Source organism: Chenopodium quinoa, unplaced genomic scaffold (assembly GCF_001683475.1).
Source record: "Chenopodium quinoa cultivar QQ74 unplaced genomic scaffold, ASM168347v1, whole genome shotgun sequence".
Taxonomy (NCBI): domain Eukaryota; kingdom Viridiplantae; phylum Streptophyta; class Magnoliopsida; order Caryophyllales; family Amaranthaceae; genus Chenopodium; species Chenopodium quinoa.
This window is the reverse complement of record NW_018744466.1, coordinates 461,509-533,597: the sequence shown is the minus strand read 5'-3', so window position 1 is coordinate 533,597 and position 72,089 is coordinate 461,509.

Sequence of the window (72,089 nt, the reverse complement as noted above, 5' to 3'; positions counted from 1 at the left end):
CACTAGATAGCTTGCTCAAGCTTTCTAGCATGAGGTTAATTTGTTGTTGTGTCACAGGATCATCGGTCTTAAGTGTGAGGAGCTTCAGTGCCTCAGTCACGGTAACCAGTTGGTTCCTAAGCTCATTGACTTCTTGACTTGCCATTATCTTTTTAGCCTTCCTCTTTTGACGAATTGGTTTATCAAAAAGTGAAACTTGAATAAAGAGGTTGTCCTTGATTAATCGCCCTTCTCTCCTCGACCAAGTACTGTGGAAAAGGAATTTGGGGATATTCATTGGTAATTAATTTGACTCAAACATTATTCAACATGCAATGGATGGAGGGAGTGAAGAAAGATTGGAATAGAATGTGAAGAAAAATGATGTAGATGGAGGGATATGAATAATTAGGAATAGAATGTACCCCCCAACTCAAATGACGGAAAAAACCGACTCATGCATGAACCTAAGACATGGTCATGGTGACATATACTTGAAGTGTGTGCTAAAACTAGTGAGTGTAGGTGAAATGTTAAGACTCGTGTCATGACCATGTGGCTAGACTATGTGACTAGACTCAATTAATGACTTAACTAAGTGTTATTGACAACGAAAATTAATCGACTTAATTAGCAAACTGGTTAATTAGACACTAGGTGATGACTCGATCAATAATCCGAACTGTCGGCAAAACGACAGGACTGGCGTCGCACTGTGTAGTGTAGCGCCAGATGACAGAGCTGTCGTCAGGCGCCACACTCCACAGAGTGGCGCTACAGTCTAGACTTTGGCGCTATTACTGGAGCTTCGATCTGAGACTGTTTTCGGTGTTATTAATCAACAGGGGCATGCCTAAAGTCGTACTAGGTCAATTCTGATTAAAATATTAGACTTTATTTACTCAAATTAATTAATTAATTAGGAAAAGTTCTTTAAGTCATTAATTTATTTAATCTCAACACAAGTCAAACAAACGGTTAAGAAATCATAGTATATGCACAACAATTAATGCACAATTAGTCAAGTAGGCACAATATGATGCAATGAGTTTGCAACCTAACCATGGCTCTAGTTCTCTAAAGTTCGGGATTTGGTTTAGTCAATAGAGGGTCCATGGTTAATTGTCCGGATGCACCGCGCGGAAGCCTTACCGTGAAGAGTTGGCGCGAGTGGATGGGACACCGCGAGTTTTAGAAAGACTCGCTTCCATGGTTTGGTGAATTCAACATTCTCAGATGTACCCTTTGTAGCTCAGAGCGTTCAATCAAGTAGATGGAGCATGAATTCCTAGAGGGTTATGTCCATATGTAGAACACATATGGGTTTCAGAAAAGTGAGAAAAACTCAATCAGGAAGTAGGATCGAGCAAACAATACAAAAACTAGCGAAATTAGAATGCATAATTCTGGCTCGGTATTGGAAGAATTTGGCGCCAGCAAACAGAGACTGGCGCCAGGTTTTAGCTGTAGCGCCTGGCGACAAGCCTGTCGTCTGGCGCTACAGTTAAATGTCTGGTGCCAATGCTCTGGTCGCTGACGCTAATTCCTACATGCCTCAGCAGCTTTCTGTGCTTGATAAAATTTTCCAGTTTCGCGCAGTGTTATTTTGGTCCTAGTTGTGAAAGATATTCCTTAAATTTCCTACGTGTAAAAATCCTATGTTTTAACTCATTACGGATGGTCTTTCCAATGAGATCTTTTTTATGAATATAACAATAATGTTAATCAAAATTACGCACACGAAATACTTATAACGTTTCGAGTCTCATCCACTCATTCTAAATCATTGCCGAAATAAATTTCAGGAATTAAAATAGAAATCCTCCCTAGCAGAGTCACCAAAAACTATAGGGAATATTTCAAGCGTTAACCCCTAGCTTGAACCCCACTGTGATCATACACTAAAGTACGGTGGCGTCCAAAGGGAAAGAAGATAGAGCAAAAGAGTAGCCAACAAGTTTTTTAGGAACTTGTAAACCGTTCATAGGGTGAAGGTTACACCCCTTAACGATCCAAGAGGTCGTCAACTCCATAAGGTCTTGAACCAAATAGGGTTGGGGATGAAGGAACAAATCCAACCTAAAAGAGATTGAACCTGCCCTAATAATAGGCCTCTACTTTATTCTGATCGTATTCATGTGCGTTTTCTGATTAACGTGCAATCAATAGGATTAACCCTAAACCTGTTTATCTATGTTGGCCGAGTTTAATGCAGAAATAAAACAGTTATTGGCGATCACTTGAATTATAATAAAATTAACCCTAAACAAGATTATTAATTATCTTATTAAGCGTGATTACAAGTACAAAATTTCCATTAAACATGCAATTAAAAGGTGTGGTCAAGCAATAACAATATATAATCAAGCAACATAATAATAATCACAATAATCAAAATCATAATAATAATTATAACAATAATCATCATTATAATAGTTATAGAATAATCATAACAATTATAATCATGAATCATGTTAAAGCATAATAATAGCAAGATCCTAGGCATGATACTAACAAGATTAATAACAAAACCTGGCATGTCACTAAGCAATAAAAATCAAGGCTTTAACCCTAACATGATACTAAAAATCATAAATATTAGGAAGAGAAAATAGGAAGCATCGCAGGAATCATAATTATCATATTTAATATTAGAAAGTATAATTGTTACCCTAAACATGATACTAGGAAGATCAAAACGTCCTAACATGACACTTGGAATCTTAATAACAACCTAGACATGATTTCTATATCATAATATGAATAAATCAATTAAAAGAACTTACTTGGATGCCTCGTACCTCTTTCTAATAACAAAATACACACGTTAGTAACTTCAAGGAAAATAATAATCAAAACAATTAAATTATATAATTGAAAGAGAGATTTGGGACCAAACCCTCGGAAATTAAACCTTTCACGTCTAGGGCGAAGGCAACTTCGAATATGGCTAGGTGTATCTAGATCTAATGAATGTGGAATTTTTATATTTGAGAGAAGACTAGTTTAGAAAAGAGAGAGAGAGAGAGAGAGAGAGAGAGAGAGAGAGAGAGAGAGGGGGAGAGTCATCAAGAGAATCTTGATGAGAGTTGGTGAATGAAAATGGAGTTTTTACGACGTTATTTATAAATAAAATCAGCCAAAAAGAAAAAAATATCAAAACAGAGTTTTGGCACACGTAAAACCTTATCAGCGCCAAAGCTGGCTATTGGCGCCAGGTGCCAACATTAGCGCCAGGAGCCAAGCGTAGCGCCAGGCGCTACAGCTGGCGTTTGGCGCTGATTAAGAAAATCACGCGTTTTCTTAAAATCAGATAAAAATTGTCGTACAGGAGGATAAAATCGTATTTCCCTCAAAAATGCTCTTTGATTCTAATTAAAACTCTGAAAAGTCAACAAAAGTCAATTTATCAATGCTAATTGAATTAGGAATGAAAAGAACCTTATTAAAGAATCTAGAAGACTAAAACCATTTCTAATTGCATTAGGAATGATAAATCATATTAGGCCCTCCCCTAGATCATTGGGCCGCACATAAGACTCAAACCGGGCCCAGTTTAGTAAATTAGCCATAAATTCCTCAATATTCATCGGAATTGGGCTTATAATATATCGTTGGAAATCTCTTTTCAAGCCCCATCCAACTACACCACTATTGGACCCATATCATGGACCAAACAAACTGGATTGGCCGTTTTCTTAAAATAGGTTTTCAAAAACAGAGAGAAGAGAAAATAAATTAAAACTATCTGCAACACTAAACTTTCCACACTTTCACTTCATTCGATTATGATTCAACGTGAAAGGTACTCATCACTGGTTTTGGTTTTGGGGAGTCACAAATGGGTGTCTACAGGGAGAAAGTCAGTACCCTCCACAAAAAAAAATGACGGAAATTTTTTGCTTTTTTTGCATTTTTTCAAGTCGCACGATCACAGTATAATGCACACACGAGTCATGAACGTTAATTCATGTCATGTCATATCATCTTGATTTGAGTCTAACACATGTGTCAAGCACTTTGAGTTGAGTCATGACAAGTCATATGTATTAAAGACACCATAAGTATTAATTGAGCCTTAGGACAATCCTAAGATAATTAAAAAGATGAGCAAAGTCCTATAGTCCAAAATATATATGCAGGCACATCCCAACAAGCAAGAACATTCCCGGATTTTTTCGAAAAACCGCGAATATGACACATGAGATTCTTCCAAGAAGAGAGAAGTTTGAGCAAAATTACATGGATTAGTGAATAAGAGATGAAGAGCTTTAATTTACAAAAGATTTGAGCAGATATGGTTGAAAAGAAACGACCAAATTCAAAGTTCGGTGCGAAACCGATCAATGAAAATCAGCAACAATGGAAAAATAAGGAAGACCCGACTCCAGCGCCAGACGACAAGGCTGTCGCCTAACGAAAGAAGCAAAGTGTGGCGACAGATAGTTCCAGCGAGTGCTGGTGCGACGACACAATGCGTGACCCCCATATTAGATTATGCGGACCTAGTGCAACACTTTCTGGGTTCCTTGGTACGCCAGTTAGCCCCTATAAGCAATTTAACATGATTAAGTAGTCGGTTTGATTATAATCGCAATAAGTGATCCACCTGACAAAAGACCGTCTCACTTAGCTTAAAGCACCAAAGAATTGGCTCATCATAAGCACCAAAGTATTGGTTCACAAAGAATTCCTAGGATGGGAGATTTCCACAAATCAATTTGAAGCCTTTAAGAATCTTAGATATGGTTCTTGAGAAGGATTTCCAAAGATGGAAGGGTTAATTAGAAGATTCAAGATGAAGAAGTCTTTAATAGGGGGACTTTAATATTAAAGGGTCTTTCACTTAGATTTGAGAAGATAACACGAGATGGGCGGTCTTTGACAACATTCGCTAAGATTGTGGAGGTTGTCACCAAGATTTGAGAAGATAGCACGAGATGGGCGGTCTTCGACAACATTCGCTAAGATTGTGGAGGTTGACACCAAGATTTGAGAAGATAGCACGAGATGGGTGGTCTTCGACAGCATTCGCTAAGATTATGGAGGTTGTCACCATGATTTGACAAGATAGCACGAGATGGCGGTCTTTGACGGCATTCGCTAAGATTGTGGAGATTGTCACCAGGATTTGAGAAGAGAGGTTTGTGATGAGGCGGTCTTCGACGACTTTTGCTAAGATTGGGAAGGTTGTCAATATGATTCAAGAAAAAAGCTCGAGATGTAGCAGCAATGATAGACGACGTTCCCTAGGCTGTAGAGAGTTGTCACAAAACTGAAGATGACTACAAGAAGAGTTATCTTCGATCGTGTTCCCTAGCTTTTAGAGATATGGTCACAAACGGCAGAGGATGACTACAAGCAGATTTATCTTCGATGGTGTTTCCTAGATTGCGGAACACTATCACAGCTAAAATTCAAAGCAGCTACAAGCAGAGCGGTCTTTGGGCGATATCCCCTAGCTTGAGGAGGTCGTCACAGCAAATGCAACAAAAATCGGTTACCCTCAGAGACGCATGGGCATCCTATCAAAGCTCTTTTTTAAGAGACGCATGTACATATCCTGAAAGATCCATTGTTCAGAGACGCATGAACAATCCTAAAAAAAGCTCCATTGTTCAGAGACGAGTGAACATCAATAAAAGCAAGACGACGTTCCCTAGCTTTTGGAAGGTTGTCACAGCAACAAGTGCAACAAAATCGGTTTTTACAGAGACGTGTGCTCGACGATGCAAGATACGTGTTTCTTAACTCTTTTATCTATTTTATCTAACGCTAGTTTGCAGGTATCAGCGTTACAAGAATGATTTAGAATCGCAGAACGTTCTGAATCATTCTCCGTCCCTATCGCTACTTTGACTTCTGTTTTCGAAACATAAGTTTCTCCAAACTCAGTTAAAGTGGGGGCTTCTGTAGACACCCAATTTTTGGAGTTTGCTGAGTCCTACTCACCGCGGAAAAAACCCGAACAAAGAAACACGTTCACAATAATTAATATCACTAATGCATAAAAGGGCAAAATAGGAAATATACCTTTGTCGCGTGCTTCGCCTGACCGATTGGGCTCTTACTTGAAAGCAAGCCCCAAAAACACGAAGGCCTCCGACAGAGATTTACCCGCAAGACGACTACCGACTTTAAGGTTCGTTGCCCCGGAGTTAGCGAGGCTCGACCAAAGCCCGAGTATTATATGAGTTCAAGGGTTTTTACAATGGAAATGCCCTATTAAACTCCTACTCAAGAAAATAATTCTCAAGCCATGCTTTGGCTATTTATAAGGAAGGATATCTTGTGAATTCCACTCATCTTTCAATGTGGGACTTTTTCACAAAAAGATTCCACATGGAAAGATTGATGAATTCAATCCTTAGTTAAATAAACCAAGGAACAAGTAACAAGTGTCACATGGTTAGGTGAGGACCACTTTCTCACTTGGTCCCCAAGGCAACTCACATGCATTGTGAGCTAACCATGTGTCACCCAACCTTGAGCCCCAAGTTGGGTTCATTTGGGCCCCTTTCTTTTGGCCCCTGCCCATGACTCAGTCACCCGGGTCCACGTCTACTTGCCACACGTGCCGCCACGTGGCACGCTGCCACGTGGTGCCTGCCAACGTGGCTGCTGCCACTTGGCGGCTACCACATGGTGCTGCCACGTGGGCGACCACATGGCGCGTTGCCATGTGTGCTGCCACGTGGCACGCTCCTTTTTGGCGTACTCTTCTAGCCTTTTGTGTGACTAGGATTTTACTTGTTACTTGATTCATTTTCCCGTCTTGCCAAATCCTAACTTTTGCTTGACATTGGGGATTCTCCGACGCTCGATTTCGACGCTCCAAGCTCGAATTTCCGATGTCAAAATATTAATTACTCGGGCGACTCATTAATTTCTTCCGAATTAATTCGTTGTGTCGGTTCGTTCATTGCTTGGGCGTTACCCGAAGGGTCCAGTTAAGATTAAGCTGTAATATTAATTATGCATTAATATTACTGATCGGAAGCGACCTCCACCCAGGCATTCCGATCACTTGACCTTACTGAATATATTAGCTTTCTAATAATTCAGAACCCACTATCAGAATAATACACTTGTTCGAAGGACACTATTCCTTTCAATCTCCCACTTGTCTTTTCGGACAAGTGAGCTTTCAGTGTATAGCCCCTTTCCTATGTCTTCTCATGAACTATAAGGTAAGATTATTTGTCATCCCTATTACGTCCAGAAGTGTTTTACAAAATCCGAGTTTGACCGTCAATAAGAAGATGATTTCTAAAATCTATCTGAGCACGACCATGCATTTTCACAGTCTCGCTCTTCGAGATGCCTTGTTAAAAACAAGACATGTTCCCTATTGTTAGTAGGGGGACATTTCCAGTCTTGTAATGTAGCTTCTCTTACTAAGAGGACCTAGCCGCCTGATAGCCGTCGTTATAATCCCCAATTACGGAAGACATTTGACCGACATAAAAAATAGACTAGTACTCAAATAAGAGACCTCACAATACTCATGGTGAGGAAAAGAGTTCCGATATAATGAGAAATATACTTATGACGATTTTGAATCTCTTAAAGTATTCTCATAGGTCAAACCAGTATGGTTCTAAACCAATACCTGTGCAAATGATTGATGTCCTCATAGCACAAGAAACTGTGCTATAAATCATACTACACACTAATCTCTAATGGTCATCAATCGCCCACAAAATAAATGACCTTGATTAGGGATAATTTTTTATTAAAATATTCAATGTTCACTTAATAGGTGTTTCTTTATCCAAGACATTGTCTTGATACCCTATTTTGAATATTCTTTAAAATTGAATGGACTCATTATTTAATTCTAAAACACAATAAAATAGAAACGGAGTGATTCAAAGTTGCATGAATATTAATTACACCAAAACTGAATGGTTCATCATAGTGTTTTACATTAACATTGTCCAAAGTTTAATCAAAACACTAAAATAAGGAGATCAAAGCCAGTTTCCAATGTGCTTGATTCCTATTGCCTCAACGTGTTTGTTGTGCTTCACTTGAGACAAAAGTTTAGTGAGAGGATCGGCTAGATTGTCATCCATTCCAACATTGCAAATTATGATTTCACCTTCTAATTTCCATTCTCTAATCATGTGAAATCGCCTCTTGACATGTTTGACCTTCTGATGTTCTCATGGCTCTCTAGTCTGAGCAATAGCCTTGTTGTTGTCACAATAGAGGTCTATTGGACCCTTGATGGAGGGTACAACATTAATTTCCCCCAATGAACTTGCGAATCCAAACTACCTCCTTAGCTGCCTCAGATGCTGCCAAGTATTCGGCTTCAGTTGTAGAATCAGCAGTTGTGCGTTGCTTAGCACTCTTCCACCTAAATGCTCCTCTATTGAGACAGAATATGTATCCAGATTGTGACTTAAAGTCGTCTCTATCTGTCTAGAAGCTTGCGTCGGTGTAACCCTCAACAACCAATTCATCTCTACCACCATAGACCAGGAATTTATCCATGTTTTTTCAGGTACTTTAGGATATTCTTGGCCGCAGTCCAATGCACCTCTCCTTGGTCCAATTGGTATCGGCTCGTAACGCTCATGGAATACGATGCATCCGGCCTAGTATATATCATGGCATACATGATCGATCCAATAAGCGAAGCATATAGAATTTCATTCATCCTTTCCCGCTCATCAGGTGCCTTTGGACACTGTTTCTTGCTTAGGGTTATGTCATGTGACATGGGCAGGTGGCCTCTCTTGGCTCCTTCCATGTTCAATCGAGCTAGTACCTTATCAATATAAGTACTTTAACTCCATCCTATCATCCTCTTCTATCTATCCCTAGAGATCTTGATGCCTAGCATGTACTGAGCCTCTCCCATGTCTTTCATTGAATAACATTTCCTGAGCCAAGCCTTTATAGACTCTAACATTGGAACGCCATTTCCAATGAGAAAGATGTCATCGATATATAAGACTAGGAAGGAGATGTCACTCCCACTGACTTTTTTGTAAACACAAGACTCATCTGTATTTTTGATAAAACCAAACTTACTAATGGCTTCATCGAATCGCAGATTCCAACTTCTTCTTGCTTGCTTTAATCCATAAATGGACTTCTTAAGCTTGCATACCTTTCTAGCATTGTTTTGGTCGACAAAACCTTCAGGCTGTGACATGTACACAGTTTCTTCCAACATTCCATTGAGGAAGGGGGTTTTGATGTCCATTTGCCATATTTCGTAATTGTAATATGCAACAATCGCTATAAGAATCCGAACGGACTTATGCATTGCAACTAGAGAAAAGGTTTCATCATAATCAATTCCATGAATTTGCCTATAACCTTTTGCTACCAGTCTAGCTTTGTAAATGAATACATTTCCATCTTTTTCGGTTTTCAACTTGAAGATTCATTTACATCTGATAGGTGTGTAACCTTCGGGTATATCAACTAAGTCCCATACTTGATTTTCAAACATGGATTCTATTTTGGATTTCATGGCCTCTTGCCATTTTGCAGAGTCAGGGCTCGTCATAGCTTGCTTGTAGGTTGTCGGCTCATCTTCATCCATTATTGGGATGTCCTGATCTTCTGTTAATACAACACCGAGATATTTGTCAGGTTGAGATATTGGCCGAGTTGACCTATGTAAGGTAATGGACTGAGCATTTGCATTGTCGGTTTGACTTTGCAGATTTTGACCTTGATCATTGTCAACAGATGCTTTGTGAGAACTTTGACTGTCAGTTTGTCCTTGTTGCTCGTCCTGTCGAACTTCATCGATTTCGATTTTCCTCCCACTTGTCATTTTGGAAAGATGCTCCTTCTCCAAAAAGACACCATCACGAGCAACAAACACTTTGTTCTCGGATATGTTGTAAAAGTAATACCCCTTGGTTCAATTTGGATAGCCCACAAAGAAACACTAGTTAGATTTTGGATGAAGTTTTTCAGACATTAGTCTCTTGACACATGCTTCGCATCCCCAAATCTTAAGAAAAGTCAACCTTGGAGGTTTCTTTGTCCATAATTCATATGGAGTCTTTTCTACAACTTTTGACGGAGCACATTTCAGTCTAAGTGTCGCAGTTAAAAGTGCATGTCCCCAGAAAGAGATTAGAAGATCACTAAGACCCATAGTCGATCGTACATTTCTAACAAGGTTTGATTCCTTATTCTGGATACTCCGTTCCATTGAGGATTTCCGGGAGGTGTTAGGTTTGAAAGTATGCCATGATCCTTCAGATTGTCATCGAATTCTTGGCTTAAATTTTCGCCACCTCGATCCAATCGAAGCGCTTTGATTTTCTTGCCAAGTTGATTTTCAACTTCACTATGAAATTCTTTAAATTTATCAAACGATTCAGATTTGTTCAACATAAGATATACATATCCATATCTGCTATAGTCTTCTGTGAAGGTTATGAAATACCGATAACCATTCCTTGCGCGTATACTCATTGGCCTCACACATCGGTGTGTATTAGGCATAATAAGTCAGCGACCCTTTCTTCTAACAAGGAGAATGGTTTCTTTATAATCTTGTCTAGTAAACATCCTTCGAAATTCTCAAATGATTCTAAATCAAATGAGCCTGGAATGCCTTCTTGTAGAAGTTTCTTGATGCGTTTGGTGTTAATGTGGCCAAGACGACAATGCCACAAGTAGGTCTGATTAGACTGTGTAGTCTTAGCTTACTTAGTGGGATTATTAACGTTATAATCTTCTTTGTCTAAAGATAACACATAAAGACCATTTTCAGAATGTGACGTACCATATAAAACATTATCGAGATAGAATGAACAAGAGTTGTCTTTAAGTCGAAATTCAAAACATTTGGCGTCCAACGCCGAAATTGAAATAATTTTTTAGTAATGTTGGGAACAGAATAAACATTGTCAAGTTCCAAAACTAGCCCTATGGACAAAGAAAAACTAAGAGATCTTACGGATACAACACCAATCCTGGCTCCATTGCCGACCCGGAGCTCGACCTCTCCCTTTGCTAGCTTCCTAGTGTTCCTTAGTCCCTAAGAGTTGGAACAAAGGTGTGAGCCACAACCGGTATCTAATACCCATGAAGCTGAGCTAGTGAAGTTAAAGTCTATAACGCAAATACCTAATACAGAAGCAACAATTTCATTCTTCTTATCTTCCTTGAGCTTGAGGTAGTCTCTGTTCCAATTTCCCTTCTTCTTCCAATAGAACCATTCAGAATCAGACTTAGAAGACGCTACCTTCTTTTCCTTGTTGTTTTTGGTAGCTTTCGTCTTAGGCGGAAAGTTCTTCTTTCCATTCCCCTTGAAGCCCTTCTTCTTTTTGCCTCCCCGTTTGAATGACTTGCCGTTTTTGATCATTAGCATGTTGTGTTTTCCCTCATCTTTGAGCATCTACTCAACTTGCTTCAACATCCCATGAAGCTCGGTGAGGGTTTTCTCCATGATATGCATATTGTAGTTCATTTTGAACTGGTCATAGCCTTTGTGAAGGGAATGGAGAATGATGTCAATAGCCATCTCAGTTGAGTACCCCGCATCAAGCCTTCCCATGTTCTCAAATAATCCGATTATTTTGAGTACATGTGGGCTGAATGACTCTCCTTTCTTGAGCTTAGTCTAAAGGATTTGCTTGTGGGTTTCAAACCTTTCAGTTCGAGCCTGCTCTTGAAACATATTTTGTAACTCAGATATGATCACATGGGCTCATTACTTCTCGAAGAAGGTTTTCTGAAGTTCAGGAGACATAGTGGCTAGCATTACGCACTTGACATCCCGATCGGCCACTTGCCATCGGTTTAGGGCAGCCTGAGTCACCTTCTCATTGGGAGCCTCGAGTATTTCCTCATCAAGGACATACTCTTTCTGTTCTTGCATAAGAAAGATGCGCAAATTTCTTTGCCAATCAAGAAAATTGGTCCCACTCATCATTTCTTTATCCAGAATTAAGCGTAATGAAAACTGGTTGTTTAAGTTGTTCGAAGACATGATTCTACGATTCAAAGAATTTGAAATGAAAAACCATTCAAAAAATACATAAATAAGATTGAATATAATTCATGCATATTTCAATACTTATATAACGTCTTATTTACACGTAAAATTTTCCCCATTTTGTGAATATAAGGTGATTCCAAGATCCAAGGGATCAAGAAGTAATTAGGCATGCATTGGCTTGTCCTAACACTCGTTATCCCAAGGTAAGCATTGCCTTGCTAATGGCTCCAAGCCATTGTAGGTTAGATAATCGTTGCATCCAATGCATCTTGACAATATTTCTCTTTTGCCACGGTATGTGAGGACTCCTCACTCATACCGATGAGTTCAACAAAAAACCAACTTGCACACCCGGTGTACCTTATGTTCCTTGGAGTAGTGATGGTACCTTGCTTTGGCGTAGCCCACCATCACCCTCTTTCGGTTGGTAAGTGTTGTTTTGAAAAGGCAAGTTTTACTCTATATTATTAGGGACCTAGGGTTTTTATGTTGGTTGATTTAAGTGAACTTAACTAATCATCATAACATTTTAAAAACCTAAACTTGCATCTAACATATCATTCATATATAAGTACAAGCATAAATATATAAGGCATAAGTACAAGATGCATATTGGCAACTAGCATGACCCCTTGAATTCTTCAAGTCTTTAAAAGGTATTTTCTTGCATCTTCATGGCTTTGTCTTCCAAGAACCTTCGTCTTCAAGACTTAACCAAATTATGCAACTACTAGTATCTACGATTAGGATTAATCTAAATATTAAGGTACAAAAATACTCAACGGTACGTGTAGACACCCATTTGTGTCTCCCCAAAACCAAATCCAGTGATGAGTACCTTTCATGTCAAATCATAATCGAATGAAGTAAAAGTGTGGAAAGTCTAGTGTTGCGGTTAGTTTTATTTCTTTTCTTTCTCTCCGTTTTTGAAAACCTATTTAAACCAAAACATCCAATCTAGTTTGGTTTGGTTTGGTCCATGGCAAGGGACCAATAATAGTGTAGTTGGGTCGGGTTATAAAAGAGCTTTCCAACGATTTATTATAAGCCCAATTCCGATGAATAATGAGGAAGTTATGGCCAAATTACTAAATTGGCTCGGTTTGATCTTTATATGCGGCCCAATGATATAGAGGAGGGCCTATTATTGATTTATCATTCCTAATGCGATTAGGATTGATTATAGTCTTCTAGAAGGTTCTTCGAATCCTAATTTGATTAGCATTGATAAATGGTTTTTAATCGACTTTTAAAAGTTTTAATTAGAATAAAAGAAGTGTTTTTAAGGAAATTACAGTTTTACCCTCTCGTACGCTTAAATTTTATCAAAATAAGAAAACGCGTTGAAAACTATTTGCAGCGCCATACGACATGGCTGTCGCCTGGCAACACGTGTTAGGCGCTTGTAGGCGTCGTTTGAAGTGCACCTACGTCAAAGCATGTGTGAATATGCTTGGCACTCATAGGAAGTGGGAATTGACATTACGATTAGGGACAATGATTAGGGACAAAGCAAAGTAGGGGCCGCCAACAAGTTTTTAAGGAACTTGTAAACCGTTCACGGATCATAAAAAGGCAACCACGATAAGGGACAACGATAAGCAACAACGATTGACCCGTGTAGGATACACCCCATCCATAATCCATGAGATTACTGACTCCATATGGTTTGGAACCACGAAAGGAGGATCAAGGATTATGGTACGAAGTGAGTCATGGAGTCACATTCGCCCGTATTGGCCTATACTCGATTCTTATAGTGAAAAGTGATTCTTGCGATCTCAAAGGCATGCAAACAAAGATTCAATTTGCTCCAAACTATTATTATGCTAAATTGGTTTATTATTAATGCAACAAATAATTCTAAATTATTAGTGATCACTTTGATTAAACAACAAGATTAAAAAGGAACCTAAATCAATCGTCCAAATTATCTTATTAGGCGTGATTTTCAATTACATATTTTCTTTAACATGCAATATGGTGATCAATAAATATAGTGATAGAATAAACATCAATATTGGGAGCAATTTAACAATAATAGAGTTAGTCAAATCAAATATAAAATTAACCTTATCATGATACTAGCAATAATAAATAAAATAAGAGTAATTAAATTAATTCATTACTCACATTCTGCGCGTTCCTTTAAATTGCTACATCATGAATAAACTGTTAGTAACTTCAATAAAAAATATAAAGCAAATAGAAATTAAATTAAATAAAATAAAAAATTAGAGTTAAATTGGTCCAAACCCTCAGTTATTTGTACCTTTCTTACCTTGGTTTAAGGACGGAAACTCGGGTGTTGTATGGACTCCTTGGAGTGCTTAGGGGAAGAATGATGTAATTAGGAATATAGGTTTAAAGCTTAGAATATGAGAGAAAGAGAAGAAAATAATTTTTGGTGTAAAACAGAGAAAGAGAGCAGGATTTTATGCCCAAACTGCAAAAAGGGGGGTCCTATTTATAAGGAAAATGAGCAGAGAGAACACGCGGAACCCTAAAAAGATAAAAACCCAAAAAAATAACACCGTGACACGGAAAAACGCATCGTGACACGGTTCCTGGCACTGTCAGGTGGGGGCTGGCACCGTCAGACGGGGGAAAATACCGTGAAGTGGGGAAGATTGGAGTGATGCGGGACATATTGGACTTACGGGAAGTGAAAACGCGTGAAGGGTTTATGCGAAAAAGACACGAGAAAATTCCGTGACACGGCACACGTACCGTGACACGGCAGTGTTCATCGTGGCATGGTACAGTACATCATGTCACGGTATGGGAAAACACGAAAATTACTCGGAAAAATCACCATGGTGGGAAATGTCGTGTCACGACAACAGGTACCGTGCCACGGTGGAATTTGACGCGAAAGAGTTTACGATGTACAATACCGTGTCACGGCACCAGTCACCGCACCAGTCACCGTCAGACGGGGGAAGGCACCGTCTCACAGGGAACACTCCCATGACACGGTGCTTTTGCGCTGTGCGCGGTGATTCCAGTTTTCTACCCGTTTTTAAAATCATCATAAATTTTGATCCGTAACTCAGAAAAAGGCATATAATATATCATTGGAAATCTTATCAAGTCTACTTTCCACCCCAATTAAATTCAGGTTAAATTTTGTTTTATATTTTAAGATATGGCCGTTTTAGTAAAAGGTTGTTGGTTTTGGGCCGAGTTTAGTGTTTTGCTCATATCTTTTTCGTTATAGCTCGGAATTGGGCTTATGATATATGGATGGAAAGCTTATTTCAAGGCCTACTCAACCAAATAGTAATTGTATCAAAATTATAAGATAAAAAAATCAGTTACTCTCGGTTTTGCGATGTGGACACGAAAAGTGGATAACAAGCTTTGGTTTAGGGAAATGAGCTAGGAAATGGATTGGTTTATGAAATATATTGGATAGAACATGGATTTAAGCACTCCAAATATAAATACTCAACCCAACCTATAATGGCGGTGAAAGGTGTTCATCATCGGGTTTGGTTTTGGGGAGACATTTTTAGGTATATATAGAAGCCCTCACTTTGACTGAGTTTGTATAAACGTCAGTTTCGAAAATGATAGTCAAAGTAGTTGATAGGGAAGGAGAATGATTTAAGACGTTCTGCGATCCTAAATCACTCTGTATACGCCTATACCTGTAGAAAAATGTTAGTTCCACAGATAAAAGAGTAAAGGAATAGAATGCTTATCTTACACAAGTGTATCGGTGACCAATGAGTTTGGTAGCTTCCTATGATTGAAAGAATCCACCGAATGACGTTTTGAAATACTTTCTATGCCTGAGGAAAGTCAACAGATGAACTTGGTAGCTTTCTATACTTGAAGAAATCCACTGGATGACACTTTACATGCTTTAGGAAAGTTGACAGATGATTTTGGCAGCTTTCTATGCTTGAAGAAATCCACTGGATAATAATTTCCATGCTTGAGGAAAGTCGACAATGATTATGGAAGCTTTCTATGTTTGAAGAAATCCAGCGGATAATACTTTCCATGCTTGAGGAAAGTCGACAGATGAGTTTGGTAGCTTTCTATGCTTGAAGAAATCTACCGAATGATACTTTCCATGCTTGAGGAAAGTCAACAGATGATGTAATCGCTGACTTCTTCGCTTTGAGAGATGACAACAATCGACAATTTTCCATTCTTGAGAAAAAACTTGTCTAATAAGATTACAAGTCTATGTGTATCGAGAACCTTGCAACATGAAATGATAGTGGTTCGATTGTCCCCGAACATGGGCTATAGATGGTCCGCTTGTCCCCGAACGTGGGATGTAATTGGTTCGCTTATCCCCAAACGTGGGCTGTAGATGGTTTGCTTATCCCCGAATGTGGGCTGTAGATGGTTCACTTGTCCCCGAACGTGGGCTGTAAATGGTTCGCCTGTCCCCGAACGTGGGCTGTAGATGGTCCGCTTGTCCCCAGACGTGGGCTGTAAATGGTCCTCTTGTCCCCGGACGTGGGCTATAGATGGTCCGCTTGTCCCCGGACGTGGGTTATAGATGGTCCGCTTGTCCCCGGACGTGGGCTGTAATTGAGACCTGCAAAATAAAATTTGCCAAGGGACTCGTATAGACTGTGATTGACTTGACCAACTAATTTGACCAAGTTTGACTTGACACGACACGACATGACATGTGTATAACTTGTAGTTGTGTGTGTATATTTTGAGTGTGTGTGCATAGACACAAGCAATCGAAAATGCAAAAGCAAAAAAAAAATTCCGTCATTTTTGTCATGAGATGAGTGGAGGGTACCGACTCTCTCCCGAGAAAGACGTTAAAAAAAAGGTTTTATTTTCAACTTCCCTCGATAATAAAATTTAAAAAACGTTTTTTAATTTCCCTTAAAGAAAAGTTATGAGAAGGGAAAAAGTTTTGAACTTCTTCGTTGAGCAAGACGAAATGTATCGCATGAATTAAATTGCTTGTCTTGAAAATAATTTATGCATGATGCATGTTCTTAGGCTAGGAGGCTAAGGACAATTACATCATGTGACACGATAGATGAATAAACTTAGGTCATGGAGCTAAGCATCATATATGGTGTAAGGAAACGACCTTGAATGTCACTTAGGTCTTGAAGCTAAGCACGTATATAGATGAAGTGATTATTGCATAATGAACGTTGCTTAGGTCAAGGATCTAAGAACGATATGCTTTGTATGATTACAAATTATTGATGTATAAATGTTGCTCAGCACATTATGCGATGCATGAAAAAATGAACATTGCTCAGGCCAGGAAGCTAAGCAAGTATATAATGTTTCTTTTAATGAATGTTGCCTGGAAATATGATGAAGCATGCACAGTAGGGAAACAAGATTTCATGATAAAAAGTTCCTAAGGGAAAGATAATATGGCTATGTATGTGTGAAAGACGTGTGTGAAAGTGATACTAAGGTTGGCTGAAAAGGTTATGGTGATGGAAATATATATGAGAAGAGTAAAAAATGATGACTCTTTAGGCTGGGTAGGCTAAATGATGTGGGTTCAATCCCCCAAGTCTAGCTCTAGATGGATAGGGTCATAGGGGTAAGCATTGGGTATTCTTTAACTCGATCACGCATATGAATGTGGCCGCACCTCAATGTGAGGTTGCCTACGTATCCGTTAGGAATCAGGCCGAATGTAGCTCTAGCCGAACTTTGCACAAGTGTATGTACACCTGAAAGAGGTCTTTCAAGGGTTGTAAGGTGGTTAAGCTGAAGGTTTAAGAAAGAAAGGGGTAAAAGGCTCAAGACCCGAGAGAAGCCCCCAAGATATGCAATTGTGTATTAGACTTTGCAAGTTTTATTTTTCTTATATTTTTTGTTTTGAATTTTCCAAGTTTATTTTCATTTTTTCTTCTTTTTTTTTTTGCTTTTTTTTTTTTAATTATTTTGAATCAATGTGGGCAATCTCAGATCATGCGGTTCATCACTCACTTAGCATTCATGTTTCTCAGGCACGGTACCAAGCACTCGATGAGAGACGCAATTTGAGACGTGTTCATATCATAGACATTGAAACAGTTGCCCTTAGACATTGTTTTATTGTTGCTTTGCTGCTTTTTTTTTTTAATTTTTTTTTATTTTTACTTTCTTTTTGAATGTTATAAAATTACACATCTTCCAATCCCAGGGTTAAGTGAATGTAGGTTGAAGAAATGAAGGCCAATAGTTAGACGAGGCTTAAAGTGGTTGATGAAGAAATGGAATGTCATTGAACGGTTAACAAGGAATGACATGGTTGCAAAGGTGCCTTAAGTCATTGGTGTACCTTGTGTTTAGTTACGTAATTTTTTTTTTTAGTATGCGTGAATGAAAAATTCTATGATCGAGATGTAAAAGAAATTTGCTTATTTTATTAATGGAAAAGGTGAACGAAACACATGAAACATATAAGATTTGAAATGGAAAACCTATGCTAGACATGAATGGGGGAACGAAGATGAATGATAAAGAAAATAAAGAAATCGTGAAATCTTGCACGAAGGATCTATTGTGTGCCTTGTGTTCATTACATCTTGCCGCCTAGAGGGACAGGAAGTTTGTTTGCATCTACCAAGTCTTGAATGACGTCCTTTAGATTCCAACATTGCTCCGTAGGGTGGCTCTTTCCTTGGTGGTACTTGCAATGGGCATTGGGATTCCATTTGGCGCTCCTTTCTTCCGGTTTTAGCTCTGGAAATGGCCAAATAGGTGTGATCAAGCCTTGACCGTAAAGGCGATCAAAGGCCGCATCATTAGTCATTCCTAAAGGAGTAAAAGGTCTTTTCTTCTTGGGCAATGGAGTATAAAGAGCTAACACTTCATTGAGATAAACTTGGCTTATATTGTTGGTAGTATTTTTGTTCTTAGAAGACGAAGAAGAAGGATGGTCGTTCTGAAAAGAATGGTGTCCTTCGAACAAGTGTACTATTCCGTTAGTGGGTTAAGAATTATTAGAAAGCTAGTATATTCAGTGAGGTCAAGTGATCGGAATGCCTGGGTGGAGGCCGCTTCCGATCAGTAATATTAATGAATAATTAATATTACAGCTTAATCTTGACTGAACCCTTCGGGTCACACCCAAGCATTCAACAAACCAAACCGACGAATTAATTCGGAAGGAATTAATGAGTCGACCGAGTAATATTTATTTAGACGTCGGAAGTTCGAGCTTAGAGCGTCGAAACCGAGCGTCGGAAGTCGAGTCGAAAAATAGTGAAAGACGAGACGAGAAATAGTAATAAATCAACAAAAGACCAAAATACCCCTAGCATCGGAATGCCTAAGCAAACCGAGTGCTAAGGGCGTATGGCCTAGCATGGTGGCTAGCATGCGCACCAAGCCGAGCCTAGGCTGGCTGGTGCGTGCTAGCGCACCCATGCTAGCATCGCAAGGCTAGGCGCTGCCTAGTGCGTGCTAGCATGCTAGGCACAGCCTTGTGCGCGCAATAGCTAGCAAGCCATGCCGCAGTAAGCTGCAGCAGCTAGCACGCTAGGCGCGCTAGCTCGCCACATCTAGCAGCAGCATGGCTAGGCCATTGCTTGCTGCCTAGCAGCGCTGGCCAAGGAATAAGGCCAGCAGCAGCCCGCACAAGCATGCTGGGCTTGCTGGCCAGCAGCGCCTGGAAGCCCGCATGGGAGTGCTGGGCCTGCTGGGCGTGGCTGCCACGGACAGCAGCATATGGCAGCCCACCTTGGCTGCCTTGGTGCCCAAGGGTGGGTGCCATGTGGCTAGTGGTCCTTGAGTGTGTGTGGAGTGAGGTGGCCGGTTATGGGAGAGGGAGTGGGGAGCAAGTTTGGTCCCCCCCTTCTCCAAGTGGTCCTCACCTAACCACTCACATGAGCTTGCCACTTGTTGATTTATTACTAGCTTGATTATTAATTTTATTTTAGCTTTAAAATAAAATGGAAAAATCATACTATTCCACATTGATGGGAGAGTAAACGATACTCCCATCATTTCCTATAAATACCCAAGTATGGGCATTGGGAATGATGCTTGAGTAAGAGTTGAAAAAGGCATCACAATTAGTGAAAACCTTTGAACTCAATATAATTACTCGGGTTTTATTGGTTGGGTCTTGCTAAACCCAAGACATTGGACCTAGTCGATTTTGTTGGTGCGGGTGGACATTGTTGGAGGTCTCCGTGTGAGCGGGACTTGAAGCTTTCAAGTAAGAGCTCATTTTGGAGCGAAGCACGCGTCAAAGGTAATTAGCTTATCTTAATCTTGTGATTAATTTAATTATGTTTATGGTTTTATTTATTGCGAGTGCGGTCTTGTTTTTGGGTTTGTTTCCGCGGTGATTCGGACTCATCAAACCACAACAGCGGTATCGGAGCCTCGTTCGTTTATTTTTAAAATCATAATATTTTTAAGGTGTTTTTATGGCTTAATTTTTCTGGTTTTAAGTTGCTAATTAGATTAGTAACTCGTTTTTCTAATTTTTACCTCGTATTAAACCTGTCTTCAGCTCCCGAACCCAGATTTCGACCCAAAAATAGTGAATTTTGGGTGGAAAAGGCTTTCTGGAAATGGTTTTTCCCTTTTAGACCTCTGTTTTTATCCAAAAAACGACCAGAAATGCATTTTTCGAGGGATTTTTCATTTTGACGAAAAATTTTAAGTCTTTCTAACCTTGAAAATTGATTGCATATTTATGGTGGTTATGAATTTGGTTCTTTCCTTTATTTATATGCAATTTTAGACCACTTTAAGCATGATTACTTGGTAGTAATTGGTGCTTGAAAGTTTGGTTTTATTTTTTCACATTATTGCAAATTAATTGCATTAAGTGTGAAATAGTTGTTCTTTGTTGCTTCCAAGTACTAAAGATTAAATCTTTATTTATGATAAGTGATTGAAACTTTGGGTTACTAAATTCCATGAATTTTGGTTAAACTTTGTTGATTTAATCATTTTTTAGTTGATTGGAATCATAAAGTTTAAAACTTGTGATTGAAATTGGTTTATCTTCATATTGGAAGATATAATTTTTTCATGGATTCACAAGTATTAAAGTTGGAGTCTTTATTGAACTTATGTTCATTTTTCCAACTCCCTTTTATTTTTTCAAAATCTCAAGATTAATTTAAAGTGATTAAATTAATAGTGAGAATTGCCCTAATTTATTTTATTACACCAAGTCAAACCAATTTTATTAAAGAATGGTTCTTGGAAATAAATTTGGTTAATTGCATTTGGATGAAAATTATTTAAGTTGGACTTGTTATTTTTCATTTTTCCTCAAAATTGACTCTAAAATTAATTTAGAATTGATTTATAATGTCACACACAAAATCGATAATTTTCGAAGCATTAGCACGCAACACGAGGCCTTAGAGCCCCGAGCTAGCTCTCGGCCAGCTGGGCTGCTCACGCAACCCATATGTGGCTGCCGAGGCTGCTGGGCACTTCGTTCTTAGGTGCTTGGTGCTGTGCGTGTGTGTGTGCGAGGAAGGGCGTGAGTTGCTGCTCGCTGCCATCAGCATAGCGCGCCAGCCAGCAGCAAGCAGCAGCATGGCGCAGCAGCAGCATAATGCTGTGCGCGCTGTGCGTGCTGCTACGCTTGGTTGGGCTGGGCGTAGCGCATGCGAGCACAAGCAGCCCACATGCATGCTTGGTGTTGCGGGGGTGCGCATGGGCATACTACGTGCTTGTTGTACGGTACGTACAATCCCATAATTGGCACAATAACCCCGGGTTATTAAGGCGATGCTATTTTAAAGGTAATTTTAGCGTTGCTTAATATGTAAATAAGGGTATTTTTTTTGGACTCCAAGTCTTAGTGCTAGGCACTTAGACATTTTGGAATTCGTAATTTTGCTTAAGTTGCCGTTTTAATTATTTTAATTATTTTGTTTATTTAATTAAAATTTTTGGAGGCTAGGCCTCGGGTTTTGAGCGATATTTGCAAAATTAATTTTGGCAAATATTTGGGTTCACCGACTTAATTAATTGGATTAGTTAAGTTTGATGCGGAATTTAGTGGGAGCGTCTCTAAGTTATTACCATAACCGGTTAACACAACTTTAACTAGTTTAATTAGGCGTGTTAATTGGATTAACCACCTAGATTAGTTACTAGTTCTCACGCGTTTTATGCATTGTTACTTGTTTATCGTAGTAAAATGCATGGGCCATTCACAGATAGTGAATGGATGAATGGAATGTAAATTCTCTCACAGGTTTTATGAAATGGCAACTAGTGGGGCCCGATTAGGATAGAAAATACGGACTGTGATCCGTGATGTATTTTTGTAAATCTAAATACGGTCTGCGAACCGTTGAGTATTTTTGTACCTTAATATTTAGATTAGTGCTAATCGTAGATACTAGCAATTGTAATATTTTGGTCAAGTCTTGAAGACGGAGTTCTTAGAAGACAAAGCCATGAAGTTGCAAATGAAGACCTTTTGAAGACTTGAAGACCTCAAGGGGTCATGCTAGTTGCCAAATGCATCTCTATTTATGTTTTCGATATATATTTATGTTTATATATATATGAATTATATGTTAGATGCATGTTTAGGATTTCGAATGTTGAGATGATTAATTAAGTTCACTTAAATCAACCAACATATAAACCCTAGGTCCCTAAAATATTGAGTAAAACTTTCCATTCCAAAACACACTTACCAACCGAACGAGGGTAGTGGTGGGCTACGCCAAAGCGAGGCATCACTACTTGTCCAAGGAACGTAAGGCATACCGGGTATGCAAGGTGGTTTTGGTTATACTCAACGATATGAGTGATGGAGTCCTAACATGTCGTGGCAAAGTGAATAAATTGTTTAGAGAGCATTGGATGCGACGATTTATTCAACCAAGAGTGGCTTGGAGCCATTAGCAAAGCGTTGCTTACCTTAGGAGATTGAGTGTTAAGACAAGCCAAAGCATGCTTAACCACTCTTTGTTTCTTTGGATCTTGGAATCGACTTATTCTCACCTAAAATGGGGACAATCTTTAATGTGTGAATAAGACGTTTTAAATAAGTTTGATTAAAATGCATGAATTCAATCTTATTTAAGTACAATGAATGGTTTTTCATTTCAAATTCTTTCAATTGTAGAATCATGTCTTCAAATAACTCAAACAACCAATTCTCGTTACGCTCAATTCTCGACAAGGAGAAGCTGAGTGGGCCAAATTTTCTTGATTGGCAAAGGAACTTGCGAATTGTTCTCATGCAAGAGCAAAAAGAATATGTCCTTGATGAGGAAATGCCTGAAGCTCCCAATGAGGAGGTGACTCAAGCTGCCCTAAATCGATGGCAAAGTGCCAATCGAGATGTCAAATGCATCATGTTGGCCACAATGTCTCCTGAGCTTCAAAAGAATTTCTTTGAAAAAGAGACGGCTTTAGAGATCATTTCTGAATTGCAGAATATGTTCCAAGAGCAGGCCCGAACTGAAAGGTTTGAAACCCACAGGAAGATCCTTGAGAGCAAGCTTAAGAAAGGAGAGCCAGTCAGCCCACATGTACTCAAAATGATTGGATTGTTTGAAAACATGGAAGGCTTGATGCGGGGTATTCAACCGAGATGGCAATTGACATCATTCTCCACTCGCTGCACAAAGGCTATGATCAGTTCATGATGAACTATAATATGCACAACATGGAGAAAACCCTCACCGAGCTTCATGGTATGTTGAAGCAAGCTGAGCAAACGCTCAAGGATGAGGGAAAGCATGATATGCTCATGATTAAAAAGGGCAAGCCGTTCAAATTTTCGGGCAAGAAGAAGAAAGGCTTTAAGGGGAAAGGTAAGAAGAAAACTTTTCCGCCTAAGTCTAAAGCTACCAAGGATAAGAAGGTAGCGTCTTCTAAATCTGATTCTGAATGTTTCTACTGTAAGAAGAAGGGACATTGGAAGAGAGATTGCCTCAAGTTCAACGAAGATAAGAAGAATAGAACCGTTGCTTCTGAATCAGGTATATTCGTTATAGAATTTAACTTCACTAGCTTAACATCATGGGTATTAGATACCGGATGTGGCTCACACCTTTGTTCCAATTCTCAAGGACTAAGGAAAGCTAGAAGGCTAGAGAAAGGAGAGATTGAACTCCGGGTTGGCAATGGAGCCAGAATTGGTGCCGTATCCGTAGGAACTCTCAGTTTGTCTTTGCCCACCGGGCTAGTTTTGGAACTCGATAATGTTTATTATGTTCCTAACATTACCAAAAACATTATTTCAATTTCGGCATTGGACGCCAAAGGTTTTGAATTTCGAGTAAAGGACAAAGAATGTTCGTTTTATCTCGATAATGTTTTATATGGTATTGCACATTCTGAAAATGGCCTTTATGTGCTTTCTTTAGACAAACAAGTTTATAATGTGAATAATGATACCAAAAGAGCTAAGACCATAGAGTCAAATAAGACTTACTTGTGGCATTATCGTCTTGTCCACATCAACATCAAACGCATCAAGAAACTTCTACAAGAAGGTGTTCTTGACTCTTTCAATTTAGAATCGTTTGAGAATTGCGAGGGATGTCTATTAGGCAAGATGATTAAACAGCCATTCTCCAAGTTGGGAGAAAGGGCAAGTGACTTATTGGGTCTTATACATACCGATGTATGTGGACCAATGAGCTGAACCACAAGAAATGGACATCGATATTTCATCACTTTCACAGACGACTATAGTAGATATGGCTATGTCTACCTCATGTCGCATAAATCTGAATCATTTGAAAAGTTCAAAGAATTTCAGAGTGAAGTTGAAAATCATCTTGGCAATAAAATCAAATCCCTTCGATCAGATCGAGGTGGTGAATACTTGAGCCAAGAATTCGATGACCATCTGAAAGAAAAGGGTATACTTTCAGAATTGACACCTCCAGGAACTCCACAATGGAACGGAGTATCTGAAAGGAGAAATCAAACGTTGTTAGACATGGTACGATCAACAATGGGTCTTAGTGATCTTCCTATCTCTTTCTGGGGACACGCACTTCTAACTGCGCACTAACACTAAACCGTGCTCCATCAAAAGCTGTAGAAAAGACTCCATATGAATTATGGACGAAGAAACCTCCTACGTTATCTTTTCTAAAGATATGGGGATGCGAAGCATATGTCATGAAATTGATTTCTGAAAAACTTCATCCCAAATATGACAAGGTTTACTTTGTGGGCTACCCAAAAGAAACCAACGGGTATTACTTCTACAACAAATCGGAGAACAAAGTGTTTGTTGCTCGCGATGGTGTCTTTTTGGGGAAGGAGCACCTTTCCAAAATGACAAGTGGGAGGAAAATCGAACTCGACGAAGTTCGTGAGGATGAGCAACAAAATCATAATGACAGTCAAAGTGCTCAAACAACATCTGTTGAAGCAGGTCAAAATGATCAAAATGTGCAAAGTCGAACCGACAATGCAAATGCTCAATCCATTACCCTACGTAGGTCTCAGAGGCCGAGATCTCAACCTGATAGATATCTTGGTTTAGTATTAACCGAGAATCAGGACATCCTGATTATGGATGGAGATGAACCGGCAACCTACAAGCAAGCGATGGCAAGAACCGACTCTGCTAAATGGCAAGAGGTCATGAGATCTGAAATGGATTCCATGTTTGAAAATCAAGTCTGGGACTTGGTTGACTTACCCGAAGGTTATACACCTATCGGATGTAAGTGGATTTTTAAGTTGAAATCCGACAAAGTTGGAAATGTATTCATTACAAAGCTAGATTGGTGGAAAAAGGTTACAGACAAGTTCATGGTATTGATTATGATGAAACTTTTTCACCAGTCGCAATTCTTAAATCCGTTCGGATCCTCCTAGCGATTGCTGCACATTACAATTATGAAATATGGCATATGGACATCAAAACCGCCTTCCTTAATGGTTATTTGGAAGAAACTGTGTATATGACACAGCTTGAAGGTTTTGTCGACCAAAACAATGCTAGGAAAGTTTGTAAGCTTAAGAAGTCCATTTATGGATTAAAGCAAGCAAGCAGAAGTTGGAATTTGCGATTCGATGAAGCCATCAGTAAGTTTGGTTTTATCAAGAATCCAGATGAATCTTGTGTTTAGAAGAAGGTCAGTGGGAGTGACATCGCCTTCCTAGTCTTATATGTCGATGACATATTTCTCATTGGAAACAACATTCTGTTGTTAGAGTCTGTAAAGGCCTGGCTTGGAAAGTGCTTCTCAATGAAAGACTTGGGAGAGGCTTAGTACATACTAGGCATCAAGATCTATAGGGATAGATCGAAAAGGATGATTGGATTGAGTCAGATTACTTATATTGATAAGGTACTTGCTCGATTTGGCAAGGAGGAGGCCAAGAGAGGTCACCTGCCAATGTCACATGGCATAACCCTAAGCAAGAAGCAGTGTCCACAAACACCTGATGAGCGGGTAAGAATGAATCAGATTCCATATGCTTCGCTTATTGGATCGATCATGTATGCCATGATATGTACTAGGCCAGATGTATCGTATGCCTTGAGTGCTACGAGCCGTTACCAATCAGACCCAGGAGATGCGCATTGGACTGCGGCCAAAAATATCCTAAAGTACCAAAAATATCCTAATGGAGCTATTGCTCAGGCCAGAGAGCCTAGGGAACTTTAGAAGGTCAAACATGTTAAGCGGCAATTTCACATGATTCGAGAATGAAAATCAGAAGGTGAAATCAAAATTTGCAAAGTTGGAACGGATGAGAATGTAGCCGATCCACTTACTAAACCTTTGCCTCAAGTGAAGCACAACAAGCACGTTGAGGCAATGGGAATCAAGCATGTAGGAGACTGGCTTTGATTTCCTTGTTTAGTGTTTTAGTTAATTTTTAGAAAAATTAATGTAAGACGCTAAGGAAAACCATTCAAGTTTTGGAGTAATATAAAATTTCATGCAATATTTTATTACTCCGTTATGCTATTTAATTGTGGTTTAGGATTAAATAATGAGTCCATTAGATTCTGAGAATATTCAAAATAGGGTATCAAGACCAGTGTTGGTAAGGAAACACCTATTAAGTGAACATTGAATATTATAATAAAAAATTATCCCTAATCAAGGTCATTTAAACGATGGACGATTAATGACCGATTGAGATTAGTGTGTAGTTTGATTTATAGCACCGTTTCATGTGCTACAAGGACATGATTGTCATAAATCATTTGCACAGGTATTGGTTTAGAACCATACTGGATCGACCTATGAGAATACTTTAAGAAATTAAAAAAATTTGTCATAAGTATACTTCTCATTATGGCTATCGGAACCTATTTCCTCGACCATGAGTATTGTGAGTTCTCTTGTTTGAGTACTAGTTCCTCGGTAACACTCGGGCGACTAGGTCCTCTCAGTAAGAGGAGCTACATTACAAGACTGGGAATGTCCCCCTACTAAAATCGGGAAGATGTCTTTGTTGTATAAAGGCCTCTCGTAGAGCGAGACTGTAAAATACATGGCAGTGCTCGGATGGATTTTAGAAATCATCTGTTTATTGAAAGTCGGACTCGGAATCGGGAAACACTTCTGGACGTAATAAGGATGACAAAATAAATCTTACCTTATAGTTCATGAAGAGACATTAAGCAACATAGAAAAAAGGCTGCACACAAAATGCGCACTTGTCCGGAAGGACAAGTGGGAGATTGAAAGGAATGGTGTCCTTCGAACAAGTGTACTATTCCGTTAGTGGGTTCAGAATTATTAGAAAGCTAATATATTCAGTGAGGTCAAGTAATCGGAATGCCTGGACGGAGGCCTTTTCCGATCAGTAATATTAATGAATAATTAATATTACAGCTTAATCTTGACTGAACCCTTCGGGTCACACCCAAGAATTCAACAAACCGAACCGACGAATTAATTCGGAAGGAATTAAAGAGTCGACCAAGTAATATTTATTTAGACGTCGGAAATTCGAGCTTAGAGCGTCGAAACCGAGCGTCGGAAGTCGAGTCGAAAAATAGTAATAAATCAACAAAAGACAAAAATACCCCTAGCATCGAAAATTCCCAAGCAAACCGAGTGCTAAGGGCGTATGGCCTGGCATGGTGGCTAGCATGCGCACCAAGCCGAGCCTAGGCTGGCTGGTGCGTGCTAGCGCACCCATGCTAGCATCGCAAGGCTAGGCGCTGCCTAGTGCATGCTAGCATGCTAGGCACAGCCTTGTGCGCGCAATGGCTAGCAAGCCATGCCCTAACAAGCTGCAGCAGCTAGCACGCTAGGCGCGCCAGCTCGCCACAGCTAGAAGCAGCATGGCTAGGCCATTGCTTACTGCCTAGCAGCGTTGGCCAAGGCACAAGGCCAGCAGCAGCCCGCACAAGCATGCTGGGCTTGCTGGCCAGCTGCGCCTGGCAGCCCGCATGCGAGTGCTGGGCCTGCTGGGCGTGGCTGCCACGGACATCAGCACATGGCAGCCCACATTGGCTGCCTTGGTGCCCAAGGGTGGGTGCCATGTGGCTAGTGGTCCTTGAGTGTGTGTGGAGTGAGGTGGCAAGTTATGGGAGAGGGAGTGGGGAGCAAGTTTGGTCCCCCCTTCTCCAAGTGGTCCTCACCTAACCACTCACATGAGCTTGCCACTTGTTGATTTATTACTAACTTGATTATTAATTTTATTTTAGCTTTAAAATAAAATGGAAAAATCATACTATCCCACATTGATGGGAGGGTAAATGATACTCCCATCATTTCCTATAAATACCCAAGTATGGGCATTGGGAATGATGCTTGAGTAAGAGTTGAAAAAGGCATCACAATTAGTGAAAACCTGAAAACCTTTGAACTCAATATAATTACTCGAGTTTTATTGGTCGGGTCTTGCTAACCCCAAGACATTGGACCTAGTCGGTTTTGTTGGTGCGGGTGGACTTCGTTGGAGGTCTCCGTGTGAGCGGGACTTGAAGCTTTCAAGTAAGAGCTCATTTTGGAGCGAAGCACGCGTCAAAGGTAATTAGCTTATCTTAAATCTGTGATTAATTTAATTATGTTTATGGTTTTATTTATTGCGAGTGCGGTCTTGTTTTTGGGTTTGTTTCCGCGGTGAGTCGGACTCACTAAACCACAACACGTTCTTTTTGTTTTTCCAAGTGTTATTATTGTTACTACCATCAGTCTTTATTAGCTCATCCTCGATATTGATGCCGATGTCGTATACAGCTTCGAAAGTGTTAAATGGAAAAATTTGAGATGTTCCCTATATTTGTGAGTCAGATTTTAAATAAAGAGGCGAACCATCTCTCTTTGTTTGGGAGGATCTACCAAGAGTGAAGCCGTTTCCCTCCACCTTTTCGGATAAGCGGTGAAGCCTTCATTCTCTTTTTGTTTGAAAATGGAGAGTTCACGTTCAGAAGTTTTACTTGGAATGTTACAATTGTAAAGGTTCATGAAACTGTCGGTGACATCTTTCCAAGTTGCAGTACGCTTGGCATCTAGGGAATTAAACCATTGTTGGAAAGCATGTTCTAAGGAGAGAGGGAACACCGTAGGGAAGAGTGTTACGTCTAATCCCTTAAGAGCCATGGTTGCAGAGAACACCTTCAAATGGAATATTGGATTGTCAGTAGGCTTGAACTTGGGAATATCAGCAGTGGAGAACTTTTTAGGGAGTCTGTCCTTCACATTCAAAGGAGTGGGAGGCCGTTCCATATAGGTGAAATCCTCAGAAATCTTGCTCATTTTCTCTTTGATCTTGTCCATTGTAGCCGCAGTAACATTGTTTTGCTCTACTGTATTAACTCTGGTAGTGAGTGCTTGTAACATGTTAGACATTGTCTAAATGGACTTGTTGATGTTCTCAATATCTTCCTTAGTAGCCATTGGGACAAACATAAATTAGTTTGAAGGTGATGAGTGACGTGGAGATGGCAAAGTTCTCTTTAAACGTCTCTTAGGTCTAAGAGGTTGATGTAGTAATGACTCGAACCGTACCAATCTACCCTTGCTCCTTGGCTAAGTGCTGTGAAATCAACTGCACTTAACTGTTTGACACATTTCTCAAGAAAGGAAAAAAAGGTCATTTGAAAATAGGTGAGAATAACTCCGATCCACTCATCTTTTATTATGACGGAAATGGGGGTGCATGAACCTAGTATACGATCATTAACGACATGGTGTATGACTCGAGTAAAAAAAAAAAATAAAGAAAGTGTGTGGACTATACTTGACTCGTGAGTGATTAAGTGATATTATAAGACTCGTGGTATGATCGTATGACTAGACATGTGAACAGTAACAAAAATGATCGACGCGAGAACCAAATTAACAAGGAAGACTAAAAAAAAAGCTGACTTGACTTATTTCCTAGGCACCGTGACACGGAAAATTGTACAGTGTAACGATACAAGCTGCCGTGACGCGGTGATCTTTTTTTTTTTTTTTTTCTTTTTTGCTGGAATTCTGCCATGCCACAGTGGAAACTGCCGTGAGACGGTGGACTTTCCCGTGGCACGGTGGATGCTAACGTGGAAGGACAATTTTTATTTTTATTTTTTGTTTAGGAATTCCACCGTGTCACGGTGGAAACTGCCAAACTGCCGTGACACGGTGGACTTTCCCATTGCACGGTGGACTTCGAAATTTTTTTTTTTAGTTTGCGCTAATTAGTAAGTGAACACGGTCCATTGACAATCGTTAGTCATAAAATAATCCACCATAGACAAAGAAAGATCGTTAACGTTAGCATCAAAACGACCAAACATAAAACACCTAGGCACAATGATGCAAAGAATAGTTCGTAACCTAAGGTCAAGTTCTATGTTCGACTATGGTCAGGTTTATTTGGTGTCAATAGGGTACAATGGTTAAGAGTTTGGACGCATTAGCAAGGCAGCCTCCCTTGAGGGTGTATGCCAACGGGCGGCTCCACGAGTTTGTGATGAAATCGAACTCAACTCCATGGTTTGGGTTTATTTATAACTCGGATGAATCCTTATTGCCATGAGCGTTTTTGGGTTGATAGAGCTTAAATCCCCTTGGGCTAAGACGCATGTAGAACACACACGTTTTTTCAGAAAAATCGAAGGAAGTTGACTGTAAGAAGAGAAAATACGCCACCGGACTTATTTTAGGACTGCCGTGACACGGTAGAGAGCACCGTTGCACGGTGCTGCACACCGTCAGATGGTGTACTGCACCGTGACACGGCAGATTCTGCCATGGCACGACAGTCATAAAATCTGACTGGTGCCCTGTTTTCCTTCGTACGCAATCAAGTTATTCAAATTTTCTTACGACACAGACCTAAATGCGACATTAAAATGTCTATGCTTATGCAAAAATGCCAAATTAATTAGAGGAATATTTTTCAAGAATATTTCAAGTCTCATCCACTCATCTTAACTAAATACCGATCACTCAAATCGATAAATAACCAAGAATCCTCCCCAGTGGAATCGCCAAATTGTAGGCGTCGTTTGAAGTGCACCTACGTTAAAGCATGTGTGAATATGCTTGGTCCTCATAGGAAGTAGGAATTGACATTACGATTAGGGACAAAGCAAAGTAGGGAGCCGCCAACACGTTTTTAAGGAACTTGTAAACCATTCACGGATCATAAAAAGACAACCACGATAAGGGACAACGATAGGCAACAACGATTGACCCGTGAAGGTTACACCCCATCCATAATCCATGAGATTACTGACTCCATATGGTTTGGAACCACGAAAGGAGGATCAGGGATTATGGTACGAAGTGAGTCATGGAGTCACATTCGCCCGTATTGGCCTATACTCGATTCTTATAGTGAAAAGTGATTCTTGCGATCTCAAAGGCATGCAAACAAAGATTCAATTTGCTCCAAACTATTATTATGCTAAATTGGTTTATTATTAATGCAACATATAATTCTAAATTATTAGTGATCACTTTGATTAAACAACAAGATTAAAAAGGAACCTAAATCAATCGTCCAAATTATCTTATTAGGCGTGATTTTCAATTACATATTTTCTTTAACATGCAATATGGTGATCAATAAATATAGTGATAGAATAAACATCAATATTGGGAGCAATTTAACAATAATAGAGTTAGTAAAATCAAATATAAAATTAACCTTATCATGATACTAGCAATAATAAATAAAATAAGAGTAATTAAATTAATTCATTACTCACATTCTGCGCGTTCCTTTAAATTGCTACATCATGAATAAACTGTTAGTAACTTCAATAAAAAAATATAAAGCAAATAGAAATTAAATTAAATTAAATAAAAAATTAGAGTTAATTTGGTCCAAACCCTCAGTTATTTGTACCTTTCACGCCTTGGTTTAAGGACGGAACCACGGGTGTTGTATGGACTCCTTGGAGTGCTTAGGGGAAGAATGATGTAATTAGGGATATATGCTTCAAGATTAGAATATGAGAGAAAGAGAAGAGAATAATTTTTGGTGTAAAACAGAGAAAGAGAGAAGGATTTTATGCCCCGAACTGCAAAAAGGGGGATCCTATTTATAGAGAAAATGAGCTGAGGGAACACGCAGAACCCTAAAAAGATAAAAACCCTAAAAAATTACACCGTTACACGGAAAAGAGCACAGTGACACGGTGCCTGGCACAGTCAGACAGGGGAAAATTCCGTGACTTGGGGAAGTTTGGAGTGATGCGGGACATATTTGACTTACGGGAAGTGAAAACGCGTGAAGGGTTTACACGGAAAAAACACGAAAAAATTCCGTGACACGGCACACGTACCATGACACGGTAGTGTTCACCATGGCACGGTACAGTACACCGTATCACGCTATGGGAAAACGCGGAAATTACACGGAAAAAGCACTGTGACACGGTGGGAAATGCCGTGTCACGGCAGCAGGTACCGTGTCATGGCAACAGGTACCGTGCCACGGTGGAATTTGACGCAAAACAACTTCAAAAATGGCACCGTGACATGATTTACAATTCCGTGTCATGGCACCAGGCACTGTCAGACGGGGGAAGGCACCATCAGACGGGGCACACTCCCGTGACGCGGTGCTTTTGCATTGTGCGCGGTGATTCCAGTTTTTTACCCGGTTTTAAAATCATCTTAACTTTTGATCCGTAACTCGGAATAAGTCATATAATATATCATTTGAAATATTATCAAGTCTACTTTCCAACCCAATTAAAATACAGTCAACATAATTTGTATATTTTAAGATATGGCCGTTTTAGTAGAAGGGTGTCGGTTTTTTATCGAGTTTAGTGTTTTGCTCATTTTTTTCGCGTTAAAGCTCGGAAATGGGCTTATGATATATGTTTGGAAAGATTATTTCAAGGCCTATTCAAAAAAATGGTAGTTGGATAAAAATTAAAAGAACAAAAAATCAGTTTCTCTCAGTTTTGCAATGTGGACACGAAAAGTTGATAACAAGCTACATTTTAGGGAAATGAGCTAGGAAATGGATTTGTTTATGAAATATAATGGATAGAACATGGATTTAAGCACTCCAAAGATTAAATACTCAACGCGACCAATAATGGCGGTGAAATTTGTTCATCATCGGGTTTGGTTTTGGGGAGACATTTTATCATGTTAATTACAAGCTATTGTTTAGGGAAATGAGCTAGAAAGAGGTACGAGGCATCCAAGTAAGTGCTTTTATTATTTTATTGATATTATGATATAGAAATCATGTCTAGGTTGTTATTTTGATTCCTAGTATCATGTTACGATGATTGATGTTTTGAATGACAACATTGATTCCTAGTATCATATTTAGGGAAAAGGTTATAATATCAAATATGCTTATTTTGATTCCTATGATGCTTCCTATTTTCTTTCCTAATATCATGTTAATATTATGTTAGGGTAAAAGCTTTGATTTTTATTATTTACTGACATGCTAGGGTTTGTGATTAATCTTGTTAGTATCATGCATATGATCTTACTATTAATATTATCTCCTTTAACATGATTATTTCAATTATCATTGTTAGGGTTAAAGCTTTTTCTCTCTCTTTTCGCATTCACAAGATCTAGACACACCTAGCCAAGTTTGAAATTGCCTTCACACTGGACGTGAAAGGTTTTATTTTCTGAGGGTTTGGTCCCAAATCTATCTTTCAATTTTTTAATTTAATTGTCTTGATTTTTTATTTTCCTTGAAGTTACTAACGTGCGTATTTTGTTATTAAATAGAGGTACGACCCATTCACGTAAGTGCTTTAATTGTTTAATTGATATTATGATATCATGTCTTGGTTGTTATTTTGATTCCAAGTATCATGTTATGATGGTTGATGTTTTGAATGACAACAATGATTCCTAGTATCATGTTTAGAGAAAACGATATAATATCAAATATGCTTATTATGATTCCTATGATGCTTCCTATTTTCTTTCCTAATATCATGATAGTATCATGTTAGGGTTAAAGCTTTGATTTTTATTGTTTAGTGACATGCTAGGGTTTGTTATTAATCTTGTTAATATCATTCCTAGGATCTTGCTATTATTATGCTTTAGCGTTAATATGATTATTTTAATTATGATTATAATTGTTATAATTATTGTTATGATTATTGTTGTTATTATTATGTTGCTTGATTATATTTATTGTTATTGCTTGATCACACCTTTTATGCATGTTTAAAGGGAATTTGTACTTGTAATCACGCTTAATAAGATAATTAATAATCTTGTTTAGGGTTAATATAATTATAATTCAAGTGATCGCCAATAATAGTTTTATTTGTGCATTAACACTCAACCAACATAGATTAAACAGGTTTGGGTTAACCTATTGATTGCATGTTAGTCAGAAAGCGCACATGAATATGAGAAGAATAAAGTAGAGGCATATTATTAGGGCAGGTTCAGTCTCTTTTAGGTTGGATTTGTATCTTCATCCCCGAACTTCTAGTCATGCTTCCAAACCTATTGGAGTTAACGATTTCTTGGATTGTTAAGGGGTGTAACCTTCACCCTGTGAACGGTTTACAAGTTCCTAAAACTTGTTGGCAACTCTTTTGCTCTATATTCCTTCCCTTTGGACGCTACCGTACTTTAGTTTATTATCACAGTGGGGTTCAAGTTTAGGTTAATGCTTGAAATATTCCCTATAGTTTTTGGCGACTCCGCTAGGGAGGATTTCTATTTTAATTCCTAAAATTTATTTTGGCAATTATTTAGAATAAGTGGATGAGACTCGTAAAGTTCTAAGCATTTCATGTGCGTAATTTTGATTAACATTATTGTCATATGCATAAAAAAGATCTCATTGGAAAGACCATCCGTTATGAGTTAAAAACATTGGATTTTTACACGTAGGAAATTTGAGGAATATCTTTCACAACTAGGATCGAAATAATGCTGCGCGAAACTAGAAAATTTTTATCGAGCACAAAAAGCTGCTGAAGCATGTAGGAAATGGCGTCCTAAAAATAGAGTCTGACGCCAATGATATGACTCTGTCACCAGGTGACACTTCTATCGCTAGGTGATAGAGCCATATTGCGGCGACAACCTCTATTCGCTAGTGCCAAGTTCTTCTAATGCCGAGCAAGAAATATACGTTCTAATTTTGACCAGTTTTTAGCAATGTTTGCTCGATTCTACATATGGACATAACCCTCTGGGAATTCATGCTCCATCCACCTGATTGAACTCTCTGTGCAACAAAGGGTACATCCGAGAATGCTGAATTCACTAAACCATGGAAACGAGTTTTTTAACTCGTGGTGTCCCATCTACTCGTGCAAACCCTTCAAAGGTAAGGCTTCCGCGCGGTGCATTCGGACAAGTAATCATGGACCCTCTTTGACTAACCACATCCCGAAATTTAGAGAACTAGAGCCGTGATTAAGTTGCAAACTCATTGCATCATATTGTGCCTACTTGCCTAATTTTGCATTATTTGTTGTGTATACTTTATGTGTTTTTCCTAGCCGTTTGTTGACGTGTGTTTTAGTCTAAATAAACTAATTAATGACTAAAAGAAATTTGCCTAATTAATTAACGTGAGTATTTAAAGTCTAATAATTTAATCGAAATTGACTTAGTACGATTTTAGGCATGTCTCGTAGAGTTAAAATACTGAAAGCAGTTCCAGATTAACGCACCAGTAATGGCACCACGATTTGGGCTGTAGCGCCACACTTATGTTGTGCAACGCCTGGCGACACCTCTGTCGCCTGGTGTTGCACTACAGAGTGCGGCGACAGTCCTGTTGCTTTGGCGACAGTTAAAAATTTTGCTCGAGTCATCACGACGAGTCTAATTAAATAGTTTGCTAATCAGTTCGATTATTTTGGTAATAACAGTACCTTTGTTAAGTCCTTAATTGAGTCTAGACACTAAGTCCATGGTCTTACACAAGAGTCAAAGCATGTCACTTGCACTCACATATAAAGCACACACTAATATGTATATACACTTTGACCATGTCTAAGAGAGTCTTATATGCGCGTGTTTTCCGTCATTTTTTAGGGGGGTAAGTTGGATATTAATCCTCCAATTAAACCACTTATTTGAACCCTATACTTTATCCTAAAAATATACACCCTATTTTTTCTTTTTTCCTTTTCTTCATAAACCCGTAAAGTCAAAGTCAATTTGAGTCAAGCCATTAAAATAAAAATGGTTTAATTTATAGCGCGTGGTCAAGAAAGGAAGGGCGTTTGATCAAAGACAACCTTTTCATTCAAGTACAACTTTTTGATAAACCAATCTCTCGAAAAAGGAAAGCCAAGAAGATAATGGCGAGTCAAGAAGGAGTTAACGAGCTCAAGAAGCAAATGGCTGGTGTTACTGAACTACTGAAGACTTTAACCCTCGAAGTTAATGATCCTATGAAGCAACAACAAATGGACCTTATACAAGAAAGCTTGAGCAAGTTGTCTAATGACTACAAGCTTCAGAGCATTAGTTCACAAGGGGTCTCGGTGGACAAGGAGCTTCTTCCGCAGAAGTTCAATGCCAACGACATCCCAAAATTCAAAGCAACTAAAAACCCTTATTTTCATTTCAGAGCTTTTGAAACAATAATGAGTATTAAGGGTATTGATAAAAAAGTATTTGCTTCTCTATTTTCCTTATCTCTTGAAATTGTTTACCAACAATGGTTCTTCTCCCTTGACAAAAAGAAAACCTTTACTTGGGAATCAATAGTAAACGCTTTCATTGATAGGTATAAATGCAATATTCAAGTTGAAACTTATCATAGGGAACTTGAGATACTTAAACAGAAGGAGAATGAAGGTTTCAATTTTTTCTTCAGTAAATGGAGAGAAACCTCTGCTAAGATGATTGAAGTACCAAGTGAAAAAGAATATGTGAGGTTGTTCATCAATAGTCTTCAAGAAAAGTACTCCAAGCATATGAAATATCAAAGCAATCTACACACCTTCAAGGCCGTCTATGATATTGGGATTAACATTGAAGACGATCTTGCTAAACAGAAAGCTGCTAACAATAACTCTAACAGTGGCTAGATAGGTAAGAAGAACAACAATCCTTCTTCTCCAAAACCACCCACTCAAACATGTTAGCGCCTTTAATTTGAGTGAAGTCCTTATTTTGAACAACCAAGGACAAAAGAAACCATTTAGGAGAAACTTTACTCCTATTGGTATGCGTTATGACACCGCATTCGACCGACTTAGTGCAAAAGGTCCTATAACTCATATTGGACCATTTTGGGACCCACCAGTTGAAAAGAGAACAGTTGATTGGAACCCCAATGCACATTGCAAATATCACCAAGGTAGGGGCCATCTCACTGAAAATTGTTGGAAGCTTAAGGAAGCTATCGAAGATTTAATTGATAATAATAAACTACCATTGCCCCCTGCCAGTAAGAAGCCAAGCATCGACAATGCACCTCTCTCCCATTCCTTGGCCATCTCTGATGAGGAAAATGATGCTGATCCCTCATATCTCATCAAACCTATTGAGGAAATTCATGGTATCGAAGAAGAGGAGGAGATCTTTTTCGATTCATGGATGATTTTCCAGAACCAGCAAGCAAGGAATACGTGCAAATGCTTATATGGTCCATGTGGGAGGGAATGGACTTACTACGTGAGGCTATTGAATTTGCAAAGAAACAAGGGGAGGAACTTCAGAAAAAGTATGATAAAGTTCTACCCATGAAGAAGAAAACATTCCCTCTACAAGTAATTGACACACCCAAGAAGAGTAATAAACTCTATACTCGAATTGGGACTTCATATGCTAAAATGTTCCAAATGTTCTCCGAGAATTGTAAGGTCAAACCTCTCGAACCGAGACCATTTGAATCTCTACAAAGGACAGACAGGTTCTACTGTCAACACCATCAATCAAGAGGACATACTATTGAAAGCTGTTTTAAATTCAAAGATTTAATTTAGAAGATGATTGATGATAAGAAGCTAGTTCAAATCCCACAAGAAGAAGACATAAGCACCAATGGGGTTTGGGACAGCGATGAAGAAGAAGTCTACCTAAAAGACATGGAAAAACCTCCACTTTCAGTGTCGTATTCAGTAGGTGACTTTTGTGATGAAGAGGATTCACCTATAGATGTCCTCACAAGATTTGGGAGAGCACAACCTCCCGTCTCAACACAACCTATTCCAACCGTGCAACAAGTTCCCGTACCTATCATACAAGACAATGATATTGTCAAACAATTCTAAATGACCAAGGTCAAGATGAATGTATGGAAACTTCTAGCTACGTCTCGAGAACATAGGTTGGCAGTAATGAATGCCTTGGATAAGAAAGGGATAGATTCTGACACCACTCTTGAGGGGTTGGCTAACTTCCTTACGTGTGATTCTAGTCCTATCAATTTGATCACCTTTTCTGACAAAGACTTACCTCCAGAAGGTGACAAGCATTACAAGGCACTAAACCTCACAGTATTTTGCAGGAGAATGAACGTCCCAATGACTCTTATAGACAATGGATCGGCAATTAATGTCTGTCCACTCAAAACTGCGAGGATGTTAGGCATAAGGGATGAAGACTTGACCCCGTCAACACAAGGAATAAAAGCTTATGACAATACTCGTCGCCATGCTCTTGGTAAAATTACTATGAATATAACAACGGGAGCAATAGAACATGCCACTACCTTTCAAGTGGTAAATATTAAAGCTTCATTCAAGTTATTTTTGGGACTTCCTTGGCTTCATGACCTCAAGGCCGTCCCTTCATCTCTTCACCAACAGGTAAAAGCCATAGTTAGAGGAATCCCCATCACAATCGATGCTTCACCTATGAGGATTAAAGCTGTAGAAAATCCGATCATTAATGTGGAGCACGATGAAGATGATGAAGACTTGTGGGGCTTTAATGAAGAGGACTCCTTAATCGAGGAGAAAGCACCCCTCTCTGTCACGACCCCCACTCTAATATGACAGTAAATGCTATTCTCAAGAGACAAAGGTACTTTCCTGGAATGACTTTAGGAAAGAAGAAGGAGATAGCAAAACAGCTAGAATTACCTGGCCTGCCTAAGTTAGATACTTTCGGACTTGGTTTTGAACCGACTCGGGAAGATCTTAAGCGAGCCCAATTAAGGTCTCAGGCGCGTAGGAACGCTTGCACCCAAAAGACAGCAATCCCAATGGATCAGTATCCTCTTACTCTTAATGGACAATTTATAAGAGAAGGAGAAGACTATCCATTCTAAGAATTTCCTGAACCCTTCATTGTAAATGGCATAAGACAATCGGGGTTTGAAATCTTCTTAGATTTTTACTTTCTAGATAAAATCCTAACTCCTATTCACAAGGGGAAAGCACCCCCATGCTTTGACTTTAATGTCATAGGATTACTATTTGGGCGAGAAAAAGATGAGCCAAAATACGTAGAGGATAACTCCTCGCTCATCCAAACGGTCCTATAAAGCGAGAATTTTGACCCTTCAAAGCTCATCACTCCAGCAGAAGGATTAGTACAAGGGTGGCGTAAGACGGTCTAGGTGACTACTCCAAGTGGAAGGAAAATATTCATAACAACAGGCCAGGGATCGATGTTTGAAGAGTCGTTTGAGTCAGAGTATTTTCCTGTAGATTCGTCCAAGTCTTTAGTTGTAGCACCCCCTACTTGTTATATTTCTACTCCTAGGATAGTTAGTAATCAAGTCCTTGAGGACATTTTCCCTTTTTGATGTAATGATTTCAGAATTCAATGATATGTCTTCTTCTGCTTATTCCTTTGTTTTTGATTAACCCAAGATGACGAGCATTGATTAACTAACAACGAAAATGACAAAGAAATTATTAAAGCAATGGAAACACTTGAAAAGAAAACACCGATAATTGAGGAAACTGAGATAGTTGATACCTCTAATAATTCAACTATTAAAAGAGAAGTTAAAATAGGATTAACACTTAATGAACAAGAAAGAACCGATTTAATTAATCTACTTAAAGAATTTAACAATTTATTTGCTTGGTCATATGAAGATATGTCAGGCATTAATAGAGAAATAGCTCAACACACTATACCACTAATTCTAGGAATTAAACCTGTAAAACAAAAGTTCCGTCGAATGAAACCCGATGTAGCTCTTAAAAAAAAGAAGAAGTTCAAAAACAAATAACTGCAGGTTTTATCAGAGTATCCAAATACCCCGAATGGGTGGCCAACGTGGTCCCAGTTCTGAAGAAGGATGGAAGGGTAAGAATATGTTTCGACTATCGAGACTTAAATAAGGCAAGTCCAAAGGACGACTTCCCTTTACTACACATCAATATTTTGGTAGATAATACAGCAAATCATGCACTTCTCTCGTTTATGGATGGATACGTGGGGTACAATCAAATTCTCATGGCAGAAGAAGACATGGAGAAAACAACATTCATAACACCATGGGGTATTTACTGTTTCACGATAATGCCATTTGGGTTGAAAAACGCGGGTGCTACTTACCAACGAGCAGCGACTGCCTTACTCCATGACATGATGCACAAAGAGGTTGAAGTATATGTGGGAGACATAATTGTGAAATCAAGAGATCGCCCAGGACATCAAATAGACTTAAGGAAATTCTTTGAAAGGCTAAGAAAATACAACATGAGGTTGAATCCGTCAAAGTGCGCTTTCGGAGTCACCTTAGGCAAGCTCTTGGCATATGTCATAAGCTCTAGAAGAATAGAGATAGACCCAACCAAGATCGAAGCGATCATGTCAATGCCACCGCCTAAAACCGAGAAAAAAATTTGAGGGTTTATTGGTCGGTTGCAATATATAAGTAGGTTCATATCGAAGCTAACAACGATATGCGAACCAATATTAAAGAAACTCAAAAAGAATGTGCCAGTAATATGGGATGAAGAGTGTCAATAAGTCTTTGAAAATATCAAAGCCTATCTCGCAAATCCTCCCGTATTAGCGCCAGCACTCCCAGGGATACCTCTTAGGTTGTACCTAACAATCACCAAGGAGACAATGGGAGCCATGCTTGCAGAAGAAGTAGAAGGTAAAGAAAATGAAATATACTATCTAAGAAAAAAATATGCTCGAGTATGAATTACGCTATACACTGCTTGAGAAATTGTGCCTCGCATTGGTGTAGGCCACAACCAAGCTCAGACATTACATGCTTGTTCATAAAGTCTCTATAGTTTCCCGAATGGATCCATGACAAGGTAAAGTCGTATCCTCAAATCAAAAGTAATTCCTAAATCCTCTAACTAATGTAGATAGGAAAGTAGGGTCGAATCCACAGAGAAACGAGTCTTTCTATTCCAAATTAATTAATATAATCTAGATTATAAAGTAACAAAAATATAATGATCGAAGGAAACTAAACTATGAAGAGTAAAAGTGGGAAAGAATAAAAGTAGGAGGAAAAAAATGAATAAAAGGCCTAGGGCATAGGTTCACCAATAAAAAATATTCTAGGGTAAAACATAATAATCAATCATCAATGCATACATTAATCAGATCATAAAGGGCTTTCGCTACGTATTACAATCAGACAATTAATTTACCGGTATTAAATCTCATCTCTCGAATCTCGACTTAACCATGTATAAATTAACCTGCCTATTGAAATTAGACCTAAACATCAATTCTCATATGTCGAATCACGAATCAATATTGTTAAACTCATGCATAAAAGATCTGCGCAAATCTAGTCACAGAGCATTAAATAAATCAATCGGAAATTAATCTAGCATTGACAATTGACAAAAATAAATTACCCCTTCATATTATTTATGGATCCCCATAAACCCTAGAAAGAAAACTACTCACGCATAATTAAATCTAAATTAATCAAAGCAATTAAACAAGTCATGATAGAAAGAATAAAGTAAATAATTGAGATTAAAGGAGAAGCAATCGTAGAGAGAGAAACAAGAGAGAAAATAATACTAAGAGTTTAATTAAGGGAGAGAGAGAAAAGAAAACTAAACTAAAACTACAACTAAAACTAAAATTAATCAATAAGAAAACTACCTAAAACTAAAGCTTAGAGAACCTAACCCCCACGTACTACTACTCCTTTTATAAGGAAAAGTCAACTAGAAACTTTTAGTTTCCTATTCCTAATAAAACTCAAACCACAAAGAAACTAATACTCAGAAACCGCCTCTCATCCGCAATAACAAAAGTATGGGCCCAAAACTATAGCAGCTGGCAAGCCTACTTAAATGCTTGGTCCAAAAAAATTACACCAACAATTGAACAATTTCAAGCAGCGGCAATACATCTACGCCCGATCGGGCCGAATCCCGATCAACCGGGCCCGTCTGAAATCACGCCCGGTAGACCTATTTGGATATTATTGGGGCTTCTTTCTTGGGCCTTTGTTGTTTGTCTGATGTTTTGTGGCCTCATTACTTGGTCCATAATAGTAGCTTATAATTGGATTTCTTTACTAATCGAGCCCTTAATCACCGAATTAAATTCCTTTAACTCGATCTTGAGCTTTAAATATACGGTCATAAAATACGATCAAACTCCAATATCTTTGTAGTGGTTCAATAAGCTCGAGAATTGTCATAAATCTGCAAATTCCTACAAAATAATACCAACTCTACAAAAACACTAGAAAACGTATATTAGTAATAAAAATAGCTTTGTAGAGCTCAAATAAGCACAAATATGATCGTCGGATGGGGAATAATATATATATATATATATATATATATATAATTAATAGACTGATTAATCCACTTAAGTATCTATTCGAGAAGTCTACACTCAATGGGCGCATATCAAGGTGGATAGTCAACTTAGCCCAATTTGATGTGAGATTCATGCCTGAAAAAGCTATCAAAGGATCTGTTGTCTCGGATTTCCTAGCAGATTTCCCAATAGAAGATTTGACACTAATACACGACAATGAATTTCCAGAAGAAGACTTAATGGTCATAGAAGATGATAATAATGACTTTATACTTCGATGGAGCCTCAAACCGAAAGGGATGTGGCATTGGAGTACTATTAGTATAACCTAAAGAAGAGCACGTTCCAATCTCCATAAAGCTAGATTTCGACGTTACCAATAACGCTGCTGAATACGAAGCATGCGTGATAGGCCTCAAAATTGCTTTGGCATCGGGAGTAAAGAAATTAGGAATATTTGGGGACTCTTCATTGATTATCAACCAGATTTCTAAAAGATGGAAAGTAAGGAGTGAAAGTCTAGCCCCTTACCAAATATATCTAGAAACTATCACCAATCATTTAGAAAAGGTAGAATACATTTATCTACCTAGAGAGGAAAACCAATTTGCTAATGCCTTGTCAAGACTAGCCTCAATGGTTAGGATTCCTACGGAAATCGAGCAAATGCCTCTAACTATAGAGAAAAGGCATAAACCGGCTTATATTAAGACCATAGAAGATGATGAAGGGGTCCAAGATGAAGAAGAAGAACCGTAGAACACAGATATACTTAATTATGTCACCAAAGGAGAATACCCTCCTCATGCTGATAAAAGAGAAAAACGAGCATTAAGACTCTTAGCTTCCCAATACGTACTCATAGACAACGAATTACATAAAAGGGTAGCTAAGGGGCGAGCTCTCTTATGTGTAGGAAAAAAGGATGCCCAAAGAGCTATGAGGATAGTCCACGAAGGTATTTGTGGAACCCATGTTAATGTCAAAATGCTAGTCCAAAAGATAATACGAGAAGGATATTATTGGACTACCATGAATAGGGATTGTGATCAATATGTAAAAAGATGCCCTAAATGCCAAATTTATGCTAATTTACAACATGTTCCTCCATCTCTACTCTACACCTACACTTCACCATGGCCATTCTCTACATGGGGAATTGATATTATTGGTAAAAATACCCATCCCGGGACAGGAGGTCATTAATACATCCTAGTAGCAATTGATTACTTAACAAAGTGGGTCGAAGAATAATCATATGCTAAACTCACTGCAAAACATGTAGCAATCTTTATCGAACGGAATATCATTTGTCGATACGGAGTCCCACATGAGATGATAAGTGACAATGGAACATACTTTCAAGCTGAGTGTGAAGAATTGTTGCAAAAATATGGCATTCAACACCATCATTCTTCCCCTTACAGACCTCAAACAAATAGAGCAGTTGAGGCAGCTAATAAAAATCTAAAGACTATTATCGAGAAAATGACAGAAAATTACAAGGATTAGCCTGACAAACTTCATTTCGCACTTTGGGGTTATCGCACGTCGATTCGCACATCAACAGGAATATGCCATTCTCATTGGTTTATGGAATGATGTCGTACAACCTATAGAGCTAGAGATACCATCTCTACGCATTGCATTAGAAAGTAAACTCGATGAAGTTGAATGGACTAGAGCAAGATATGAAGAGCTAATTCTACTTGATGAAAAGCGACTAGAAGCTCTACATCATACCTAATGCTATCAAACCCGTATGGCTATAAATTTTAATAAGAAGGTCAAGACAAGAAACATCAAAGTAGGAGATTTGGTGTTAAAAGCATTAAGGAAAAATGTTTTGTATCTAAGAGGCAAATTTAGGCCTAATTTGTCCGGAGCCTATATTGTCAAAATAATCCTATTAGGAGGTGCAACAAAACTTACCGATATAAATGGCAATGAGTTTTCGAACATGACAAATCTTGACCAACTTAAAAAGTGCTACCCATAATAACTTGAGCTGGATACTCAAGAGATACGTTTGGCCTGATTTCTAGGAAAGGATAGGTAGGCAACCCTTTACAGGGTGCGGTCACTTTAATTCTCGCAAACATCGCACTCCAGAAATAACATAAACTCGACGGAACAGCAGTGTCACATAAAAAAGTCTGTTGCTGGCCGACAGATTGCAGCGCAATGCGACAGCGCCTATCGCCGGAAGACAAACGGCAACGTCCGACGACAACCGCAAATCAGCGACGCCACTTTCTGGGATTACCTGGGAAAATTTCGGTATTTTTCGGAAAATTTTCGACTTCCAACTACTCAAAAAAATTCTGGAAAATAAAAATTTCTGTTTTCATTGCTTTAATAAATTAATTTAAAGAAGATGATTTAATTAAAAGCTGAAATTTCATTAATAAAAAAATAAAAATTACTTTATTAATGAAATTTAAATAATATATTAAGAAAACAAATTAACTTTAAATTTAAAACTAAGTCTGTTAAATTGAAAGTTAAGCAATGCTTCAATCTTTCTTCTCTTTCTTCTCTTTGTTTGCTCTTTTCCAATTTTTATCTCAGTCCTCTTCATCATCCATGACTTTAGCTTGTAGGCATCCTTTAGAGGACCTACATTCAATTTTATATTAAATGGTTTCTCCCTTAGCTAGGAATCCATGTTTATTTTCTACCCAAACCTTCTTCTCTGAAGTGTCAACTTTTCTGTTCCCTTTATCCTTTGTAAAGTCTTTCTTCTTAGGCATCATAGGTGTTTTGAATTCAATCTTTTCACCCAAGCGTTCCTTAACAGGAATCACTTTGTTACCTAGACGATTCTTCACATTGGTTTTACCCTGATTTTTCTTCATGTCCTTTGAAGGCTTCAGAAGAATCCATCTTTATACATCATTAAGCAAAGAAGGAGGAACCTTTTGGGTAATCATTTCCCATACAAGTCTAGCGCTCCAATATGTGTCAAATTTTTCTACTTCTAGTGAAACATGGAATTCATAGGGACGACGAAGATCCCAAGAAGGAATTTTTTGAAGGAGGTCGTACTGTCTTTTTAGCCTGCATGGATAATAAAAAGTCATCTTGGTTAAGCTTGGAAGACGACAGAATGGTTGCTTGTTGACACCAACCATCTTCTGTATTTTCCACCAAGGGATGACCCACTTGATAGCAAAATTGCAAGAGACAAAGACTTTATTCCACTTATGGCGCCCCATCTTAGAGAAGCGTTTCTTTCGCCTCACAAAGCATTTTGGAGTATATTTTTAAACATTTTCAGGAGGACTGATTAATTTTAGTCTCTCCATTAGCCATATCTGCAAAAATTCAATGCAAATAAATTAATATTACTATACAAAAATATGTTTTTGATTTCTGTAATTAAAAATAATATTTTTCTACCTGTAATAAAATTGGAGAGCCCCGGAAAGGTGCTTTTGGATTTTTCCTCAATTCATCAAGACTAACCATAGTCTCTCTAACAATTAATGGCATTGGATTTCTTCCAGATTAATTTGCTCCAAAACAGTTAATATAATTGCTTGACCCTCATCAGTTCTACCACTAGTGAGAAGATAGTGGTTAAGCATGCAAAAGAGAAAAGCCCTTCTTCTATAAACATGAAAAGATTTAGAATAAGGTCTATCAAAGTAATGGCGTGCAAATTCTTTTAAATTAACTACACTACTGTCTACAATATTTGTTAGACCTTTGTCTCTTAAATTAAAGAAGCGCTCGAAATCTTTATAATATAATATTCATTTATTCTAAGAATTACCGCAAGATCTAACGAAGGGAAGCCTAAGATGGCACCAAATTTTTCTGGTAAAGGGCTAATATCATCACACCCTAGTTTAAAACAATGAGTATCTGTGTCCCAATATTCTAAGGCGGTATGAATAAAATCTATATCAAGATCTACCCCCTTAAAACCACAAATACCTCCCATGTGAAAAAAGTCAAGTTCTTTTCTCTCTTTAGCAGTTAAAGACCGACACCATTCACGAGTGAAATTGGTATAACTCTTAGTAACTAAAGACATGATTTTTTAAGAAGCTAAGACTATGATCAATCTGTTGAAATTAAGAAGAAATTCGGAATATTAGGGGGCTATTTATGCACAAAATCGATGCAGTTTTACTCCGGAAAGGATTCGGAGTCAGCGCACTGCAGCGCCAAACGACGACCTTGTCGCCTGGCGACAACAGCAACGCCTGCGCGAGCACAAAACACGTGGCGATGTGTGGCACTGCAGCGTTTCCTCAACGTGCTATGTAAAATGTGTTTTTCTGGCTATGATTCGAATTCGAACAATGACTTTACGCTTTTACCCTTTCTACAAATACCCTTACATATTAATTTCATATATTTTCCTTCAATTTTTCTTTTTTTTTGGATTATTTCAGACTTAATTTAATTTTAGGTTTGTTGCAAGTCCAATTTATTTTTCATTTTTTCTTTTAGGGGAGAAAGTCGGATACCCTCCATTAATAATAAAAATGACAAAATTTTTGCGCAAAATTAATCCCAATGTTTTGCACACACACATATGCACATCAAAATGAAAAATAAATGCAAAAATAAATACAGTCATAATAGATAATAATATGTATATACAAATTTTCTAACAAGTGAGTCAATCAAGCAAAGTCCTATACAAGTCAAAATAAATAAACCACACAGGTACAATTACGGTGCTGGAGGGCGCAGATGATAAGGGATGTTCATCATATCAAAGAACTATGCAGAACGAGGAGTATGCTCCCCACCAGCACCAGCTCCAGTGTCTCTAGGAGGAGGAAAACTCTGCTCAGGACCCGTCAAGGTCGCCCTAATGAATCAACAGAGGCTGAGGTTGCGGAGGCTACTGCGACGACGAGCCGACCTCGTACGTCCCACCACCTCTCGGAGCCGAAGTGGCCTCTCCCTGGCTTACTGGCTCAGCATGTTCACCCTCAGATGAAGAGCCCGAGCCCTCCACCGCCTTGGTCCGGGCAGCGTCAGATCGACCACCCCGACCGCCAGAACAAGTGCGCCGACGCCTCCAGCTAGACCTCGCCGGCTCTCTCCGAACCTCTGGTCTCGTCCGGGTACGGGAAGGAATAGGCTGACCCTGTAAGAAGAGATCAAGTTAGAAGCAATCAAAATATAAATATAAACAATGCAGAAATAAAGAGAAAAAGCTACCTCCTGAACAGCGTCGTCGCGACGACAAGTAGCCACATTCCTCATCCGCACGAGCTGGCTCAGGAAGACGTCTATACACCTCGCCATCGCCGTAACCACCTCGCGCGGGAAATGTCAAATAAAAAAAATCATTAATAATACAAGACAGATATGAACAAATAGAAAGTAAATAACTCACCCGAGTTTGGTGGCAAGGAATGGATCGCTCCACAAAGCGCTGATCCTCGGGAGCCGGAGGAATCATCTCCTCGATAGGACCGTATATCCCCTGGTAGTGAATAGACATACGAGGGGGCACAAACTCAGTAGGCCCAGCCTGGCAAAAAGAGAATCAAAGTAAATAACATATCATTTGGGGGCTACTTAGCAAAAGGTAAAAGATAAAAATCATACCGCCGTCTTCGCTGACAGAATAGGGGCCGGAGCTAACAACGGCAGCAACTCCTCCTCGTAGCACTGCCCTGGGAAAGCATGAGATCGCTAAGGGGTACCAGCCGGCGACCTCTCCGACATGCTTAGCAGCCCTACGTCATTAAACATGTGACATGGCGGAGGAGCAGAACGACAAGAATCTCCGAAGAGTGCTGAATAACGACTCTCTCTCCTAGGTACGCCGCCTCCCCATATGTCCCTAGGAAGTAGCGACGCTCAGCATTATACTATGCAGCCAGCCCAGGGATAACCAAACCGCCGCATAGCTGGTACAACACCTCGGGCTCCTGCAAAGAATGCCTATGAGATAAAGATCTACCAAAAGAGTAATACAAAGACGTTTAACTATGCAAAACATCATACCGAAAGGATCTGCTCTCGAACATGGGAGGTAGTCGCCGGGCTGTAGCGGCCTCCCCAGCAGGCACCAATAGGAAACTCGCGTGGTGATGGCCTCGCCGACACAAGTGAAGGAAAGTACTCGTAGAACCAAATCTACAAAAGACAAAAGATATCGGCAAGTGCTAATAACAGCTTAGAGCTAACTTTGTAAAAGACGAAGTATACCTTTACGACTCTCCAAAAGCTGGACAGAGCGATGTCTCCCGTGTAAGATCGGTGTCGACAAGAGTCTCGTAATGCACGCAGAAAGTCGGCATAGGCCAAGCTGGCCCAGTCGTAAGTCCCAATCAGATGAAGATCGCGGACAACACGAAGGTAGTAAAGCAGCACCCTACTACCCTTGTCAAGAGAAAACGTCCCTGACAGCAAAATAAGCGCAAAGATGCGCACCCGCTGCTCTAGGGTGGTCGCATCGTCCTCAAAAGTTGCCGCCATAGTGGAACGGCGAATAAACTTGGAGCTGAATCGTGACGGCTCCACCTCAGCACGGGCTTGAACAACAATCAGACCCAGCAGCTCATCAATCTCAGAAGAGTAGACGCTGATGGTGCTGTCGAACAGCAGCACAGTAGAACTAAACTCCAGTCCCGAGATGAGACTGAAGTCGGCTTGGGGTGACCATCATCTCACCACAAGTAAAGTGAAAAGGTGTTGGTGGTGTCCCAAAAGAACTCCACCAGAGCGCGAACTACGCGGTGACCCCCGTTAAAAAGAGCTAATGGCCTGCGTGGCCTAAAACAGGACAATCAGCCCACAAGACTCCCATAGAAGTCGCAAACCCTCGTCGACGCTGAACAACGTGCGGTATAGCTTGCCTAGGGTGTCGTTGCCCGAGCCGTGGCAACGTGCCCTACCAGCAGTGATCCCACGACGCACCCTCTTAGAATGTGGTGGTTGGGGGAAAAGTACAATGTCCCTCATCCCACTCAGGTAAGGGAACAAGAGAGAATATACATTCCATTCATCCATTCACTATTTGTGAATGGCCCATGCATTTTTAAACGATAAACAAGTAATAATGCATAAATTTCACGCGCGCACTAGTAACTAATCTAGGTAGTTAATCCAATTAACATGATTAATTAAAATAAGTCAAGTTTGTTTAACAGATTATGTAATTGACGTAATTCATAATTGAAGCTCCCACTAAATTCCTCATCCATCTTAATTAATCCAATTAATTAAGCCGGTAGAATCCAAAATTTGCCAAAATAAAATTTAGCCAATGCTGCTCAAAACGAGCCCTAGCCTCCAAAATATTTAATTAAAGTAAACAATATTAATTAAAGTAAATAAAACGGCAAACAAGAAAACACAAAGCCAACCGCACTCAAGTGGCTCACACATTAGGTGCATGCCATATGAAAACCAAAGTAACCTAGTAACTCGGACAATGTAGCTTGGTGCATGTGCCTAGACCACCTCCGTAGCACTATCTAGGCATACACCTTGTAGAGTTTGCCACGTGTTGCCTAGTGCGAGGCACACGCACTAAGGCTGCTTGCCTCATCGCACCAAGCACCAAGTCACGCACATGGCATGCGTTCAAATAGGGGAAGCCTCCATGGTAGCCACATGCGGGCTGCTATGCAGCCTAGCTAGCCAAGTGAGGTTTTTGCCTCGTTTTATGTGCCATAGCCTCGGGATTTCAATCCCAATTTTCCGTGACAAATTATTAATTCTAAATTCATTTTAGAAATAATTCAATGAGCAAAAATTGAAAAAATATAAACAAATCTAACTTAAATTACATTTATAATAGTGCATTCAACCAAAATAATTTCCAAGAACCATTATTAAATTAAATTGGTTTAACTTGGTGCAACAACATAAATAAGGCAAGTTCTCTTAATTAATTAAATAAATTTAAATTAATCTTGAGATTTTGACATAGTAAGAAGGAGTTGGAAAAAAATATGAACTTTAATGTTCAAATGAAAAATCCAACAACTAACACTTGAAAATCCTTTGAAAAATTATATCTTCCAATATGAAGATAAACAAATTTCTATCACAAATTTTGAAACTTTATGTTTCCAATCAACTAAAAATGATTAAACAACAAAGTTCAACATAAAATTCATGGAATTTAGTAGCTGTTAAAGTTTTAATCACATAACATAATTAAAGATTGAATCTTTAGCACTTTAGAAGCCTTAAAAACAAAAATTTCCCACTTAATGCAATTAATTTGCAATTATGTGAAAAATAAAATCAAGCATTCAAACACAAATTACCACGAAGTAATCATGCCTAAAGAGGTTTAAATTTACATATAAAATATGTATTGAACCAATTACATAACCACCACAATTATGCGATTAATTTTCAAGGTTAGAAAGACTTAAAAGTTTTCGTAAAAATGAAAAACCCCTCGAAAAATGCATTTGTGGTCCTACTCACCGCGGAAAAAAACCAGAGCCAAGGATCACGCTTGCAATAATTAATATCACTAATGCATAAAATAAACACAAAAGGGCAAAATAGGAAATACACCTTTGTCGCGTGCTTCGCCTGACCGATTGGGCTCTAACTTTAAAGCAAGCCCCGAAAACACGAAGGCCTCCGACGGAGATCCACCCGCAAGACGACTACCGACTTTAAGGTCCGTTGCCCCGGAGTTAGAGAGGCCGGACCAAAGCCAGAGTATTATATGAGTTCAAGGGTTTTTGCAATGGCAATTCCCTATTAAACTCCTACTAAAGAAAAGAATTCTTAAGCCATTCTTTGGCTATTTATAAGGAAGGATAGCTTGTGAATTCCACTAATCTTTCAATGTGGGACATTTTCACAAAAAGATCCGACATGGAAAGATTGATGAATTCAACCCTTAGTTAAATAAACAAAAAAACAAGTAACAAGTGTCACATTTTAAGATGAGGACCACTTTCCCACTTGGTCCCCAAGGCAACTCACATGCATTGTTAGCTAACCAGTGTCAACCAACCTTGAGCCCCAAGTTGGGTTCGATTGGGCCACTTTCTTTTCGCCCATGTCCATGACCCGTCACCCGGGTCCACGGCCCCTTTCCACACGTGGCGCCACCGCGCTGTCGCATGGCACGCTGCCACTTGGTGGCTTCCAACGTGGCTGCTGCCACTTGGCGGTTGGCACATGGTGCTGCCACTTGAGCTGCCACATGGCGCGTTATCTTGTGTTCTGCCATGTGGCACGCTCCTGTTTGGCGCCCTCTTCTAGCCTTTCGTGTGTCTAGGATTTTACTTGTTACTTGATGAATTTTTCCGTGTTGCTAAATCCTAAATTTTGGCTCGACATTTGTGATTCTTCGACGCTCAGTTTTGACGCTCCAAGCTCGAATTTTTGACGTCTAAATATTAATTACTCGAACGACTCATTAATTTCTTCCGAATTAACTCGTCTTGTCGGTTCGTTCATTGCTTGGGTGTGACCCGAAGGGTTCAGTCAAGAGTAAGCTGTAATATTAATTATACATTAATATTACTGACCGGAAGCGGTCTTCACCCAGCTATTCTGATCACTTAACCATACTGAATATGTTAGCTTTCTAATAAGTCTGAACCCACTATCAGAATAATACACTTGTTCGAAGGACACCATTCCTTTCACCATTTGTGTCTCCCCAAAACCAAACCTGGTGATGAATACCTTTTGCGTCGAATGAAGAGAAAGTGTAAAAAGTCTAATGTTGCTCTATTTTATGAAAAAAATATTTCTTTTTGTTTTCGGAAACTTGCTCTATTTCATGAAAATATCCAGTCTAGTTCAGTTTGGTCAATGACAAGGGTCCAATAATGGTTTAGTTGGGTTGGGCTCAAAAAGAGCTTTCCAACGATATATTATAAGCCCAATTTCGATGAATAACGAGGAAGTTATGGCCAAAATACTAAAATGGGCCCGATTTGGTTCTTATATGCAGCCCAATGATGTAAAGGAGGGCCTATTATTAATTATTATTCCTAAAGCTATTAGAATTGATTATAGTCTTCTAGAATTTTCTAGAAAATTCTTTTTTATCCTAGTAGATTAGGATTAGTAATTATGTTTTAGAGTTTTACTTGGAATAAAATAAGTGTTTTTACGAAAATACAATTTTACCCTTTAAACAGGGATTTTACGACTTAATTTTATTGAGAAGTGGATTCCGCGTACATAACGTGTATTTTCCCAAACACCGCCTAGCGCCGCAGTGTGTCGCCTGACGACTGATGACAGTTTTATTCCGTATTGAACTCGAAGTATTTTCTATCTTTTTCCGAACTATATCCTTATAAATAGGGTCCCTGGACCTCCATTTTCAATCATCAACTCTCATCAAGAATTTCTTGATTCTCTCTCTTTCTTTTTCTAAACCAACCTTTTCACAAACACAATTCTGCATTCACAAGATTTAGACACAGCTAGCCAAGTTCGAAGTTGCCTTTGCCTTAGACGTGAAAGGTTGATAATTTCTGAGGGTTTGGTTCCAAGTCTCTATTTCAATTATTTAATTTAATTCTTTAATTTTATTATTTTCCTTGAAGTTACTAACGTGTGTATTTTGTTATTAGAAAGAGATACGAGGCATCCAAGTAAGTAATTTAATATTTTAATTGATATTTTGATGTAGAAATTATGTTTAGATTGTTATTTTGAATCCTAGTATCATGTTAGGATGTTTTGATTGTTTCCTAGTATCATGTTTAGGGTTAATTAAGTTTCCAATATCAATGATGATTTCTATGATGCTTCCTATTTCTTTCCTAATATCATGTTAGTATCATGTTAGGGCTAAAGCTTTAATATTTGTTGCTTAGTGACATGCTAGGGTTTTTTATTAATCTTGTTAGTATCATGCCTAGGATCTTGCTATTATTATTATTCTTTAACATGATTGTTAATTAAATTATGATTATTATTATTATTATTATTAGGTTGCTTGATGTTTATTATTGTTATCGCTTGATCACACTTTTTATGCATGTTTAAAGGGAATTTGTACTTGTAATCACGCTGAATAAGATAATTAATAATCTTGTTTAGGGTTAATTTGATTAAATTAAAGTGATCGCCAATAATAGATTTATTTGTGCATTAATATTCAACTAACATAGATAAACATGTTTAGGGTTAATCCTATTGATTGCGTGTTAGTTAGAAAGCGTACATGAATATGAGAATAATAAAGTAGAGGCCTATTATTACGGCAGGTCCTTTCCCTTTTAGACTGAATTTGTACCTTCATCCCCGAACACCAGTCATGGTTCCAAACCTATTGGAGTTAACGATCTCCTAGATCGTTAAGGGGTGTAACCTTCATCATGTGAACGGTTTCCAAGTTCCTAAAACTTGTTGGCGACTCTTTGGTTCTAGCTTCCTTCCCTAGCCTTTGGACGCCACCATACTTAAATGTATGATCATAGTTTAGGATAATTCTTGAAATAAACCCTACAATACCGGTTGTAGTTATGAACTAACACATTGAAACTTAGAAATAAAAAGACAAGAACACACAATTTATTTTAAATATGGTCAAATAGAAGGTTTCAAGGATAATCAACTTAACTTTTTATCTATACTAAATCAACGTCTAACCACCTACAGTCTTCCCAAGTAAATTAACTCATTGGAAATCACATCAGCTCCTTTGGTCATCTACGAGCCAATCAACATACCAAGGTGCTTCGATCTAGCCCATCCTCTTCATTTTTGTTATCTTCTCCGTAGCTTTGCCTTGCACCGACCCCCGACAGTTGATATTGAATTTTGGTTTAATTAAGATTCTTATACTTCCCTTACCCTGCAAAGCTACCTCCAATGTTTTTCCTTTAATTTCAAGGTTATTAAGGTCTCTTTTTAGTTTTGCTTAGTGAAGTTTAGTGGGTTTGTGGAGAAGTTTGCTAGTAGATTTTGTTAGTATTTCATAGTGTGTTCCTTGAAGGGTACAATAAGCTTATGGAAGATCTCAACCAACTCCAAACTAAAAAAGAAAATATCAATAAGGAGGATGAAGCATTTATTGAATATCTGTCTAAGCCAATGTGTCTTAAGGATGGGCTTGATATTGTGAAGGAGATGAAGGAAGAAGGAAATTGTTAATGCTAAATTTTTTACCTAGGATTTGATGTGTGATACGGGCTACAAATCAACTAAATTAGAATTGAAAACAGTAAATGTGGAAAGTAAATGACGGGAAAATAAAGAGAGTGGGAGACACGATATGGTGACGCGAAAAATCCTAATGAAGGTGCGTAAAAATCGCGTGGTGGGAATGAGGCCACCAATCCACTATAGTATGGGCATAAAGCCAATAATTATAATTTAAATGCGTATTTAACATTTGATGTGATAAATATTATAATTATGATAATATTTGTTATAGTTTAGGATAGATTTTATGTATATTTTGTATCCTTATTGTACAAGGTTTCCTAACGTGATTAGGCCTAGCATGGTAAACTATATAAATATTGATCAATGGTACACACTCCAGTTTGAGGAGTTTTCCCGAAATTAAACATGGGATCAGATCCTGTGTGACACAAAGGTCACGGGTTCGAATCTCATCCGCCCCTCCTTTAAAGTGGAATTAATTCGCACCAAGTATAGGTGGGCCTGTGTTACATCCACATTTCAAGCCCAAAGGGCCTTTCATGTGAGGGGGAGTGATGGAGTATAAAACATCTTCCAGGGCCTCAACCATCTGTTTAAGCTTTTTGTTGAGTCGCTCCTTTAACATGGTATAAGAGCTTGAGGTTTCGATCCTAGGATATTCTTTTTCACTTTTTCTTCTTCACGCTTCCGTACTTTAATTAAACCACCGCCTACCTTCAATGGCCAAAGATGGAGACACCCCTCCTCCACCTCCGCGCACCACCGACCAATGAATTTCACCCGGCTCTCGCCGTTAACGATATCAAGAATGCGATTCCCCTCACCCTAGATTTTGAGAATGTTCAATATACCAATTAGGTTAAAATGTTTGAGACCATGCTTGTGCCTACAATGTTCTTGATCACATCAATTCCAAAACACCTTGACCCTCTGAGATTTCGAATGCTCTTTGGACATGATTAGATGCCATTTTCAAGCAATGGATCTATGGAACTATTTCTCTCGATCCTCTCACAACAATTATTTCCCCGAATTCTTCTGCACAGAAAATTTGGATTCGCCTCAAGGATATTTTCCAATATAATAAGAGCACAAGGGTGGTGTACCTTGAGAACCAATTTAATGCTCTTCATATTGATAACTTTTCCAATGTCATTGCATACTGCCAGGCTGCCAACGCCTTAAAAGTATCTACGATCAGCTTGCCAATGTTGATCAACCCGTCTCCGATCAGAAATTGGTACCACGTCTTGTTGATGGTATTTCAAAGACCGATTATGATATTCCAGATCCGCTCCCCTTTTTTTACACTTCAAGATCCCGTCTTCTTCTCGAAGAAACCCGCCGAAACACGGAGACCTCATTTACAACAACGTCATTTGTAGCTCAACAGCAGGCTTCTTCCGCACCCACTGACTCCTTACAATAGCTAACCACCACCAAAAACGACGGCAGATGAAACGGTAGCACTAATCAGGGACGCGGAGGCGGCAAGGGGCGAGGCAAAAGTTGGGGACGCGGAGGTCCTGGTCGGGGAAGCTCTCCTTGTTCAGCAACAAAACTTGCAACCACAACAGGCATGGAAACAACAACCCTCACCTAATGGGTAGACCTGGGCCCAGCAGCCTCCTTGGCCCAACACGCAACAACAACTTTGGTAGCCTCAAGGTCGCGCCTTACCACCTGCTTTATTCCCAACCAATTGGACCTATCAAGTTCAGCCCAATGTTGGTCTAGCACGTGGCACATATTCTCAGCAAGCCTACTACGATGGTTAGTCCGAATACGCCCGCCAATGACCCCTACAGAATTTAATAATGCTTATTTTTCCATGAATATTCCCAACTCGGACAACAGATGGTACATGGACTCCGGAGCTATGTCTCATATGATAAATAATGCCGGTACACTTCACCAATTGGACCTCACGTCCAATCTCCACGAAATTCACCCACTCCCAAATCTGCCAAGCAAACTAGTCCGCAAGGGGCTTGCGGTACACCATCCCCCTCCGCAGCCACCTTGCGGACCCCCCTTATCCAACCCCTCACAACAAGAAGCCTGGCCCAGTCAGCCGCACACTACTCTCCGCCACTTATGTGTGGCATCCCCCCTCTTCAGCCAACTCGGCCACCACCCCCTTTCACCGTGTCACCTGTAGTCAACGCGGAATTTTTAAGCCTAACCTGAAATATTGTAACCTCACCGTTCCACAATAAGGTCAACCACACCTTAAATCACCCCTTCCAAAATCATATATACAAGCTTTAAATTACCAAAATTGGAATGTGGCGATGAATGATAACTATAGTTCTTTAAGTAAAACAGGGACATGGGAATTGGTGCCTAGGCCTGCGAGGGTAAATATTGTTAATTGTATAATGGTGACCTTGAGAGGCACAAAGCTCGTCTTGTATGTGATGGCAGGTCGTAGGAAATTAGTGCGGATTGTGATGAAACGTTCAGTCCGATAGTTAAACCGGCCACTATTCGCACTGTTCTTAGTTTAGCAATGACTAAAAAGTGGTAGATACATCAATTAGATTTCAAAAATTCCTTCTAACATTGTGATTTGCAGGAAACTGTTTATATGCATCAACCTCCGGGATTTGTTGATCGGAGAGCTCCCATTCATGTTTGTCGGCTCCGCAAGGCTCTCTATGGTTTGAAACAAGCTCCTAGAGCTTGGTACCAACTCTTTGCAAATTTCCTTATCAATTCGGGTTTTGTCATTGCTCTAAGTGAAAAATCTCTATTTACTTTCCAGCAGGGAGATGATATAGCATATTTGCTCTTATATGTTGATGATATTATTTTAGCTACCTCTTCTGATAGGTTGCGCATAGGGATCATCTCTCAGTAGCAAACTGAGTTCCCCATGTTTGATTTGGGACCTCTGAGTTATTTCTTGGGTATTGCAGTAACCAAAAAACCTTCTTATTTTCTACTTTCGCAGGAAAAGTACACAAGAGATTTTAGAGCGTGTAGGGATGGCCTCTTGTAAACCTGCAGCCACTCTAGTTGACACTAAGTCAAAACTTAGTGCAGATGCAGGGCCACCTTTTTGGGATCCTACTTTGTATCGTAGTTTAGGAGGTGCTCTTCGATACCTCACTTTCATATTTCTTATGTTGTACAATAGGATAGGTCGTTAAACTACCACCCTAATCAAATTAACAATTTATAAAGCCTTAACCTACACTAAGCTAGTTAGTAGCAAGTAAAGGGTCGAACCACTAGGGAAGCACGCTAATTCAACACCTAATATCACTAATGCAAGAGTAAAAAGGGCATTGTTTTGTTGGTTTTGTTGATTGGAACACTAAAACTACAAGTAAGCAAGAAAATGATGAATAAAATCAATAGAAAATTACGCTAGGGATTCGGGGGTGTCCAATATGATTTGAAAGAGGAGAATAATGGTGATTATCATGAAACATATGCCAAATAACACAAGGTTCTACCTAAACAATTCATTCTCATGCAATAGTCTAGGCAAATCAATGAAAGAGGTCTCCCCTAATAAGGATTATTCTCATGCATCCTATTAGTTACAATCAAATCAAGAGAATAAAGAAGCACAATCCATAAAAACTCCACTTTAATAACTCATTCTCATGCAATCATTAAAATAGAGGTGATCCTAATCTAATTCAAATCACTTTCATGCATTTAAACTAGAAAACATCAAATAGAGTGCAACAATAATCCCAAGCTAATAAAAATCATGTCTTTCATCAATATATGGCATAAGTTCAATCCAACCATCATCATTCATCCGTCATTCAATACATATCTTCCACCCCCTTCCCCTAGCTAAAAGTTTAGCCTAGAGAAGGGAGATTAAACATAATATCAAAACTAGAAATAAACACAAAAAACACAAAACAAGACATGATTGAAATATATGAAATCAATAACAACAAGATAAATTAACAAGATAGACAAAAATAAGTAACAATAAAGCAAAAAAATCATATCAAAGGAAAGGAGAAGAGATTACTAAAGAAAGGATTGAAGAAAGATGAAAACTTGGATGCTTGCTTGATTGATAGAAGATTAAAGCTTGAGCAAAGTTGAATACAATAAAGGAAGCTTGAATAACAATCTATTCTCTCTCTCTCTAGATTAGGCTAATGTTCTATGGAATTAGTACTAAGTGTCCCTCTATTACAAAGAGTCCCATCTATATATATGTGGCTCCACCCAAAAGAAAGAGACTTGGACAACAAGGCGCAAATAAATCGTAACCCAGTCGTGCGCGCCCGCACACGATACCTATGCGCCCGCACACAATGTGTGTGCGCCCTCTCATCGTAGTGCGCGGCCGCAACTTTAAGGTTACGGGGAAAATGAGCGCGCCCGCACATGAGTCCTGCGCGCCCGCATAGAGGTCGCGCAAACTCTCTGGTTTTGCTCTGTTTCTTCAGTCTGGCTGTGCAGGTTTTGGCAGGGCTACGCGCCCGCACAGCCTCACATGTGCGCCCGCACAGAAGCCGCACAACAGCCCGCGCACAACAGATAGCTTGGCTTCTTGATATCCTCTTTCTTTCGGCACATAATACCTACAAAACTAAAGCATGGAGATCAAAATAAAAACAAAGCGAGAAGACTAAGAGAAGGGAAGATAAGGGAGAAAAGGAAAGAGGAAGAAAAACTAAGTAAAAATGCTCAGAAAAAGGGCCAAACAAGCGCAAATGAGGGGAAAATCCTTAGAGAAAAAGGATAAAAGAGTGGCATAAATGCCACTCATCAAAATCCCTCACACTTGCCTCTTGCTTGTCCTCAAGCAAGGGAAACCGGAATGAAAAGACAAACACAACAAACATAACATGACAAGGTTTTCGCAAAACCAATCAAACCTCAAGGTAATGAAATGCTCAATTTGGACTCATTTGCAAATAAATGCACCAAATAATACTTATCTTTCTCAATTCAAGGAGGGAAGGCACGTACCGAGATGCTCAAGGATGAAAAAGACAAACCTAAGCTAAGCGTAGAGAACTAATGATTTCATTCTCCGCCCTAGCCCCAACCAAGACGGTCCGCGTTCTCTCCACTAGCTTCAATTCATCCCCTAGCTAGCTCCTCATGGTTCCTCGAGGGAACCGGAAAAAAAAAATTATGTGGAGTCATAAGGTCATCCCGATATCTCAACTATGCATACTCTCTCTATAGGGTTGAAATCTATCTCCCTCCACCGTTCTTTGAACACGCCCCTCTAGAATCCAAGGGTCTTAAGTAGGGTTGTAATGTCATGGCTAGGGGTTATGGTTAGGAAACAATTTGAAAACATTGGTGGAAATTCCTAAGTGAAGCGTAAGAGTGGCCATCTCTCAAGAACATCCTAAGAATTGAACCCATTCTTCAAACTCACAACCTTTCAAAACAAACCCACCACATTACATCAATCTTTTTCTTTTTTTTTCATGAGTTTCAAGTCCTTTCAACTTTCTTGCCAAGCCTTTTTGTGTACTCTATTCATGAATAGCCTTTCAAAACCTATTTGAATCAAATTACACAACTTTCTTGCTCAATTTCAACATTATCAAACTCAAACCTCACAAGCCAATGCTTCACTAACTACAAGGGTTGGTAGAGCATAGGCTGATAGGTTTGTAATATGGCTATGTTAAGAAAGGGTAAATAAGGCTCAAATTGGTTAGCAAGAGGGTGAATGTAAAAATGAAAACCAAATTTGTAACAAAACACAAAGAAAACAAATTAAAATAAGAAGAAATGCCCTCTAATTCCTTTAGAGTTATACGGTCAAGATCTCGGGAGCTAGACGCCAACGCAAAGATAAAGACATGCATAGTTAAGGATCTTAAGTGCCGCTCACAAGAATGATGAAGGCTAGAACAAATGACGCTCACACGGGTGAAGAAATATAGCAAATACTAGCCGAGGGAATTCTATCCACCATAGAGAGCAACACCATCTTACCACTTTCCCGTGAGCTAAGGGTTCAAATGTCCTCAAAAGTTCTAAACCGGGCTACCTTAGCTTACAATGTGTCTAACTAAACCCAAAGCATTCTCAAACCGTGCAAACCCTCATCAATTAGGAAGATAAGCATTCAAAGACACATCGAGGCAAACCAATACAAAAGAGTGAGCAGATTACACATCAAAAATCATTTAAAATTGTCATAGTTATGCTTGTAACACAAAAAGGGAAAAACAAAACAAAAGAAAGCGGAAGAAATAAAAAAGGTTCACATACGAGGCATATAATTCAATTAAGTCCCAATCGTCATACAAGTGATCGTTCGATAACAACATCAACGATCCCAGGTTCCATAGAACCAAAAGCAAACATCCTCGAACCATTCAACTTCTTCCTAAGCTAATCCTAAGCTAAACACCCAAGGAAAAAGAAAATAAAAGAGAGGAAAGGTCTCACCAAATGCCGCTTGAAATTAAGACAAGATAAATAATGCAATCTCACCGAGGGGGCTCGAATTGCTCTTTGAATTCCTTTATCTCCATTTCCAAGCTTCAAAAGTAAGCCAAAATGAAAGAAACTACTGAGAAGAAACAAAAATAAAATAAAAAGTTAAAAATCAAAGAAAGAAACTAAGAATTTAAACGAAAAGAAGAAATAGAAATAAAATAAAATAAACTAAAAAAAAAATTGGATTAAGGGAAGTTTGGACTATTGGGAGTTTGGATTTTTCCTCATGGGAGCATCATCACCTACACAAACACTTGAAAATTCATTAGCAAACACTTATCAAAATCACCCAGGGACATAATCATCACAATAAAGTAGATAAATCAACATCAAGACATGATAAAGCCAACCGAACCATGAGAGCTCTACCACCTACAATGAAATCCCCCCTACACTATCATGAAGACAAGCCTTCCCCCACACTATAAAAAAAACATCTCTTTGTCTCTTACACACCCCCCCCCCCACACTAAAACAATGCACCGTCCGTGGTGCGCCAAATTAAAAACATTGGGAGGGGACAAAGGGGAGAAATAAAGAACAAGGGGGGTTAGTGGCCACTAGGGCCGGCTTTGTCACCATCTATATCATCCTCGATGTCATAAGAGAAACCGTCCGAAGGGATTCCGTGTGGGTCCCAACCACCGGAGTAACCCGGAGGCTAACCATAGTGACCTCGGAAGAGGTCTTGTTGCCATTGAGGCAACGGGTCGAAAGGGGCGGGAAGCTAAAAAGGGGAAGGGTGGGTAGGATCGACATATGGATAGTTGGGGTCACCCCAAAAATCGCTCCCCCCGGGGGCACGATAATCGTACCCGATTTTCGTCGGGTAGTCTACCCGGGGAACATCGTGGGAGGAGGGCCCTTGCCAATAGGGCCAAGTAGGTTGTGATCCCTGCCACTCAGGGACCGGCCCTTGTTGGGGAGGCCAATAGGGGTAGTTTACCGGGGGGTGATCTCACCCCTATCATCGGCCGCACCATAAAGAGCTTGGGTTTGCAAAAACATACCCTGCTGGTTCTCCATTAAGCTTTGCATGCCAAGTTGCATGCTCATCATTTGTTGCTCAAGGCTACTCATGCCTTGATGATGTTGCTGATGATGATGTTGTTGTTGTTGTTGTTGTTGTTGTTGTTGTTGTTGTTGTTGTTGCTGCTGCGGTTGTTGCTGTTGGTCGACTTCCATATTCCTTAAGCCACCCAGAGCGGTGGGTAGCACACCATTATCTCTCGGAATCTTCCATACATTCCTTGCATTCCGCTCCTGGGATGTACGGCTGGGGTATGGCAAGATACAATGGTGCACTCTTTCAACTATCTAGTCATGAAAATTGTTGGCATATGAAGTTCCTTGGAGGAACCCTGACCTTCTCATCTGCTGAATGTCGATGAATAGATCATTGTCGGCCCCCACTTGAGTGCACAAGGGGAAGAAGCGTTCATAGTTGAGCTTCTTCGCAATCCTGCTAATCATCCCACCGAGGGCAATTTCTCCTGTCTTGTGGCCCGATTTGATTGCCTTGCAGCACAAGACGAACCAATACCCCATATTGAGCCGCCCTTTTAATTTTTCCCTAGTGGCTAACCACAAAGTAAATAGCTCCTCATGAGAGAGCTTGCTCAAATCCTGCTTGCTAAATACCGCAAACCCCAGAATACGGTGTAGAATACGGAGCACAAGGTGGATTAAATGGTTGGCCACCGAATACTGAGTGTTGAATTCTTCATAGTCGGTAATCGTTCGCCACCATCTAAATGCATCATACTCAGGGAACAAGCTCAACGAAGGGGCAAGGAGGTCCGCCTCGGGGTTCAGATCCAACAAAACATTAAGATCACTTAGAGTCATAGAGTGCCGGTTGTTGAACAATTGAAAGGAAATCTGGAAGTCGTTCCCAAGAGGCTCTTTTTCAAAAGATGCCAAGAATTGGAAAGTTGGCTCCTTATAGGTTCGGTATTGATGTTTTATGAACTCGCTCATCCCCAAGTTATCAAGGAGCGACCTTATATCGTCGTTAATCCCTAAAGCTCTCATGGAGCGTTGATCATAGTGTCGGGAGGGATTTAAATTTCGGCCATGAAGGTCGTTGAAGAACGTAGCATGGACCTTGTTCGAAAATCTCAATCTAGGGGGAACATTAGGTCCTTGCGCTTGAGTTTGTTGCATACTTGGTTCTTCAACCGTTAACCTGGGTTCCTTTCTGCTCCTTCTTTTGCTCATTATGTTCAACCAACGCAAAAAACCCAACCAAATGGAGAACTAACTTCGAACTTAACCAACAATTGGAAAACAACAACAACTCAAGTCTCAACAATCTGCACAAGGGTTAGTGCTAACAACTAACCATACAAATATAACGCCCAAGACAACAAAAATCAACAACAAAGCAGTCAATCAAAACACATTATAATAGCAAGCAATTCTCATGAAATTAGTTGCATTTTCAACAATTCAAACACCAAATTTCTCAACCTAGTTTCATGAAAATGGCTTCAAAAACAATAGTATGAACAAAAATGTCCCCACAATCACCAAATTTCACACTAATAACCAACAAATCCCTCACAAAGAAAACCAAAACCACATGCAAATCACTCAAGCTAATTCATGTTTAATAACTAAAAATTTTGCATAAATAATTGAAATTAAGTAATAAAATAGCAAAATTTAGAGTAATACCACCATGTAGAAGCTTCAACACCACCAAGAGCCTCCAAGAACACTACCTTCAATGAACCTTGCAAACCATGAAAATGGGGAATTTTTAGGTATTTTGGAGAGAGAAAGTGGGTGAATTTGTGAGTGGAGTGAAAGTTTTTGATGGATTTGAAAGAAAATCAATGGAATTTGTGAATAATGGGTGAAATTTGAGGTTAGGGTTTGGGTTTGTGAGGAGAGAAAAGAGAGTATGAAAATAGGGTGTCGAAAATATGAGAAAGAAATCAGGTAGAAAGGGTTAAAAACCCGATTTTCCTGCTCTGCGCGCCCGCACAGTTGATTCTGCGCGCCCGCACAGAGGTTGCGCAGTAGGTCGCGCAAACTCTCTGCCTCGAGCTTCAATTTTTGATAAATTATGTGCGGGTTCTGACAGTGAAAGAGGGCCCGCACAGAGACCATGCGCGCCCGCACAGATGGCGCACAGCAAGTCGCGCAAACTTCTTGACTCAAGCTTCAATTTGAGATAAAAACCTATGTGGGTTCTGATAGTGTCTGCGCGCTCGCACAGGTCATACAGCGCGCCCGCACATATAGCGCGCACAGGGTCGCATAGAGTAGTTTTGATTTTTCCTCACATCTTCGAAATTGAAAATCCTTGTTCCTTCATCATCCAAACACCTATTAACCAAAAAGGTAAAAATAAAAGTTATCAAATTCTAATTCAAATAGAAAAAAGAAGAAAGTGAAATTGGAATATTAAAAAAAAAGGTATAGAAAGGAGTTAGAAACTCGGGTTGCCTCCCGAGAAGCGCTTCTTTATGAGGTCACTAGCTTGACCATGAGAAAAATCCTTCAAGTGGGAGGCTTGGGATCCAAAATATCAAGCAATATACATTCGATGATACCAACTTCTTCCTTGCAAAAGTAATGCTTCAAACGAGAACCATTGACCATGAACTTGTTCCTGTCCGCATCTAACTCAAAAGAACCATAAGGAGTAGTCTTCGATACCACAAAAGGCCCCGACCACTTAGACTTGAGTTTACCCGGAAACAAGCGAAGCCTTGAGTTAAAGAGCAAGACTTTATCTCCAACCTTAAAGCTCTTGTTTCGAATATGTTGGTCATGCCATTTCTTAGTCTTCTCCTTATACATTCTTGAGCTCTCATACGCATCATCCCTAAGCTCTTCAAGTTCATTGAGCTTCAACAATCTCTTCTCACCGGCCAAAGACAAATCCATATTAAGCTCCTTGATAGCCCACCAAGCCTTGTATTCCAATTCAACCGACAAGTGACAAGCCTTGCCATAGACCAACCTATAAGGGGTTGTGGCTATTGGAGTCTTGTACGCCGTCCTAAGAGCCCATAGCGTATCATCAAGTTTGAGAGACCAATCTTTCCTTGATTTGTTCACCATCCTTTCAAGAAGATTTTTGATTTCACGATACGAGACCTCCACTTGTCCTTGAGTTTGAGGGTGGTAAGGTAATCCAACCTTGTGATGAACGCCATATCTCTTGAGAAGAGCTTCAAATTGCTTTTTGGCGAAATGGGAGCCTCCATCACTAATTAGCACCCTCGAAACTCCAAACCTAGAAAAGATGATCTTCTTTAGGAGCTTAAGCACAACCTTGTGATCATTGGTAGGTGAGGGTATGGCTTCAATCCATTTTGTCACATAATCGACCACTACCAAGATATATAGATTCCCACAAGAAGAAACGAAAAGTTCCATGAAATCTACCCCCTAAACATCAAAGGGTTCCACTTCTAGAATACTTTGTTAGGGCATTTCGTCCCTCTTGGTAATGCCTCCGCTCCTTTGACATCTATCACATTGTGCAACGAATTGGTGGGCGTATTTATGCATTGTCGGCCACCACAATAAGGATTGAGATATTTTTGCTACTGTTTTGTCAACACCACCATGTCTTCCACATGGTAGTAAGTGGCAATGCTCAAGTACACCTTGAATTTCATGATCTGGAACGCACTTTCGATAAAGGCCATCTCCACATTGCTTGAATAGGTATGGGTCATTCCAAAAGTATCTTCTCACCTCCTTGAAAAACTTCTTCTTTTGGTGAGTAGAGTACTCCGGGGGAACGACTCCACACGCAAGATAGTTGGCTATATCCGCGTACCAAGGGGTAGAAGTTGACACCAAAGCCATGAGAGCCTCGAATCCTATCTCATCATTAATCGATACATCCTCCTTGTTCTCAAATGGTAGCCTAGACAAATGATCTGCTACATAGTTCTCCGCTCCCTTCTTATCCCTCATTTCCATGTGAAAGTCTGGAGAGAGAGAACCCAACATATCAAGCGAGGCTTTGCTTCTTTCTTGGTCATGAGATACCGCACCGCGATGTGATCCGTGTACACGATAACTTTTGAGCATATGAGATAGGACCAAAACTTATCAAATGCAAAGACTACCGCCAACATCTCTTTCTCCGTTGTTGTGTAATTCCTTTGAGCCTCATCTAGAGTCCGACTTGCGTACTAGATGACACATGATTTTCCTTGTTTCTTTTGACCAAGAACGGCACCTACTGCAAAGTCACTAGCATCGCACATTAGCTCAAAAGGGAAGCTCCAATCCGGAGCTTGCACAACGGGAGAAGAAATGAGAGCTTCCTTGAGCTTACGAAACGCCTCAAGGCAAGTCTTATTAAAGTCAAAAACAACCTCTTTTTTGAGTAATTCGGTCAAGGGTTTGGCGATTGAAGAAAAATCTTTGATAAGCCTCCGGTAAAAACAGGCATGCCCAAGAAAAGCCCGTACCCCCGTGATGGAAGTAGGAGGGGGAAACTTTTCAATCACCGAAACCTTGGCCAGATCTACTTCAATTCCATTTTTTGAAATCTTATGGCCGAGGACAATGCCCTCCTCAACCATAAAATGGCACTTTTCCCAATTTAAAACTAAACTCGTCTCTTGACACCTTTTAAAAACTTTTTTAAGGTTGAAAGGACAAGTGTCAAAAGACGAGCCACCAACACTAAAATCATCCATGAAAACCTCAATTTCTTTTTCAAGCATCTCAGAGAAAATGGAAGTCATGCATCTTTGAAAAGTAGAGGGAGCATTACATAATTCGAATGGCATTCTTCGGTATGCAAATGTCCCAAATGGACATGTGAAAGTTGTTTTCTCTTGATCACTTGGATGGATAGGGATTTGGAAAAATCCGGAATACCCATCCAAGAAACAAAAGAAAGCATGGTTAGAAAGCCTTTCAAGCATTTGGTCCACGAAAGGGAGAGGAAAATGATCTTTCTTGGTGTTTTTGTTCAATCGCCCATAATCAATGCACATTCTCCACCCGGTCACCGTCCGGGTGGAGATTTCCTCACCCTTTTCTGAAAGGAATAGTGTCATTCGAACAAGTGTATTATTCTGATAGCGGGTTCAGAATTATTAGAAAGCTAATATATTCAGTAAGGTCAAGTAATCGGAATGCCTGGGTGGAGGCCGCTTTCGATCAGTAATATTAATATAATTAATATTACAACTTAATCTTGACTGAACCCTTCGGGTCACACCCAAGCAAATACATGCGAACCAACTCGACGAATTAATTCGGAAGAAATTAATTCGTCGCCCGAGTGTTAAATAATTAGACGTCGGTAATTCCAGCTTAGAGCGTCGAAACCGATCGTCGGAAGTTGAGTCTAAATAATAAAAGACGAGACACGCAAAATAATAATAAATCAACAATAATCCCGAAAATACCCAAGCAACGGAGTACCCCGAGCATCCGAATGCTAGGGGCAAGACGAGTCGGCACGCCGTGCTGCAGCCACAGCCATCCGCGGCTAGGCACAGCAGCAGCCGCGCCGCGCCACGGCAGCAGCCGCAGCCGCACCACGCCACAGTAGCAGCCGCGCCGCAGCAGCAGCAGGTGCGGGCTGGGCTCGGGCTAGGTGCTGGTTGGCTGCGGGATGGGTGCGGGCCGGGCTCGGGCTTGGCTCGTGGCTTGGCTCGGGCCATAGGGCCGTGTATAAGGGGAAGGTTGGGAGCAAGTGGGTTGCCATGTGGCATAAGGTGAGGGAGAGAGTGGGGAGCAAGTTTGGTCCCCATCTCCAAGTGGTCCTCACCTACTCTCTCATGTATGCTTGACACTTGTTAATTTATTACTAGTTTGCTTAATAATTTTATTTTAGCTTTAAAATAAAATGAGAAAAATCTCATTGTCCTACATTGATGGGAGATATTTTCATACTCCATCATTCCCTATAAATACCCAACTTTGGGCCTAGGAAATAATGCTTGAGTGGGAGTTAAAAAGAGCATTCCATAATATTGGAAAAACTCTTAAAATCATATAACACTCGGGTTTTGGTCGGACCTCGCTAACCCCCAGGTAGTTGACCTTAAAGTTGTGTTCGCCTTTTTGTGGGTGGATACCGTTGGAGGCGCGGCGCTTGACGTGCTCGTAGCTTTCAAGTAAGAGCCCCGGTTTTTGGGCGAAGCTCGCTTCGAGGGTAAGATTCGTTATCTTTTCTTAGTGATTATTTATTTATGCTTTGTGATTTTAATTATTGCGAGTGGTTCCTTGGGTCGGGGTTTGTTTCCGCGGCGAGTCGGACTCACCAAACCACAACAGCGGTATCGGAGCCCCGCTCGTTTATTTTTATAATCATGTTTTTCAAGGTTTATTTTGGCTTAATTTTCTGGTTTAAGTTGCTAATTAGATTAGTAGCTCAGTTTTATTTATTTTAATCCCGTTTTTAATGTCGATTTTGGCCCATAACCCAGATTTTCGCCCAAGACTAGTGAATTTTGGGTGGAAAACGTGTTCTGGAAAGGTTTTTTTTACCCTAGAGGGGACTGTGATTTTAGCCAAATTCTGACCAGAAATGCCTTTTTCGAGGGGTTTTTCGTTTTTGACGAAAATTTTTAAGTCTTTTCTAACCTTGAAATTAATGGCATAAATTGTTGATTATATGGTTGATTCTTTGCATTATTTTCTGCAATTTTATGTCTCCTTAAAGCACACTTACTTGGTAGTATTTGATGCTTAAAGGTTGATTTATTTTCACATAATTGCAAACTAATTGCTTTTTAGTGTGAAAGTTTTAATTTTGAGGCTTTCATAAGTGTTAAAGATTCAATCTTTATTTTTGATAAGTGATTGAAACTTTAAAAACCACTAAATTCCATGTTATTTTGTGTTAAACTTTTATGTTTTAATCATTTTGAGTTGATTGGAAACATAAAGTTTCGATTTTTGTTATCTTCATGTTGGAAGATATAATTTTCAAGGATTCACAAAATTTAGATGTTGGAATTTTCATTTGAACATTAAAGTTCATATTTTTCCAACTTCCCTTTACTTTGTCAAATTCTCAAGTTTAATTTAAATTGATTAAATTGAAAGTGAGAATTTGCCTCAATTTATGTTGCACCAAGCTAAACCAATTTAATTAAGAATGGTTCTTGGAATTATTTTGGTTATTTGCACTTTGAAAATTTTATTAAGTTAGACTTGTTTAAAATTTTATTTTGCTCTCTAAATTAGTTCTAAAATTAATTTAGAATTAATTATTGTTGTCTTGCGAAAAGGGATCAAATCCCGAGGTCGTGGCACGCAAAACGAGGCATTGCATCACCTTGGCGAGCCGGGCTGCATAGCAGCCCATATGTGGCTGCCAAGGTGGCAGCACCGCCTTACTTGCGGCCACACGCGCGGCAGCAGGTGCGGGCTGCAGCAGCCACGCGCGGCTGTGCCGTGGCAACAGCTCGCGGCCGTGTGCCGTGGGCCGTGTGTTCGTGGTCTTGGCGTGTGTGTATACTTGGTGCGGTGAGGTAGCTAGCCATAGTAGGCTTGAAGTTGCTTATTTTGCCGTTTTACTTATTTTAATTAACTTTGTTTATTTTAATTACAATTTTGGGAGGCTAGGCCTCGGTTTTGAGCGGCATTGGCAAAATTTCATTTTGACAAGTTTGGGTGCTACCGACTTAATTAATTGGATTAATTAAGGAAATGCGGAATTTAGTGGGAGCTTCAATTATTAATGACGTAATTTATATAATCGGTTAAACAACTTTGACTAGTTTTAATTAGGCGTGTTAATCGGATTAACAACCTAGATTAGTTACTAGTGCGCGCGTTGTTTAAATGCATTTTACTTTGTTTTAATTTGTAAATTTCATGGGCCATTCACAAATAGTGAATGGATGAATGGAATATATGTATATATTCACTCTCACAGGTTTTATGAAATGGCAACTAGTGGGACCCGACTAGGATAGAAAATACGGACTACGTGTCGTTATGTATTTTTTTTAAATCTAAATACGGTCTACGCACCGTTAAGTATTTTTGTACTTTAATATTTAGATTATTCCAAGTTGTAGACACTAGTTTTTGCATAGTTTGGTTAAGTCTTGAAGACAGCGTATCTTGGAAGACAAAGCCTCGAATTGCAAATGAAGACCTTTTGAAGATATGAAGATGTCAAGGGGTCATGCTAGTTGCCAATATGCATCTATAATTTCGCTTTATATTTTATGCTTATATATATGTGTGAATTATTTGTTAGATGCATGTTTAGGTTTTCTTGATGTTGCGATGATTAGTTAAATTCACTTAAATCAACCAACATAGAAATCCTAGGTCCCTAATAACATTGCGTCAAACTTGCCTTTCCAAACAACACTTATTAACCGAACGAGAGTGATGGTAGGCTACGCCAAAGCGAGGTGCCATCACTTCTCCAAGGGGCATAAGGCACACCGGGTGTGCACGTTGGTTTTGGTTTAACTCATCGGTATGGGTGAGGAGTCCTCACATACCGTGGCGAAAGAGATACATCGTCGAAGATGCATTAGATGTGACGATTATCTAACCAAGAGTGGCAAGGCAATGCTTACCCAAGAAGATTGAGTGTTTAAGACAAGCCAAAGAATGCTTAACCAGTCTTTGTTTCTTCGGATCTTGGAATCGCCTTATTTTTGCCAAATAGGGACAATTATTATGCGTAAATAAGACGTTTAATAAGATTGAAGTTTGCATGAATGCTATTAAATTTCAAACTTATTATGTTCTTGATAAATGGTTATACTTAGCACTTATATTTATAGTATTCTAAATCAAATAATATTGTTTCCATGATTGGTAAAGGAAATCCTTGAGAATAGTTCTCAAAGAAAGGAAAAGCATTTCTAAAATGCAATTCTCATGAATGGCTTTAATAATTAAGTCCGAAAGGACGGTTGGACATCATGTATTCAAAATACTAGGTAGTTTTGATAAAACATGAGGTATTGAGTTGCAAACTCAAGATTGTCAATGTTTGACAACCAACGTATCTTTTCGCATCACAATTGAGTAGGACTCATTGATGTAGTAATTCGAGTAAGAATTAATGGAAAAGATGAAACTTTGTTTAAACGGCGCACTAGGTGCTTGATTATGCCTAACAAAGTATAAGAGTCAAGGTACTTAAAGAAATGATTCTTAAAGTAAGATTATGAGATATTGTATGATAAGAAATATAGGAAAGAAGGAACGAAGAAAAGGAATTAGATTTCATTTCAACTCATGAGTTCATGTTATTGTAGTTAACTTAGCAATTCGTTATCTTCGCAAGTATCGGATACTGCTTGAGTGTTCCACTATGTGAGTGACCTCAAACTATTGAAGTTAAGCTAAGTTATCGACTTACAAGCTTAGAATGAAGCAAGAAGAGCTACATCAGTTGTAAGGTCGTATGTTTTGTTTAAAGACCTTTTAAGCCAAAGGCTGGAACAAGTAATGGTTATTATGGTCCATAATCAGCATCTGATCCGTTTACACACGGAAAGACTCACATTCAAAGTAATGAGCAATAGTTGCGAGATTTATTTGAATGGGATGGTTATCCAAGCGTTGAGTTAAGAATGCTT